We start from the raw sequence: 72,089 nt of genomic DNA on the forward strand, positions 1-72,089 counted from the left end.
GGAACATAGACTCAAAATGCAATTATGGTTAGAACTTGAATAAACAATTTTTGATTCACTGAAGTTCAGTTTAAACACGAAAAGAGTTCTCTGATTCCTTTGATTACACAGAATTAACTAGCAAAAAGTGATTGACTAAAATTGATAAAAATACTACGACTTTCATTATTAAATTATTATATTCACAATTACCTGTGCTCATTATGTTAGTTCCTTCATTTTTTTAGTTAATATCCATAAAATCAATATTATAAAAACGTATAGAATGAGTCATTTTTAAAACAATAGAAAATGTTTTGTATTATTTAATTTCATCTTAACTGAAAAAGGAAACCTAAAATTCTTCTGACATTTTTTTTCCTTTAAGATATTTTATACCAGCATTAAATAATGCAAAATTAATAGCTAAAAATTAATTCTGGTATCAAGGCGAAATTAAAAGTAATTTTTATGTAGTTTTATGTAGTTAGTGGGAAAATAATTCTAATATAAACTGACAAGATATTTTGTATGATTATAGATATTAATTAGTAAACAATTCAGTTCTAAAATTATTTACGATCCACAATAACCAAATAATTTTTCTGACTTGTATTTTTCTATCTTGTTTTAATCAAGAAGTTCAGTTAGTAATTAATATTTATGATGATTTCTGCTGTTTTGTGTAGTTAGTTAGAAATTAATTCTAATTTAAATTCACGGGACTTTTCATATGATTACAGATTTTAATTAATTACCAATTAATTTTAATAGACATTAGTTCTTAGATTATTAACATACATTAGTACTTATAAAAATTAGAGATCTAAAATCACCAACTAATTTTTCTAATTTAGTTTATTATTTTTTTCCTGTCTTGTTTTAATCAAAAAAAAAAATCAGTTAGTAATTAATATTTACAATGGTTTCTATTTTATGTAGTTAGTGGTAAATTAATTTTAATAAAAACTGACAAGACTTTTTGCATTATATTACAGATATTAATTAATAAAAATTCAGTTATAATATCTGTGAGTACTCATACTAGTAACTAACACTATTACTTATAGAAATAAGCGATCTAGAATCACTAATTTATCTGACTTGTCTTTTAATATTTTGTTTTAATCAAGAATGTTAGTGAGTAGTTATTATTTACGGTGATTTCTGTTTCATGTAGTTAGTGGAAAATTTAATCTAACACAAACTAACAGGATTTTTGTATGATTATCTATATTAATTAATAGACAGTTTAGGTCTAATACATATTAGTACTTATAACATTTTTCCACAAATGAATTATTGTTGTTTACAAAATGACTAATTGCATTTTCCTAATACTAAGAATATCTATTGTATAGGTGGGCATTTGAGTTTCATAAGAGGGTATTTAAGTGTTAGATACTTTTTATTACATTTTAATTCATTTAATTAAAATTTCCTTGTATATTTTAAGCTAATCCTTATAACAGCGGTTTGTGTAATAGATAAAAGATGTACTAAACAGTTTACATTCTGGAATGATTTCGTAGTGTACTTGATGAGTAAATGCTAACGTTTACTTTATGTAGTGAAATGTATCATTAGAAGTGTAATCAAGTGCAATCTTTCTATGCTGTTGAATAATAAATAGGCACTTCAGTTGTAACATATGTTACTTAGTTAATATATGTCATGTTACTAACATATTAGTTCGTTCTGATTTGATAAATTTTAGTTTTATTTTACTTGTTATTTTGATTGTAAAAAACGACTGATTGCATTATCTTTTAAATAACTTTTAAGACTTTTTTTTTTACATAGTTTTGCTTGAATTTTAATTTAATGACAAGTTGTTTAACTTTTTGACACTACGAAATATTATTACAATGCAAGTTATTAAATAATTCAATTTTGTTGTTATTTAAAAAATAATTGCAATCTTTGACTTCTTACGTTTTTCAACAGCACTGCACTGAACTGTTAGTTTCTCGTCAGTACACCCTACTCTTTTATATATTTATCAACATTAAGCTGCAAGAAAAATGACAGTGAAGTTTATAACAAGAAAACTGATGACATTAACTGATTGTTTCCTCATCAATATGTCCTCTCTTTAGTTCTTATCTCGCGCTTTTATCGTGAGTTTCGGTTCCGTGATTGTTGTTATCTAAGTATGAGACGAGGGAGTGTGCTGTATGGAATGAGAGTGAATGAGGAATGAACTAACCTCTCGTGCGTCGCGATGGTTAAGTGATATTATGTAATTTGGTGTGTTTCAGGGTCTGTGTGGATGGAGAGTCGGCGCGTCTTCTCCCAGTGTCGGCAAGCATCCCCGCGTGCCTCGTCGGCGGCAGGATACAGCGCGGCCTCTGATTGGCTGGGCGCCGCCTCCCCGGCACCACCCTTCGCGAATGTGTATCCATGGCAGCCGTGGGCCCACACGGAATCCGAGTCTCTCCGTTCACGCGCGTCCGAAACCTCCAAATTCCGAACTCGGATGTAGAAGAGTGCGGACGCACGCATCCCACCACCATGAACTCGTACTTCGACCAGGGCGGCTTTTACAACGGCCAGTCCGAGCAGTCGTACCGATTTCCGCAGGGGCTGTTGGTGCCGCCGTACCCGCCTCAGCCGAGCGCCGCCGCCCGGGCGCAGCCCGCGCACGAGAACTCCGCCGCCGCCTCGTACGCCGCCGTCGACGCCGCCAACAACGGCAGCGCGGCCGCAGCGTCGACCGCCGCGGCGGCTGCCGCAGCCTGTAAACTCTATTCGAACTCTGCAAGCGAAGCGGGCGGTGGCGGCGGCGCGCTCTTCAAGCCCGAGTGCCTGGCAAAGGATCAGAATGGCTTCAACCAGGCCGTCAAGGAGATGGCCGCTTGGCCATCTGGCTCTGTGGCCGGCCTGCGGCCCGCCGGCATGAGTGGCGATGCCATGCGGCCCTTTCCCGCCGAAAACTCCGCCACCCCCCGAGTCACAGACGCTTGGTCGACCTGCTGCCAAAGCACGCCTCCTATGGCTCAAGCACCTGCCAATGCTTTCTACCCGTGGATGGCCATAGCAGGTTGGTGTAAGTTGTCTTTCATTATTCCTTTTCTTCCATCTACTGCAAACATCGACAGCTCTGATGACAACTCGCAAAACGATCCTCTCCATCCTCCCATCCACTCCATCCATTCCCCTCTTCCTCGAAAGAAACGCAATCCCCATCCTCAGTGACGCTAAGGGGGGAGAATGGAGTGACAAAAGCGCCAAGGTGGGCCGAAGAAGCCCGAGAGGGATTGAGGAGAATGGGGCAGAAAACGAACCACGTGGAGTAAGGTGAATGAAATGTGAACAGTAAAGAGAAACATCCTTTACTGTCCTCTCCTTAAAAGCGAGCTTACTTTAGAAAGCCATTTGCTTTTCCAAAAGACAAATGCCTGAAACTCAATACTAGCCACTGAAAAACATAAAAAAAGCATCTATCTTCCTTTCTCCAGACCATTCCAAAGCTTACGTAGTCCAATATACTTCTTAAGATGTGGCATGGGGATTTGCACAGTTTTAAATCCTAAAGTGTTTGTGCGTTCTTAACAAACGACATTTTACAATCCCTAACTAGTATCCCAGAGTAAAATATCATTAAAAATCCGAGTGAAAGTAAGCATAAATTATCATATAATACCAACTTTAGTTTTAGAACAACTAAACGTCATGCAATGAGTATCTACTGATCGTTTACACTTGGTTTTATAACACACGTGACAAATCAATGATTAACGGGACGTTGCGCAAGTTTCGTAGATGTAATCATAAAGTTCAAAAACGAAAAGACGGATCAAACTTTGATTTTTTTTTCTCTTTATTTCATAAGGACTGTAACTAGGAGGTAAAACTATCCCAAACGGGAAAAAAAATCAAAAGACAAAAAAGTTTTAAATTTAGGAAACAACTCGAAATTTAAAATTTTTCAATTCAAATATTATTTACTTGTACACGCTTCGCAAACCAATAGAACGCAAGTGAAAAACTAAACAAAACAAAAAAAAAAAAAAAAAAAAATGAAAGTAAACTCATAGGTCTGTATCATAAAAATGCTCAACATCAGTTTCTGGGTGAAAATGAAAACTCAAACAAGTACGAAATCAAGTTAGCAAAGCTTTCCACTTGTTTTATGGCTCTTGAAAGTGGTAGTAAAATTCTTTTACGACCCTCTCACAAAGCAATACCTCATGCATCTCTATCCAAATACCACCCCGGTGGGGGAGAAGTCATAAAATGACTATTTACTGGTCATCAAATCCTAGAGTGGCTAAAGAGCCCCTACGCACGCCTTAAGATTCCACTACTACCCAATGGCAGCACTTTCTTTGCAATTGTGCTGCTATTATCATTGCAATGAAAACATCTTAGAGGAATGATTTTTTTTAATGGGTTTCCGCTGATGTAACTGTGCTTTAACTAGTGTTTGAAGAACAAGTAGCTTAATTTCACAGCTCGTTATGGGAAAGGCTGATTACTTTTTTTATGATCAGGACTTAATTTGTAACAAAAAGGCCTGTTTTTCTTCAGAGCTAGTATTCATGCGCCAAAAGTGAATTCCCGTCTAATTAGTAAAAAGTGGTCGAAAATAAGACTACATGAGCTCTCGTGAGGTGTCATTCAAATTAAGCCTTTTTTTTATGATTTACATACCCTTGTTATACGCTGTTGCGTTTATCTTATTTTAATGCTGTTTGATATAATTTTTGTTTCAACTTCTTTTAATCTGTACAATTAAATCTGCTATTGATTTGATTGTTGCTATCAAAACTTTGACAAGTTTTTTTTTTTTCAAATGTTTTGATGACGATGCATATTTACAATTAGACAACTTTACTTGAAACATACAAGGAAAAAGAGAGGGAGGGATATTTCTTTTCTCTTCCTTTGTATTTCCAATTAGCTTGTTAATTAAAAATATTACCAAATAATATAAAACTACCACTTTTTTTTAAACACACATTTTGCAATAGTAAGTCTTTTTTTTTTAACTTGCTTTTATTAATGTCTAGTTTTATATAGATCTGGTAATTATTTATTTTCATCTAAAATTCTAATTTATGCAAAATTATTATAAGATATTGAAGTGTAAAAGAGAATATTACTTCCTTCCTGGGAATTTTTCTTGATGCACTTTTTTTTCCATTCAAAGAAAACAAATTATATTTTATTAAGTGAAATTTCCCTTTTGTAAAATTTGCTATTTTTACATTGGTGTACAACTATGTACCTGCTTCGAATTGCATAGGTTTTGAAATTTAGTTGAAAAAGTATTAGGATCATGCATGATTTGTAAGTGACCATAAATAATATTTTTGACCTGAGCAGATTTACCAATTTTTAAATTAGCATTTACAAACAAAACTTAAAACTGGCCGTTCTTTAATCAGTTACTTAAAAATATTTGGTTGAGAAAAAAATTAAATATGACCAGATAAATAGTTCTTACTTACCTGATTATCCTTTTGCTGTTGTAAATCTTGATATGTCCCATTAATTGTCATGTCCCTTTGAATTTTCCTCTGGTACAAGGTTTTTAAAAATAACGGTGAATATATCTTTGCAAACGGCAATTATTTCTTCAAAAGTTATTACACATCAGATTGACTACTCTCGAAACAAAATGTCTTGCCTTGTTTATTTGTTTCTTTAATTCAAAGTAAATGCAAGTGAGAATCTTATCAGTCTAGTTTTTAACCTCATTTCGCATGTTATTTGTCCTGTCATAAGAACTCACTAGTCAACGAGTCGAAAGTTTTCACTAGTCAACGAGTCGAAGGTCCTCTCTAGTCAACGTGTAGAAAGTTTTCACTAGTCAACGAGTCGAACGTTTTCACTAGTCAATTAGTCGAAAGTTTTCACTAGTCAACGAGTCGGACGTTTTCACTAGTCAACGGGTCGAACGTTTTCACTCGTCAAACGAGTCGGACGTTTTCACTAGTCAACGAGTCGGACGTTTTCGCTAGTCAAGTAGTCGAACGTTTTCACTAGTCAACGAGTCGAAAGTTTCCACTCGTCAGCATCGTAAAAAAAGTTGTTCAACGTGTGTAGCCAATATATTTGATTTAATTTTTATGCCAAGCACCATAACATAGTTATACAAATTTGCTGCAATCCGCGAACCTAAACCTTCCGACAGATTTGTTTACAGCGAGCAACCCAATAAAATACGATCGGCAATCAAATCTTCCCCTTCTTCCTTCGGACATTTTCGCCCGTGGAGAATTCTATGGCTTCCAGATTGCTATAAAGTGGACAACAAAGGGAGGGTGGTTCCATCTTGTTCTGTATGGCCCAACCGGGTGAGAGAAAAGTGGTAAATACATCACCTCACTACTGCTATCAAAGTACGTGACGAAACCCTAAATGTTTCTTCTCACGAGAAATATAGAAAGGAAAAAAGAGAATGTACAAATAAAACAACATGTTGTTCATTCTAAAACTAAAAGACCACGGTGCAACTGCGAAAAAGTTTCGTTTTTCATTCAAATTTCTTTTCAATAAATTAAGTAAAAGGTTTAAAAAATATTTTTTTAAGAATCATTAACCATGCGCAAGTTTGTCATTTCTGCATTTACTACCAAGACTTCTGTTTCATTTATATGTGCGGGAAGAATGGGAGAAAATGACAAATAACGTGCTACGATTTTTTTATCTAACTTACTTCAACAGCGTCATTTTTTTATTCAAACTAATGACGGTTATTGCTGAAAATTAAAAACAAAATTTTTTATCGCTAAAAGTAAATATGCTTTTTATGACATTTTTTTTTAAATTTCATGTTTATGGACTACATAATAGTGTGTCTCGAAAGTTATGTAGTAGTAGAAAGTTATGTCTACATATGCAAGGTATTCAAAAATATCTGTTTGGTTGTCAGTGTATCAAGAGTGGAGAAAATTACTAAAAAGATAAATGCATAAATAATGTAAAGAAATCGTGGTGTTGAAAAGTAGCACTAAAAATTTCTTGTAAGAAAAATCAATGAAACGTCTACTACAGGAAAATGACAATAATTATCCCCCACCCTTTATTAAACTATCTTCCACTCCGGTGTTTTATATATTCCTTTTAAAAAAATTAACGCTTGCTCAATGCCGGCTGCATTGAACAAGCGTTAACTTATGAATAATTAACCTTGTGAAACATAATTGAGTGTATTATATTCTCCATAATTTGATTCCGTATCAAGACATTTTATTATTATTATGTAGAGATTTTGAATTCCTGGTTAATTACATATATTAATCTCAGCTTAATTGGCTCGAAGTTCTAGTATGCTTCGAAGTAATAACTAGTAACAAACATGATTGTTTTTTTTTCTTAGTCGAAGTTTCAATCCCGGAATAGTTCGAAGTTTCAGCACAGAACATTTCCGGTTTTGCTGTGTGAAATAACTGTTTTGTATAAGCGTCTGTTAGTTTTTTCTTTATATTTTTTATTAACGTTATTAATATTTATATATTTTTTTTGGGGTACCTGCGGATGTATTTATGTTATAAGTCTTTATTCTGTGTACTGTTTCACACAAAATATTTCTAATTTTCTTCCAAAACGAAAATAGCTTCTAGATACATCATCAGTCATTTTGTCTTGAAAGCACGTTCAAATCAGGTAAGTCCATATTTGCTCTGACAACAAAACGTGTGTCGCCACGGTAAGTTCAATATTTGCTTACTCGTTCGGTCGCAAGCTGTTTAAGTATTTTCATTGGGTAAGTAAGCTTTACTTTTAGCATATTTCATCAGAACTGCGAAAGAAACAATGTTCTATTCCCGCTTTAATATTTGTGAACTGGGGATGCTGAATTAATTTTTAGAATAACCAAACACCTGCATCCTTTGTCATAAATATTCAAGATGCTGAAATGAAGTACCAATCTGTATTCCAGCTGTTAACCCGTCATATCGTCGCCTCAGAGCAACAGTAAGATATCTAATCCCAAATAACACTAAGATATCTTACTATTGCTCTGAGGCGACGATATGCTAAGCAAAATATGAGTATAGCATTTGATGTCATCATTGAGTGCTGATCTCTTTTTGCAGTCTGGTTGATACTTTCTTAGAATTAATTTTGTGAATGAGGCAGATGAAATTCGAGATAAAATCAAACCTATGAGCACATCTATGTTTGATTAAGATACAAACATAGTTTTAAGTTTGAAATTTTTCAGCTAAATTTGTAACTTTGTTTGTATTTTTTTTTTTTTTTAATCGTAGGGTGTTTTAGAAATATTCTTTACAAAACATGCATTTCTTAAATCTCGATCAACAATTTAGCATTAGAATTAAATCTCTGCAGCGTCATTTATATCAATGCTTCATTTAAAATCAGATAACAGCACGACGACTGTGTAATTCATTTACGTGTGTGAATTAGAATAGTGAACCATGAATGCTGTCAACGGAAATTTGTGAAAGTTGCTACTGATACAGTATTTTACAGTTTTTTATATTTTTTTCATTGATTCATAAAAAATATTGAGCCTAATTCAAACAGCATAGATGTCACAATTACTATTGACCAAATATTCCGATCACATAGTTTCTCAAAAATAAGAATAAATGGTAAACGCAAAATGAGATACGTTTCATTCAGCTAAAATATTTTTTTTCAACGAAATTATCAGTTTTAAATTTTAAATCTTTTTCTTTTTTCTAAAACATATTTTTAATTATTTAATGCATATTTCCAAGATATTTTTCTTATCATATTACTTTACAAATGTTTCCGAAACATTTTTCCTATATTATTTTTTTGTTTAATAAAAATTGCAAAATATTATTTCCTACCCGCCAAATGTTTTATAAAATATCCTTTCGACTGCGCAGTAAATTTTTCGAAGATTTCCACATTATCTTTAGTTCTAGTATTTGTCTAAATCAGTTCTCCAATGGGAACGAAAATCGGATGCTACGGATTTTTAATAACCTATGCATAATCATTTGTTCAATTATTGTTATTAAATCTTAGCGCTTTAAAAAATAAATGATCAAAACATGGGCGCCCCATATGCAAAATTGTAAGGGGGGCTCAGAAATTTTAACCATGGTTTAGCAGGATATTTTCCCCATGGAGGCAGATTTCAGGACAGATTAGAATCATTAAAATTTGACATTTTTAATTATTTATTCATTAATCGCTGGAGAAGAAATATTTTTATATTTTTGCAAAGAAGAAAGTACTACATGCAAGGAAGTTTTAATTTCCAAGGGGGGGGGGGCTCGAGCCCCCCCCCTTGCCCCCTTTATGGGCACCCTTGGATCAAAAGTGTTGTAAAGAGCTCAAAAACACTCAAATGTCTCTGGACAGAGATAAAACGCAAAAATGGTAAAGCAATCCCCCAAAAGATTTCCCCCTTTTCTTTCCTTGATAACTCAGTGTATTTTTTGTTTCTTACTTAGCTGCTTATTTTGTTTTCCTCACTTTTCGTGACACGATGCAAATGTGAAAGATCAGCTGTCGTTCAGCCGGCTAAAGAGTTGCATGAAGTTTCAGCGGTATGCGTTGTTATTCAGCGGTCGCCCGTCTTCGTAAGACTAAATGAAGCTTTTCCCAGATTCTGCCAAATAAAGCAAATATCATTTGCATAAACGTGCAGGGGAATGACTTTGAGCTAAATCCCTCTTCGTCGAAATTATTAAATCACTGAAGTTCAAATATTGCGTGAGCTGGGAACGAATTGCCCGTACCACCACTCTTAAAATATACCATCCTCCTTATTTCAAACGATTTACCGTTTTTCACTACTCTCTTCTTTACCATTTTCCGTTTTATCTCTGTTCGGAGACATTTGAGCGTTTTTGAGCTCTTCGGAAATATTTTTCAGCATTTTTTTAGAGCGCCAAAATTTAATATTAAATAATTTAATTAAGTGAAGATGCATAGGCTATTATGAAATCCGTAGTAATAAATAGCTTTTAACAATATGAGAAGAAAAACTGATTATTTTTGAGCTCTTCGGAACATTTTGAGCATTTTCTATTTACATCCAGAAAGTGGTTTAGTTTTTTAATATTTGGAAGAAAAATTGTATATAAGCTTTGACAGAATCAGTAATAATGAATGAAAAACGTTGAGCAATTTTTTTAATTTGGGCAAAAACTGAGACATTTTGGAGTACACTTAGCACATGATTTAATTTGATATTTTTAATTAATAAATATTCATAAGTTTTTATAAAATCAATAGTAATCAAGATTTTTAATAATAAGTGAAGAAAAAATATTGAAATTTTTTTGAGAATTCACATACACTAGAGCATTTTTGAGTACGTTAGCAATGCTTTTTTCTTTAAAATTTTCAACAAATAAATGTACGCAAGTCTAATTGAATAATTAGCACTAAAGATTGTATAGTTATGAGATCAAAAAAAAAAAAAAGAAAAAAAAAATCAAGGTGAAAACTGACATAATCGTTTCTTATTAGAAACGATAAAATTGATTTTTCCCTAAAGAATTTCAAAATGTGCTCATTTTATTAAACTAATGTAGGAAAACTACACAAAATGATGTTTAATTCATAATTTGAATAACTATGGAAATGTACATAAAATTTAGCAGCATTCAAAATTTTTCCTCTGTGTTCTACGGAAAGTAAATTAAAAGCATAAATTGTCAACTATAAATATTATTTAACTATAACAAATCAAATCTTTTTCATTAATTTTTTTTATATTTCCTGAAGAAGTTAATGTTTAAATAGCTAAATACATTTTTATAATTATTATATTATGATCTACGAAGTTAGTTACTTTTAATTTATTAACGCTGCAACGAATTCTTATCTGCTGTCCTTTTTTGCAGATCCAATAAGAACTCGATTTTCTATACTTATTTTAATTAATCTCCAATTTTTGGAACTTGATACACTCATTTCGTTCAAGTGTTTAAAAACTAAATAATCAGGGGGCTATAAAAAAAATCAAGGTAACATAAGTAAAATTGTTACCTTGGTAACATAAGTAGCCGAGGTAACATAATTCATTGGTTATTATGTTATCTTGAAATCATAATCCAATCTAATCAATCAATCAATCTATATTATTTTGCAAAAATAAGTTAGCAAGTAAATCAGAAAGAGATAAAGTAACAGTAAAGGATTAAGTAGATAATAAAAACGCAAATAAGGTTTAAATGAATTGATAGGAATTCCATTTACATGTATTTTTCAATGCAAAGTTAAAAGAAAGATTCAAAAAACGCAAATTCATTATCCAACCTCGAACTCTTCAAAATCATTTTTTTACAATCCTGTAATTAATTAGCTTTTCAAGTCAGAAAAAAATGTATAATATTTTAAGCGACATTCTAATCTAATGTATTATCTTATTCTTTTTTATGTTTTTACATTTGTTATTTTTATTTTTGTTAATTTATTTTTGTTTCCATTTTTGTTTATTTATTGTTTCGCTTTTTACTCATATTATTTTTACTGACGTTTTCTCTGTGCTTCTCAAAGTCTGCTTTCGAACTTTAATTAATGTTGCTAAAATTAACGTGTACACAGACACAAAGCAAAAATTATTCTTCGCAATGTCTTGCTGGTATATAGATACTTATGTTTTGAAGCCTTTTTTTCATTCTAATAAAATGGGTTCAATAATAAGCGTGCATAAAATGCGGAAACTTTATTTACACAACGATCATTGTAATTTTCTGTCTAATTCTCTGAAATTAATTTCCCGTCTAAAGAAGTACCATTCCAAAGTTAAATATTTCTTCTCCATTATATCCGGCGTTTTAGTTTAGAAAACTATGGATTAGAAAGACTGAAACTAATATTAAAATCAAATCTTTTCAAGGATAATTAACGATCTGTTCAGTGATTCAAAGTTTTCAAACGTGAATTTGATACCCTTAACAACTGAAAACAAGTATGACGGTTTATATTTTCATGCATCCATTAAAAGCGAATGAAGAGTGAATAAATGCAAAAGTTATTGCTTGATTAAACATATGAGAAAATATTTCAATCAAAAATTAACTGAATCGTTAACTGGATACCATTAAAATCAAACTTTTTAAAAGATACTAAGCGATCGGTCCATTTTCAACTGATGCACTGAGCAATTATGGACTACTTCGTTTTGTTGCAACTAAATAAGAATTTCTGAAAAGTAGTCAGCAATAGAACAGTGTAAACTTAAAGTTTTTAAGTGCGTATTTGATGCACTTAAGCAATTGAAAACAAGTATTTCGGTTTACATTTTATCCGTCCACTGTAGCGAATGAAGAATAAAATAAGTGTAAAAGTTACAGTCAGAGCGAATATAGGAGATAAACTCATAAACATGTCTCTCCATATAAAGTATTTTTTTTTCCTTTCTGGAAATGTAGGACTGAATAGGCTTTTTTATTCTGTGTTACAAAGCGAGCTTTTGATGGCTTCTCTAGATGATATAGTGTGCTTTTGTTTTCTCAGTACGAAATTGACGCAAAATGCTAATTTATGCACTTGGAGCGAGCTTGTTTATTGTAATAGGTAAAAGCCGTCGCATGAAGAAAATCTTACCGCGTTAACCCATTTTGAATAGACGAAATGTAATCTAATTATATGTAATTATTTAATTAATCCTGGGAATATTCGGGCCGAATGTTTCGCACAGCCAAGGCGATGTAGAATTAATTCAGTGGCTAAAATATGTAAATATGTTTGTGAGCTTAATTTCGTTTTGTTACAAAAGATTCTCTTAATAGCGGATAAAAGATGACGACAAAACAGTTCGAGTAAAATATATAATTTCAATGACCCTTTATGAATAAGGTACTTGACCCTTTAACGATTTATATGACGCCGAACTTGTGATGCAATTTTCTCATGCGCTCTATTTGCGAAAGTAATCATAATACGCGTCTGCAAAGTTTGACAACATCAAATATTAGTTCATTTTCAACTGATGCACCGAGCTATTATGGACTATTTCGTTTTGATGCGACTAAATAAGAATTTTTGAAAAGTAGACATCAATAGCACAGTGTAAACTTTTTCGCTGCTAGTATATACTCAGTTTTCATTCATTTATTTATTTCAATCATATTTTGTTTTCATTTTATTTATCATTCATCTTTTACTTTCTTATTCATTTAATTTCGTCTTGCTGCGAATTTTCCAAGAAAGATAAATCTAAAGGGATATTCTATGCTTCGAGAATTTTTTTTAGAAATAACTATTTGCGGAACAAACAAATTACATCTAAGGCATTTTTCTGCACCTAAACGTAGGAAAATCACTTTAATATTATTCTTAACAAAACAAAACAAAAAAAAAAATATATATATATATATATATATATATATATATATATATATATATATATATGAATAAAAAAGGCTCAAAAAATTACATAGCAAAATAATTTCATTCAAATTGACTTTTTTTTCCTCCCTTAATTCAATATAGCCGATTGTGTTGTACGTTGCGCTCATTTTCAGTTTTTATCACATTTTCCTGCAAATAAAACATTCTGTGATACATTATTTTGCAACTTTAGATTTTTTGCTAATGTATGTAAATTTAGTGTATTTTTTATTAATGCTTTTTATTGTTATTAGTAGTTTTGGTGACAATTCAATGGGTGCCCATTAACATCCCCGTAATTCACCATGGCCTGTATACTATCTACAGTTGGTCAACCAGTTTTTCTTTTATTAATAAGTTTTCAACTTTTAAATGTACTAGTACTTATTTCAATTAATAGTTAATAAGTAATTTACAACCCTTAAAAATGAGGTAAACCGACAAAAACTGAAAGCAAAACCAAAGGGGAAAAAAAGGACATACATATAAATATTAGTTGAAACCTAGGATGCCAAAGGACTAGTTTAATGATGAATTTACAGGGATTATTCAAATAATTATCCAAATTTGAAATAAAAATTATGAACTTTTCTTAGACACCAAAACATTAGGAAAAAAATCATAAATATTTTCAATTAGTCCGTTTAAATTTAAAATGTATAATATAGCAATATTAGAAAATACGAATTAGAAAACAATTCGCATAATTTTCCGAGGTACAATGTTTCAGAATTATTACTAAACGTTTAATAGCCAAACTGAGATTCCTTGTTCTTAAAAGGCAAAACAAACACACCGGTCTCAGGAGCAATGGGTTGACAAGTTACGAAAATATTCATTTACACTCATCAAGAGTCAATGTAGTGTGAACAAATATATTTTAAAATTGTATCTGATTTCCAGATAAAAATATGGAACATGAAGTTTCGGGACCATCTGAGGGAAAAAAAAGCAACGGAAAATTAAAGTTTTTACTTTATAAGACACATTAAGGATAATATTAACTGTACTAATAGATTTTAAAGTATTTATCGTCGCCTCAGAGCAATAGTAAGATATCTTAGTATTATTTCTGGGATTAGATATCTTACTGTTGCTTTGAGGCGACGATATAGTAAATGGTATTCTATCATCTGTTGTCCTTTTTAATGCATCAACTGCTGAATACTTTGTGTATTTGAGTAGAAAAAAGTAAAATTTAAAAACGTGACTCTTCAAGGCACTAATATTTTTAATGTAACTATACGCATAATTTAAGAATTAAAATCAATATTTAAATGTTCTTCTTCAATCCTTTCATTAAAATAATTCTTTAACTCTTTTGACATACATGTGCTAAAGTAGTCCCCCTTTTCTTCCCTTTTTTTCGGAGATTGAAGACTAGATTCATTAGAAAGTGCTATTGAATTTAATTGGAACAGCTAGTGTTTTGTCAAAACTGCAGCACCATTCACAGCGAACATTATATTAAAACTATTAAAAAAGAGTTGAGCGGTTGTCATTTCAAAAATGTTAAAACTATCAGAGCGAAGTTATGCTTTCAAGTCGCAAGTTCAATAAAAATATATTTCCTCAATTGTCTCCTGAGGTCAAAATTGTATTTTCAGCGCGTACAATAAATAGTTCTCAAATAGCTCTTGTTCAAAAATACTTCCCAAGTTAATTGAAACTCGTTGCAGCCTTGTGAATGTTAACAAAACCGACCTTAATGACAAATCTGGAAACAGTTTGCTTCTCCTTGATGTGCATTCCGTCCGGGGAAGAAAAAAAAACCTAAATGAACCGTTTTTCAGCTGGAAGCTGGCTCTAACCAAATTAAAACCAGAAAATGAGCCCAACGAGCTTAAAAGTAATACGAAAAAGGTTTTTAAAAAGTTCACATCGCGTTTGTTGCCTTCTAAGATAAATGTTTAAAAGAAAAGAGGAGCAGGTGCGAAAATAATTTCCAATGTAATCTGGGTTTCAAGATCTGGGAACATTGGACGATGGCTTTAGAGACAATTGGAGCATTGGATGATAGGGGCTCCCAGTGCGGGGGAGGGATGGCCAATAGTCTATTGTGGTCGTAATCCTTGTCTACCCCTTCTTCTCCATAGGCACACACTTATTTCACGGGCACTGGGCTTCTGCCTGGGAAATCAATATATCTACCAAATCCTACTTTCGCTTGCTTGCTTTTCTTATCCCTTATCGGGCGAGATAAAACCGGTTGGGGACCGCCTAGAAAATTAAAATAAGATATTGGTATGGGAGACTATAAATTTTTTCGTCCTCTCTCGCTAAAAAGAGATTTTCTAATATTTTTTGTTCCTCTTTTGATTGTAAGTCAGGTGAAAAATATGAGAGAGTTTACGTTTTTAATTTATACAATCATTTAATTTCTTTAATACGCTAGAAAGTTACTAAAAAGAGCTTTTGTCGTGAGCATTGCTAAAAAGGACCTTTCTCGTGAAAGTTACTGGAAATGTTCTCGTGAAAATTATTAAAAAGAGCTTTTTCTGTGAAAGCTACTAAAATGAGCCTTTCTCGTTAAAGTTACTGAAAGAGCATTTATGATGAACGGAAAAAGAGCTTTTTTTTTTTTTTTTAAAGCTTTCGATATTAATACAAAGTCTCACCTAAAAGGTTAAAAATTTTACATGTTTAACTACTGTAGAAAAAGGCTTTATTCATAATATCGATTTTTTTTTTTTTTGATAAATCCGAAAACATTTGCTCAAAGCTAGTTTCCATTGAAAAATGCTCTTGGAGATTTGCGTACACGCGGCTTTCTTCGCGCCGATTTTTAAATCTTGATCAAAATTGTGTGTGCAACAAAACCCTTGAAGTTTTTATGAAAAAAGTATTTATCATAAAGCTCTGGGTGTTGGTTGCGAATTATTTCTAAATGGTTACGCATTCATATCTTTAGTTTACGTAAAATCTCCAGCGGAGTGTTTTTAAAACTGCTGTTTGTTACATCCAACGCAATTTTTTGATGTAGACTTGGGAAAAATCATTTGTGCGGATTTGAGAAGAATATACAAATTTTTAATTTTTATTTAAATTTTATAGCAAAAGTGGGACTTGGAATATTATTAAAGCTCCTCTTTTAGTCTTAAAAAAGAAAGAAAAGAGATTTTTTGCCGTAGTTTGTTCAAAAAGTTATCAAATTATCTGCGTTGTGAAAATTATTTGAAGTAAAAAAAAAGCAGAGCGAGATAGAAATTTGGAAAGCAAAAGAACACTTCCGTTTTCGCACAAAAAACAAACAAAATCGCGATACCTATTCTGAACGACATGAATTTTAACTTAAATGAAAAATCACTAAAATTCCTTTTTTTAACTTTACATCTGCATGAAGTTCTAGTTGTATATTACGAAGTGATCCAAGTTATCATAATAATATCACTTCATACTGATGACATGAAGAATGCAAGTTTTTTAGAGCTGAATAGTAGCTGATGCTTCTAAATGTTAGGAAAATGCAAAAAAAAAAAGAAGAAGGAAAAGAAAGAAAGAAAGAATAAAATTGCCATTCAAGCCGAGTTTTTTTAAAAAAAATATTTTGACTCAAGTTACTCTATTTAGATATGCGTTACGAAATCAAGTAGCTAATATTAAGCATCAAAGGCAACTCAAATCGTGTGCGTAATGCTTAATCACCAAGGAAATGTTTTTCTGTATTTTCTGGATAATTCTGTTGTTTAAAACATGAAACGATTTGATTTTTCTACTTTAAAAATATTTTCGTTGAAATGTAAATTACAACCTTCAACAGAAATATTTCAAAACACTTATGATTATACATTTATGTATGATCCGTTGCTGTGACATTTGAAATGAACTGCCTGTAGAATTTTTGTAATATATATTTTTTATTTAACCAACAAAGTCTAACAAAAATTAGTTTTTTTTTTTTTTTTTTTTTTAATATGAAAACTCTCGATGAAGGAAATGTTTCCCCGTATTTTCTGGATAATTCATTTGTTTGTAACGTAAAACGATTTGATTTTGCTACTTAAAAAAAAAAAATCGGTGAAACGTAGGTTAGAACCTGCAACCAAAATATTTCAAAACAATTATAATTATACATTACTGTGATATTTTAAATGAAGTGTTTGTAAAATTTGCGCAATAAATATATTTATTTAAAATTATCCAACGAAGTCTAGGATAAATATTTTCCTTTTCTTTTTAATATGAAAACTCAATTTGTTCATTGAAACTAATTGTGTTTTTTTTAAATAATAAATTCTTACTTACTATGTTCTTGTAACAAATTAAGTCATTGTGATGGTTATTTTTTCAAATGTCATCCTTAAACGTGTTTAAATTCAACAACTATTAAACTTGTTCATTAAAATCTGTGTCATTCTTATCCAGTATGGAAGATGAAACGCTCTTGATTACAATATTTTCCTAATGTCGCACTGTGCTAATCATAAGATATTCCCACGCTTCGCAACTTGTGGGCACAACATTACAAATAATCAATTTTAGAAATGTATTTACTCTAGAGAATATTCTCAACGCCCTCCCCCCTAATGTAAATTGACTTTTTGGCTTTTCCCCCACACATTTGCCTGAATAATACAATATCTAAGTGAAAGAAACTGTATTTACCTTGCGATATTTTGTAGTAAGCTACTTCGATTTTTGTGAAGGGCACTTTTAGTGTTCCTCGTGGCTTCACACAATCAAACTTGATCAATTTACTGTGAAGCATTCTGTTTCTTACAAAAATAAAATTTTCTTTGAAAATTCCTAGCAGTTATTAACGTAAGATTTTTTTTTTTTTTTTTTTTTTTTTTTAATATTAAGACGTGAGAAAATGCAACAGGCAAGATTTGAGGTAGGGTAGTCTGAACAGTAAATAAACAGTGAGCACTATTTCATTTTCAGAAGTTCAAAATATCTTAAGAAATTTAAGCATTCGATACATAACAGAAAAACTTTTTATTAGTAAATGTAATTATTAAGTTAAAACTCGGAGAAAACTTATACGGTTCTGCTTCAGGCTCTTTGGGAGCAGAATAAAGTAATAGTTGGTTCAGGTGCAGCAACTATGTAAATGAACACGAAGTAGGAACAAATTGTGTGTTTTTTTTTTTTTTCGTTACGACATTTATTTATTTTTTTACTCTGCTTCATTAAATAATTTTTTTTATTATACTTCTAAAACGAATCGGGAAAGAAACGAGTGAATGAAACTCAAACTATTCATTTCAAAAAATTTCAAATGTATATTATTTTTATCAAGTGGGTATCAAGATATTGAAAGCGCGTAGATTTTTTGTATATTTTAACACAAATTGTGTTAAAGTTCCAGTAAACAAACACATTTTCTTGTTAATAACCATGTGAGATTTTTCTTTGAAGTTTCATTGAGACTTTTGCATATTCTCTTTTTTTCATACTCATCTTTTTTTCATGCTGAATTTGTTACTCTTTTTTCTTTTTGTTTTCATTGCTTTCTGGTTTATTTTTTCCTTTTATTTTATTTTTATCCCTCTTTTTTTTCTTTTCTTTCCCTTTTGGAAATGTGTGCTAAGAAGTTAACGATAAAAATTAAAAACAGCTTAAATAATGCACAAATTGTCAAGAAAAGGCTGAAATAAATATTTGCAGCATTATCTTAATTTTTGTTTTATTTACGATGCTTTCCATTATACTCATATTTAACCAAACGCAGGTTTGATCATTTTTCAGTTAACAAACAGGCTTTACTTAACCTTAAAATAGCTATTTCAATTTGCGTTTCATTTACGTTGTCTTTCATTTTAATCATATTTTGACACAAAGAATGTTTCATCATTTTTCATTCAGGAAGTTACTGCTGCCAATTCAGCAAAGAAAAAAACTTTTTAAAACCTTATCAAAGAAAAAAATAAATAAACTGTTCATTCTCGGGTCAAACTACTTCAAAAAGAAAAAAAAAAATGTTTCAAACTTATGAAAGAAAAAAATAAACTGGTCATTCCCGGGTCGAACTACTTCAAACAAAAAACTGTTTCAAACCTTATTAAAGAAAAAAAAACTGTTCATTCCCGGGTCGAACTACTCCAATTGGAATTTAACTTTTAAATGAGCTACGGAACATCATTCGTGTGAATACAACAGACGAGAAAGAGCCAATTGTCCGCATTTTGTGGGAAACCCCTTCTGTGGATCATCTTCCTCGTTTCTTTGAGCGGTAACTGTCTTATAGCCTCCCAAATAGATAGAAAGAGCAGCTATCTGAGGGCGATTCGATTCGCAAACACATCATAGGCCCCTCCAAAACGATTCCAAGCCTTCTGCTCCCACAGAATGACCAAGAAATAAGCACCCCACTCCCACCCTTGCTTCAGCTCCGATTTTGGATTCACGTTTTTGTGCTTATTTGGTTTCGGAATGGAATTTTCGTTGCCTTTTTTGTTATCCGAGCGTGTTTAAACTCTAAACACCAATATTTGTCGAATTAGTTTACAAGCTAATTATTATTTTTCTAAATTAAAAAAAAAAGTTATGGCTTTCAATCTTTTTTTTTTTTTTTTTTTTTTTTTTTTTTTTTGCAGCTCATGTTCCAGATTTTACTGCAACTTGATAACCTTAAAAGTTTTTCGTGTCGTTCAAATAATATGACGTTGAATGTGTAATTTTTCTCCCAACTATTGTTTGCTTACTCTGCACAAGACCTAAAAAAATTACTTTTCAAATAAGAAAGCTCATTATTTCTAAATTAAAACATTGACAGTCGCCGTTACAGCCCCTAATGACAACTTGATAATTACGGATATCTTCATTTTTTAGTGCTTTATCACACAACTTTAAGACTACAAAAAATATATTGCAAATAAAATATTAAATTTCAAATTTTAAACATTAAATTAACCTTCAAAAACTTTTGCGTCGGCGCCGTTCGACACGCTATTATTATTATTATTATTGATGACCTGTATAAGATATAAGGTTTGGGATAATAGGTAAGGGATGTATGTTAGCGTTTATAATGCGTTGCTTTATGAACAGAATGAGAAGCGCAATGATTTAAGTAGTACATTACTGTTATAAAACAAAATGTATGGGGTGCAAATAAAATAAGAAGAAACTTACAAATGCTATATTATAAAACAAGAATCAGTTCAAGTAAGAATATTGTCCATTTGTACATATATATATATATATATATATATATATATATATATATATATATATATATATATATATATATATATATATACTTTTACAACTGTGTGATCGATACAAACGTGAGAGCAAATGCTTTGCAATGTCAAAAATAATTTCTTTCACAGCATTCCAAAAGAAATATATTTAAGTGTGAACTTTTTCTTTTCTAAATAAATTATTTTTAAACCGCAGATTTAAATCGAGAGGGGAATGGGAATCTTTAAATTTCGAAACATAAAACTATTAAAATAATTTATAGTTCACAAAACTACTATGCGATTTATTTATTAAATACTTCTAGTTTCAGGATGAACTTCATGGTTAAAACATACATCAGTTAAAACATACTTGAATCTCGTGCAAATAATTCTGTGCAGGACATTGATTCAAAAGTTTCGCGTACTCGTACTTAACATAGAAAACTATCTTTAATGCAAAGAGAAAAGTGGAATTTCATTTTTCCCTGAACCAAATAACCGATTAACACGGGGCACGTTGTATCCTGACAGCTTAGTAGCTTAGTAAAATATTTTACAAAATTTCCAGTTGAATGCTCGAAAATATGATTCGACCTTGTTCAAAATTTCAACAGAGTATTTTTTTTATACAAACTCGAAATTATTTTACATTTCTAAATGATTTTTTTTTTTTTTTTTTACGTTACCCAAAACATATCCATTCAAATGTGTTACTATTAAATTGTTCTTATTTTTAGTAATATAGTCTTAGCTCGCGGGAAAAAAAGAGCAAACAGTGTCAATTCTAAAATCACCTCTCTTTTTTCCTTGTTGCCTTAAAACTATATGTTCTAAAATGCATGAATAAAATAAAAGATGTTTGATAAAAATAGAAGTTATTATCATATTTAAAAAAACACGAAAAAAAAAATATTTTCACTATTCAAGTGTAAGTGATAACCCTTAAATAAAAAAGTTAGTTTTAAATATACTACTAAAAGTCTTTTAACCGCCATTAAATTTTCTGTTGCTGAAAAATTTCTTTTAAAAGTCACTGCAACATTTATGCGATGAATATCATCCAAGTACCTATTAATTTAAATATGTCCTGCTCGTAATGAAAACCATAACTGCGACAAGATTGGAAAGTTATATGCTTTTATATTAGGAGCTCTGTAATTGTAATTTGAGCGATAGTCACGGGAAACGAGTTTCCGTACACGCATGTTGTAATGGAGCCGTCGTTAAAAATGCGAAAGCTGTTTGGCTAAACAAAAGCAGTCGTGCATAAGTCTGTTTCCTCGTTATATGCAAATGTAGTACGTGACAATAATGACAGACTTTATCAGCGTAGGTCTAAGTTGACGTGTCATCCTCATAAATTCTCTCTTTCAAAACGTTGTTTTAAAAGAGTCTTGTGTCGGGCAATTTTGGTTTTTCATGTGAAGGTATTTTTAAGGAAAGGTTGTTTGATAAAAATGTGAATGGACCTTGGTGAGTGGCTAGGGAAAATGAGTTTAAAATAATACGTAATTGTTAAATATGTGTAAAAGTAGAAAAAAACTCGAAATGCTTAAAGTTTTTTCTTTTTTTTTTTGTATTGGGTTCGGCGATTTAAACGGCTCAAAGCACTGAATGCGATACACAATTTCAGCATATTAAATCATCTTAATATACATGTAAATGAAGCTGGAATTGATTTTTTTCAACGGAGTAATTTAATTTAATTTTTAACTTGAATTTTGAGTAATTTCATGAAAATAAAAGCTCCTGATACATGAATTACAACGTAATATAAGTCGATATTTTAATTAATTTTTTTATTTGAATAAAACTGCATCGGAAAATGTTTAAAATGATAGTGTTATTTTGCTTTAGAAGCAAATTTTATTGTTATATGCTTCTTTGAGCTGTAGATTTCTTGGGCATATAAGCCGAGCTGCTCAAATATCTGCTATAAAAAATGGACACGCTTTTTTTTCGCTCATTTTTAAGCTTCCTTTGCTGTGATAAACGTAAATGATTTTGCATACGTGATGAAAACAGTAAAAAGAAACGACTTGCAACCATTTGCTACTGCAGTTAAATGGTGACATCAATTGCGAAATCCCTGAACTTAAAAACGTTTATCTCAAAAGTTTGAGATTATGTAACATTTTTAATATTAAACAAATTTGATAATAGGCTTAAATAGTTCAATTAATTTCCGCGTACAAAACTGAAAATCCGTGATTCCAAGTTTGAAAACGTTAAATTGCTTCATGAGTTGTATCAACGTATTAAGCGATTAAGTAAAACAACAATAAATCATAATTTTCAATCAGTAGAATTTAAGAGACAAAGAATCACCTAAAAATTTCTAATGCTAATCTTACGAAATTTCATTAAAAGTACTCATCAGAGCATTGTGGAAAAGACAAAACAAATGAATACATAAAGAGCACATTTTCAAGCATAGAAATGTATAAATCAAAGTAATATTTCAAAAACATAATGAATCACATAAAAATATTTCAAATGTTAATCTTATGAATTTTCTTTAAAAGCGCTCTCCAGAGCATTAAGGAAAAAGAAAAACAAATGAATGCATAAAGAGAACATTCTTAAGCATATAAAGCAAAAATAAAGTGTAAAATCTCAGAAACGTTATGAATCACAAAAATACTTCAAATACTAATGTTATGAAATTTCTTCTCAAAGACATTCATAAGAGCATTATGGAAAAGGAAGAACAAATGAAAACATAGATAGAGCATTTTCTTAAGCATAAAAATTAGGAAAATCGCACCCAATTTTTTTTTCTCTTTTACTTCAACCAAAAATGATTACAATTTCATCGAAAGGCAGTCTTCTGACTAGACCTCTTTCTAAACTAACCAAATAAATCCTTAAGACTTTGCTAAAGGCACATGAATTGAAATTTTAAAACTTCGAATTTATTCCAACTTCTGTGCACGATTTAGCCTCCATGCGTGGCGGGCTTGATTTATTAATGACACAATTTGAACGCCAACGCTGTGGTTTACGATCGATGCATAACAAAGCGGTTAGAAAATCTTACGCACTTAACTATACCATTAATTTATGAATCTCCAAAACCGAGACGTGAAGCTTATCTCCTAAAATGGGAAAACATGAAGTATCCAAAATTAAGAAGGGGGGGGGGGGCATATAAATGAAGTTCTTTTTCGCATTGAAAAGTTTCTAAAAAATAGGATGCAAAACTTATGCCTTTACCTCTTTTACCAAATAAATCCTCGTGATATTTCTAAAAGGACGTGATTTAAAAAATTAAAACTATATATTCGCTCAACTTCTGTTCATGATTTAGCCAGTATGTGTGGCTTGCTTGATTAATTAACGACACAATTTGGACACCAGCGCTGTGATTTAGATTCGATGCATGACAAACCGGTTAGAAGATTGCAAGCACTTAATCATACCACTAATTTATGAATCACCAAAAACAAAAAAACGAAGCTTACCTCCTACCAAGACAGAAAAAATGAAGCATCCAAATTTACAAAGAGGAGCGTCCATCCTGAATCACGGACACAGTGGGTAATCCAATAAATTTCACTTGCGCAAAGCACATAAATAACTCAAATATTCGTTTAATCCATTAAACTCTTTCCTAACCCAATTAACCTCTTACTGCGATTTAAAACGCGAGTAGATATTTTTTTCTCTGCAATTTTGTCCTGTCCATGAACTTGGGATATGATAATAAGGTATTCGTGACGTCAGCTGTCATTGTCGCGTTTCTTAGGCATCCCGTGGTATATTGCTATGGATGCCTCAGTAGCCATACGAAAAGCAGCGAATGGGTAGCTTCCGTTTTACGCGATAATTGTAACGTAGCGAATGATGTGAAAGCAATGAGGCACGATTTATGGCAATTTCAGCGTCATTTTATAGCTTTTTGCTTCAGGCTATAGATGGCTTGTTACAGGTTTTAAGACGTTGGGGAAGCAGGAAATCGTGTAGCTTGAGATAATGAACATTGATAGTCAATAAATATTTTCATACAATATTTTGAGTTATCGGAGAAATATTTTAAACGCATGTACACGTGTGCAATGTGTAATTTTAAACGCATGCACACATTTTGTTACACGTGTTGAAAATCGGAAACACGCCGCGGAAATTTACTCGAACGTAATTTGTGCTTTTATTTTAAATAAGAATTTAGTATGGTATAAAATGGGTTTAAAAAAAGAAAAACACTGAATTTTAAAAATATTGCGCTTGAATTTTTGTAAATTACATAATGCCAAACATTAAATTCAAATGTGGTGCATTTCGCTGTCATTTTCAGTTCATCTTTATATTATATTATTATTATTATTTAATTACCATTATGGTCTTCATTGTGCGCATTTATTTCACTTGGTTTCACTCTTAAAATTGGTTTCACTCTTCTAAAAATGTCAAGGAGTAGTTTCACGCCTTGAAATAAATTCTGTATCTGTGATCGAATTTCTTTTAATTGAGAAAAATTTTGCTTAAAACAATACTTGGACTTGTCACGTAATTTTAGTAAACACAATATTGAACTAATGTTTAATATATTTCTAAAAATTATGTAAAAAACTTGAGTTATTTGTAAACGATTAATAAAGCTTTTCAAAAGCTTTTAAATGTCAAAGTTTAACTTTGACATTTAGAAAAAAAAAGTACATGACAGAAATTTTTAGACTTAACTATGGAATATAGCTGCTGGCTTTGAGCATGTGTCCAAAGAAAATATTTTGAGCTAATTCGAACGTTTTGCGGATTTTCAGCAATTTTAATTTACCTATATTTGTAGAGCGAAACATAATTTTCAAATATTGCTGTAATGATTATTGCGTAGATACATATTCCCTATCAAACGGGAGAGAAAAGAAATGTGAAAAGTTGCAGAAAATTGAGATGAAAGCATTTTTCATTATCATTTTTGAAGTGGACAATTTTTTCGCAATTCGTTTTTTGAGAAAAATGCCCTTTCAGCTTAAATTTTCAGTACATATTTCATGCATTAAAAGATTAAATATTCTAAGAGGCTACAATGATTTCGTGATTGCAAAGACATTATTCATCAAATGAAATAAAAGACAAAACTGAAATTTAGTCAGAATTTAACATTTTAATGTGTTCGGATAGGTTGAGCATTAACGTAATCTTAGCATATTATTTTATTAGAAAATGTTGGCAAAGATCAGTAAACGCGAATCTATTCTTTCCTTTTAAAATTGTTTTTAAACAAGATTAAATTTCCCCCATCGCTCATCCCAACATTAAAATATTACATTATTTATTAAATGTTCCGTGGATCAGTGTATCCAAAAAAGTGTCTCCCTTTAAAAATTCCACTCTATGATTACATTTTCTACATCGCTCGTCTAAACATAAAATATTACATTATTTATTAAACGTTTGCATGGATCAGTGTATCCAAACAAGTTTGCTTCCTTTAAAAGTTCCACTATTATGAATAAGTTTTCATATCGCTTATCCATGCAATAAAATATTATTTTATTTACTTAGTGTTCGCATGGATCAGTATTTTCAAAAAATAAATAAATAAAACAAAATTCCCCCCTTTAAAAATTCTACTGTAACATGATAAAATTTTTCACATCACTAATCCAAACATTATTTGTCTCAATATAGCTTTTTTCATACTTGTCTCCGCATCGACAATTAATCCTTATTGTATCAAGCCTTGATGGTTATAAAAATAGATTTCTTTGAATCGAAGCAAAATATATTCAAGTCAGAAACATCAAACCTTTTTAATTTGACTTTATTTTTAAGTGTGGAAAAATCCCAGTAATAAAACTTTTGGATGCATTCACTACATGCGAATGCAGCAATAAATATATCGTTGTAAAGCCAGTTCAAAACCTTTCAACTGGCGTGCTTTTTAATTAGTCCACATTTTCAGGAAATTGTGTGTATTTAATGTTTAGAATGCGATGTAAATATTGTTATAATATAGTTTTAAGTTTACTTATGTCCCGAGTAGTAAAACAGATCCATCACTATTCATCAAATCAAAACAGGCGCACTCCATACTTAAACTATTTTAATTTAGCTGATGGTTTGATTATAGAAAATGTAGAAAAATCTAGATTGCATTACAAATTTGTAGTGACGTTTATGAAGCATTTAATGTATCACGTTTTTTGGATACTTGTGTCGTAACAGTAAAACGAGTGCAGTGTTTAATTTGTATGAGATGAAACATATCTATTTCAAAATTTCTTAATTTTATTTATCTAAAAACTATTATTATTAGCACCGCATGTGCATAAACATTGTTATAATCAAGCAAAATATTTTGATTAAAAAATATTACGGGTAAAGTAATATTTTGCTTAAAACGTTTTTAATGACGAATGACGTTGAAATATTGAAATGAAAAAGTAAGAGTCAATCGACGAAGAACATTTTAAAACTATATGCCTTTATCAGTGATCTTATAGAAGTTTAGTGGAAAACTAAATATTCTTGAAATTAAAATGTAACTACTTGGGGTTTTAAACGCTTTATTGATCATAAAACGGAGCATCTTACACGAATTTATTAATTTAAGGGAAAGAAAAGAGTTTCTTTCTTAGTTATTCCTTAAACTTAACTGGATAAGATTCGTAAGAAATATGTGTGCGTGTATGTTAAACTCAGTTAGGAAAAACTTTTGATACCAGACGACCTTGTAGGTGTTTTCATGTTTAGTTTTATAAAAACTGCATTTTATTATTAAAAAAAAAGAGAAAATCTTATTTTCGTTGCATTACGTATTACGAAGATGAATTCGAGATATAGAGAAATTTGATGTTTATAATTACGTGCTACTTCATATCAAATTCTGAAAACGTTCATGGGGTAAAAATCACATAATTTGAAATAAAGTCGGAATAATTATTTGAACAATCCACACATTTGTCCTCAGAAAGTTCAGATAAGGTGAAGTAAAAATTTGGATTAGCGTTTTATAGTAATCGTAATCAAAAAAAAAAAAAAAAAAAAAATACCGGAAAATTCGAATATTAATTTTTTTTCTGCATATTCGGTTTTCTAACTGAAAATTTGATGATACTATAGGCATTCGCAATATTTTAATGTAGAAAATATTTCGTGCATGATAAATAAAGTAGCCAAGAATGACTTTTTGTAATTTGATATTTAAGAAAATATATAATGACACACGTGCAAGTATGCAAATTTAAAAAATAATAATAATGAATTTGGGTTTCTGTCTATATCCGGATAATAAACATTGCTGTATATGTCTAGTTTTGTATTTGAAACATGTCAGTTTTGTACTTGTCGGTTGTTTGTTACTTCGTCAAATTAAATTTTTTTGATCTTTCAATGAATAATTTTATCACTCATAATTACTGCATACGCTAAATTAAGTATGGCATAATAACCATGTAATTTATCATACGGGTTACGACGAACACTGTCAGGTAAATAATTACATGAAATCTCGTAACAACGAATCTCAAGGGACTGCAAGTCTCGTTCGTTATAACAGGAATTTCGTTGTAATGAGATTCCAACAACGTAATGGCAACTAAAACGGGACTGAACATTTATTTCGTTGATACGATAATTCGTTGTATTAGTTTTCGTTTTAACGGGAGTTACCTGTATTATCTTAATGCATATAGGATATTTGTTTAATACTACAAGGTATTTATCATACCATTGAAGAAAAAAATATATTTATTCATCTAAAATAGTCAAATATATGATAAATGAGTGTATTTAAAACAGCCTCTTATCTTTCAAGTCCAAATACTAGTTGGAAGTCCGAAAATTTTATTTTATAATGTCTGTGTATGTTTCCTTTTATTTTTCGGTTCATTAAGTAAGAAAAAACGTTTTTTCATTTTTAATTTTAAGTAGAGAAAATAAAAGGGGGGAGGGAATACTTAATAATGTTTTTCCGTATTAGTGGTTTGAAAAGCGCATTGAAAAGCAGAATGCTAATGCAAGCCCTGTATTTGTAAATAAGCATTCAATGTTGTGACTATTTGACTTACTAAGTACGTATCATCGTTAATGAAAGCAATTAAAAAAAGATCAAGAATCACTGTTCATACTCCCTAATCAGGAAAGCAAGTTTTTTTTATAATTATTAGTTTTTAAATAATTCGATGGGAGTTATAAACTTGTAATTTCGGAGAATTTAGATTTCTTTTTAGTACATAGCTAATTAGCTGTTTTTTCGTAAACATAACACTTATAATAGATAATTTTTATTTTGTTTTTTAATTTTTTTTAATATAAAATAAAACTCTCCGTCATAGCTTTTGAAAATGAAATATATTTAGTAACAATATTGATAAATATTTTGTATGTTAAAAAGTAAGTAAAATAAATACAAAGACGATGAAATTATCGAAATTCTCGTTGGAATTTTAATCTTCTTTAGAGATAAAGGGTGTTGGTGCCATCAAACATTTTATGTAGCCTAAACATTAACTGATCAGCATATTTCGATACTCTTCCACAGCAATGCTGACTAAAGATGACTGTCGACACTCTCGTAAAAAAAGGCCAACTCTGAGGCTGAGTGGATAAAAGCACGGGTGCTTATATTTTTATTAGACAATTTTTATTCTTATGAAGATGAAAGCTAAACTGACTGACATGTGCGAAGCATTCGCGCTTGATAGTGTAACTTTAAAAATCCCATTTTTTAGCGATATTTTTTAAAAAACAGTAAAATGTGAGTTTTCTGTTTATTTTTCGCTGAAAACGGTGAAAATAATCTTTTAAATGATGCCTTACTTATGAAATATGATGAATTAAATTAATTCATGAAGTTATGGCGTTGCCACAAAAAACATCTTTGAGAAATAATATACATGATTGCGAATGGTTGTCTGGTGGTATACAATACCATAAAATCAATGTGTTAAGACACTTGAAAATCAGTGCATTATTACGGAAAGTTATTCAAGTTATACTTATTTCCCAAGGAGGGATTTTTCATTTATTTGACCCGCATCAACGCATGTGAAGAAAGATAGAGATGGATATAAATAGTCAAAGATAGGTAGATATGGATAAACACATAGATGTGCATTCAGAAAGATAAATAGATAGGTAGAGAGGTCGACTAGAAATTGTATTTTTTCAAGAGGACAGCTTTTGATTGGCGTTGTACTGTTATAAAGCTTTTTTTTTCTCCTCACGAGAAGAGTTATACTGCCGTGGGCAGACAAACAGCAGGATCTGCAGAAATGCGTTTTCGAGATATTTGAAGAAACACGTTTTGGATTCAATTGTAACTATAGGAAAATGTTGGAATTAGACGTTTTTCAGCGGAAACCAAACAACAAACAAGCATGTTTATACAATAAAGCTAACATACAATAGATGACAAAAATGCAATATATATATATATATATATATATATATATATATATATATATATATATGTTTCCGTTTTCTTCCTTATTGCAATTTCAAATTTATATTGATAGTTTATTCATGAATATATATATATAAAGGTGCTGTCACTGCCCTTTACCTGCCCACGGCAATATAGCCCCCCCCCCCCCCCCACCTTCTCACAACTCCACATCTTAGTATTATTTCTTCTATATTCGATTTTCTGAAGCTTCTTTGGAAGCCAAAATTAAGCAATTTTTTTTCTATTTAATTATTTTCTAGCCTTTACAATTTTAATGAAAAAGAATTTGTCTGAAGCAAATGCAACCGAAACCGGTTTACATGGAGAATGTGAATTGCAATCACAATACCGGCTTCCGTTTGGTGTAAGGTTGTGAACCGGTTGTTTATCAACAACCTAAATGATGTTATCAGTTGTCTAAGGAATAATCCCATGGAAAACAAATGAATGCGCCGAGCTCATACTTAAGTTAGAGACTATACGCCTCTTGATGATGTCTCAACTGGATCCAAGGTCGATCGCAATTAACATGCACGACGAGCGCTGCTTTACTAATTCCCAGCCAGTTCTCATGCTTTTGCAAAAAAAAGAAAGAAAACTTCGGTTGTCTTTGTTTAATTGCTGTACACATGATTTTTTTTCTGTTATCCAAAGATTTTGGAAAGGATCCTAATAGTTTGCATACGAACAGATATGAGTTAGTTGAGAAAAATAAAATATATGATACGTTAAGCTTTTAAAGGTAGGACATCAGTGGCGTATACAGAAATTAATTATGTGAGGTGCATAACCATCGCTGTCAGTTTTTCAGTTTGGAAATGCTACTAGGAAAAACTAAGGCTTACGTTTATTATTCATATTTGTTTTATTGATAATTCTTCAAGGATTAATGTAACTTTAATCAAATTTTAAAAAGCTCAAAAAAAAAAAAAAATGTTATATAAGAAAAATCAGAAAGATGCCATAAGAACAAAGATTCCTACTACTTAATCCATCTTTGAAAGAAATGGGCAAAATGATCAACTTAACGGAAAAAAAGGGGGTAGAGGCTAGGTTACTAAGAAATCCGTAAGTGCATATGCAGTAGCTTAGTTTTGCAGTTAAAAAGAGCCCCCTCCTTCCCTCCCCCCAGGTGTTAACTGAAGAAAATATTTTGCCAAATATTTTGGATTCCGAACGAAAAATTAGACAACCCATGGAAAGACATTTTGTGGAAATGAATACTACCATTCAAGTAGCCTATAAGGGGAAAAATATTTACTCAGAGATCCTGAATTAGAACATTTATTTAAGACGCGTTCAGTAGCTCTGAACGATAGAGATTTTTGAGTTACAAAAAATTAATGACATTCTTTAGAGTAGTTTTTCGATTTTTCCCTTATAAATGAGTCTAAAAGAGTAAAAGTATACCAAAGGAAAACTTGATTTCCAAAAAGATTTGACCGCAGACACAAATATAACTTAATTGTGAAAGAAAATAAAAAGTAAGTGCAGGACCAAGTAAAATACCTCAATTATGCATCCCAATAACATCTGTTGGAGTTGAAAGGATAACTTAATCTTTAGAAATGATATTAATTGGTAAAAAGCGTGTGATTTATTGTGATAAAAGTAATTTATGTGCATACCACTTTCTGCGTATCCTTAGTAAGAAAATTCAAAAATCAAAATTACAATTGTTTTATATTCAGGTGTAACACATTTTCTCCTATTCAAATAATTATTAAATAATTCCTAATTCAAATATATTACATTACATATTTTATATTTAGTGCCTATTTTAGGTAGTTTTAATGCATATGTTCATAGATATTTTTGTATTTTTTTAGGAATTATAATCTGGGCTGTAAGTATTAAAAAATTGATCCTCTAAGTTTTCAATTTCGAGAACTAATCTTGAGGGGTGCATACGAATTCAACTGTACGACATAGTTTCCAACATAAAATGTTCACTCATTTTTTGTTCCGATGTTCTGAATTTATTGGCATATCTAGGATTTTTTTTCAATGTGTGAGAATACTTAAAGACATTTTTTAGCTAAGAGAAATCATTTTGGAGAAGCGAAATATACGATAGCTGTGAAAACTATACTCGTGATTAATTCCACAAAAAACAAAGCTCTTTAAGGCTGAACTGAAAGATGGCATGGATAAAATATCATTCTATTTTTAATTATAACATTTTGAATGTTTCACACTTTGCATTTGCAAATATAAATAACTTTCAAATGGAAACATTTTAAAACTTCCAGTCAATTTGTCTTTACGTTTTCCACCATGTTTTTTTAATTCAAAACACAAAGTGGAGCGCTTGAAAAAAATTTATAAGGCATATTTTCGATTTTCAGTACGTGAAATAAGCTTGTAGAGACGTAAAAACTATCTCCGTTTATAGGGTATTAAAAAACAAAACATTAAAAATTAAATAGTAACTGGAAAGGAAAATGTTTCCATAACACATTAGTTGTTTATTAGAAGACGAAATACTCGTCAAATAAAAAAAATTAGCTTTTTTGTAATTAAAGAAAAAAGCTTATATAATTTACATTTCCTCAGTACAATTATATTACACGCTGTCTTTATTGAATAATTTTAAATATATCTTGTTCAAATATTTTCTCGGAGTAAATCATAATTAACCATCATTCGTGCAATTTAAAGCTCTTGCTGAAGCATAGTATTAACTTTGTTTTCTTTTTCACAAAGTGTATGACATTAAATTACATATTTACATGGAATAAAATTTAGCTTGTAATTAACTTCATTTGTAAATAAAGATGAATGTTTTCTAGTACATTTATTTCGCTATTGAGTTGCGTGCGTATGTTAAGAGGCCAATTCCCACACATTACTTTTTCAGTTGTTCTAGTATGATTGTTTTTGCGTTTTAGAATGATATTTGAATTTTTAATTGGTGAAATTATATTTTAGATTGTTTTTGTAAATTTAAAAAAATGGAGGATCACATGTCTAATATCCTAAATCGAAGATATAGAAAGCAGTTGCCAATATAAATACTGACTCGCATTTAAAATGCGTAAAGTTAAATCATGTTATGCATTTAAATATACATAGCATAAGTATAATTAATTTATATGACATTTATGAGTAATATTTACTGCAAATATACGAGTGTCTTAAACGTCTTAGATCAGACATTATCTACGTTTTTCAAAGAATAAAAGCAGAGTTCCACTAAAATCTGTTTTTTTTTTCTCTCTTCTTTCTCTGCCTCCCTCCTACTCTTTATTCAATAAAAAAAAAAAAAATTTTTTAATTTCTTTAAACTAAAATTTAAGTAGTATATACTACCCAACTAGAGATGGGTAATGGATCTTAGATATTTAAGGAATTTTTCACTGAAAAATTAGTTAATAATTAATTGAAATAAGTATAAAAATATAAAATGTAAATCTCTGTCCCGGTAGAAGAAATATTCGGCGCTTCGAAGTACAAGATACCGGAACAAGATGGGCAGGAAAGTTGTATAACATAAAGAGAAATATCATCGAGGGCCAAGCATAAGTTTTTGTACATATGCAACATTAAGAAAAAAATAAGCATTTACATTCTTGATTGTATAGCGAAAAAAACTATATTTTCGTGGAAATGTTATGTCTTATCAGTAAAATAGTTAATAAATATTTTTTCCATGAATAAACTCCAAACCCAAGAATTTCGAACCAAATTCCAAGAACCCAAGGTCTCAATTGAAAACAAAGATCCTAACCGAAGAAGCCTAAATTCTGGCAGCTACTAATTTACGTTAAATGTTTTAGCAAGACCAAAATAAAAACTTTAATCATGAAGGAATCTGCTACGATAATCGATATTAATTTCGCCAATAAAGTAATCTTTAATACCTAATTCTGCGCCACAGGTATTTTTTTTTAAACGTTAAAACCAAGGTACATTTATTATAAGAAAAGGATAAGAAAACATTAAACATCAGAGCCCCTGAAATTTGCAACATTGAAAACCACCACCGCTGAAAAACGGTGTGACTATTTCAAAAAGTTATGCATAACAAAAAATAAAGAAAGAAAAAAAATATTTACATCAAAAGAAACTTTTATGATTAAAAACATGTGACATAAAAATTACTTCAGAAAATGAACGATAACAATTTTAAAGTTTATATATAAAACTAAGAAACTTCTAAAATTATTTATCCCCCCATGTATTTCGTGAAAGTTTATCAAGTTCTAGTATTATACATGAAATACACCAATTATAGTTGTTAGTATTATATAGTTGACTGTTTCATAAAAAAGAAATTATGCACTATTTTTATTATTATTTTTAAATTCTTACCGGATATTAGTATCATGCAACTTGAGCATTGCTAAATGAGATGAGAATTGCTTTTGGCACAACATATTTTTTTTATCTCCCTTAATAAATAGTGAGACATAAAACAAAAAGTTTTTTCTCCTTTTCAATTTAGAATAAGTTGACGCAATAAATAATTAATTCCTGCAAATGCGCTGCATTAACTTAATAAGAAACTCTAAGGGGTTTTAAAACATCTGCATATCTCTGTATTTCGCTTATCTGTACCACGTTTTCTTTTTTGTCAACACCAAGGATTCACGTGTAAATTAATGCAGAGCATGCGTGTTTATGAATTTTAAACGTCAACACGCCGGCTGTATGTGAAATTTTATGTAGATCTTCCATGTTCATGAACTTCTCCTTTCACGATGATATTCATTTCAAAGGATTTCTAAAGAAAAGATAGTTCTGATTTTTTTTTTTTTTTTTAATGGAACACTTGTTTTTCAATGACATTTCGTCAACTTTTTGACGGCTCATAATATCAGCTCTTTAGATGGTTGTATCTCTAATAAGGAGCATAAAGTTTTCTAATAGATGATTCGAACTTGATTACTATAGTAAAACGAATTATGGAAATGAATTATTTAGCAGGAAACGTTTAAAAGCTTCATCTCTACGATGGAGCGAAAGCTATATTTAATTACTAAAAGCGGACAATGAACATTTTTAGTTTTTCTCTGGGGGGGGGTTTAAAATATAAAGGGAAGTACTACATTGATTAGAGAAGTGAAATACACGAAAAAAAGGAGATCATAAAAGTGATCAGTTTTATGAAAAAACGAAATTTATAAAGATGAAATGGAAAATGGCAGATTAAAGAGATGTGTGCTATTTTGAGTTTTAGCATTCAGAATGTTCGACATTTCGTATTAAAAAAAAGGAAAAATCACTCAAATGTGATATTTTTTAAATTCCATTTTTTTGCACGATGCTAAATTTTTATTTTAAATGCAAAGCACCAACTAATGCGTTTGACTGAATTTTTGAGACGCATTTGCGAAATCGTTAAACACGCATCTAGAGATGTTAAAAATGTGTCTGGATGTGTCTGGAAATGATAAGCTTTTAACTGCTGAAAGTGGGAATTTTCTAACTTCTATTATAGAAATAGGGAGAACTGTAATTTTTTGAAAATTTTTATTTTTAATTGCCAAAAATCGGGGGATTGTCTTATTCGGAGAATTACTGACAAAAACCTATTTTTTCTTTCTTTTTTTTTTTTTTTTGGTAAAACGAACGAAGATATCTTATAAAATATTGAAAACCAAATTCATTTAGAAATATTTTTAGGAATACAAATAAATATGTAGGATATTTCAACGGAAACTTTATGGAGTACTGTTATAGAGTTTTTATCAAAAGAGTTTTATCAAAATCTTTCATCTTAAAATGCCTCATTGCCGAACGCTGTCAGAAACGCATCTTGCGTTTTTTAATGAAAAATTGAAGCACGTTTATATCTTTTAAATGAACTCTCCATTTATTTACAGAGTGAAATAGCCCGTTAAGATAATTCGCGAACGGAAGCTGAATGGTAAAAGAAGGGTTTTAAAAATTATTTTTGCTTAAAATTTATTTAAAGTTGACCGACACTTTTAACCTTCGATCATTGAGAATGTTAACCTCAACTGTTTTTAAACTTGAAATATTCCTAAAAAAAGGCGCTCAACTGAAAAGTTAATAGCCTGCACTATCTTTAATGTAGTTTACGGCGTCCAATTCTTTTAATTCCAATGTCGGAGAAAGGAGATAGATGCGCAACACGGCGGAAAAAATGTCGTTGATTACACTTTGGCAAAGTGCCTATCTGCCTAGCCTTTTTTCTTTTGCTCAAGTAAGTAATGATATGCTTTGGGTCGCCCCAAGCGTAGGATTAATTAAAGTCATTCTTATCTAGAAACGCTTTATAGTAGATGGAGGGTACTATAAGCTATCTTGCTTACTACTTGAAGATTTGTGGAGACATTGGATGAAGAACGAAGTAGTTTTTCCTTTTGAAAATATCTTGATTTTTAACGTCTGCTTAGATTGGGGAATTGGCAGTTTAAGTGCTTTGATTTTCATTTTACCTGTAATTGAAAAATTTTTATTGGCGATTTAAATGTATTTTTATTCCCCGTTATGACCGAAAGGCATGTGGGAAAACATTTGCATGTCTTTTATTTACTACTTAAAGATTTGTGGAGACATTGGATCAAGAACGAAGTGTTTTTCCTTTTAAAAATATCTTGATTTTTAACGTCTGCAAAGATTGGTTGATTGGCATTTTAAGTGCTTTGATTTTCATTTTACCTGTAATGGAATATTTTTTTACTGGCGATTCAAAGGCATTTTTATTCACCGTTATGACCAAAAGGCATGTGGGAAAATATTTGCATGTCTTTTCGTTTCAAGATTTGGGGAGACATTGGATGAAGAACGAAGTGTTTTTCCTTTTGAAAATATCTTTATTCTTAACCTCTGCTTAGATTGGTAAATTGCCATTTCAAGTGCTTTGATTTTTATTTTACGTTCAAGTGAAAACTTTTTATTGGTGTTTTAAAATTATTTTTATTCACTATTATGATCGAAAAGCATGTGGGAAAATAGTTTCGTGTCTGAATATTTGCACGTTAGCTGCCCATATCATTTCTGAGGAAGTCCGAGTAAAGCCGTGCACAGTGTGAAGATATTGAATAACACCATTTTTTTCACCAACTATTTCAATAAAATCCATTACGACTTTTGATCAGTATTATTACTATTTAATTGCAACGACTATACGATCCTGAAATTACTAACACTAATTGGTCTCATATCGCGTTTTATATTCAGTCACTGATGAAATCCGTCGTCTGAACGGAAAGCTTAGTGTCCGTCACCAATGACTGAACCGGACTGAACGTCAACTTTAATGTTGACTGACGTGACAGCTAATTTATACTGTTTGAAAAGTGCTTGTACTGAAATTTTACTGATGTTAAGATTTACTCATTAAGGTTAAAAAAAAAATAATAAAGTTAAATATGAAATATCAATAATTTTCTGGCATAACTGACGAAATTATCTTCAGTAATTAACGAAATTCATTTAATCGAGAGGGTGAGGACTTGGAATTTTTGGAGGTACATTATTCTCTAATATTTTACTAGCGGAGCATTTTAATCCGATTCAGGTTAAAAGGAAATAACCAACGTTTTGTAGCTCAAAATTAGATTGCCGCAAACACGTGTTTCGGGGTCTCAAGAAACCCCTTTTTTAATGCAAAGAGGTGAACTGTTGGATGTAAAGACATCCAGTAAAAGCAACGAGGATGAACAGCAGACATCTTAAAAAGCAAAATCGCAATTAACAAAACAAATAAGACGAAATGGATATCAGAACCGAAATTTAGTGCATGAGTTTCTTCGAGAGAAAAAACCGTTAAGCAATAAATTTCTTCCCGTAAAGCCGTAATAATACATTTTACTGCCAGATTGAGTCCGCTAATTAATTATGTAGAAATATATTTCATGTTAGAAAAAAAGTGGTAACGAGTCAATTGTTACATTAAGCGAAAGGCAGGGGATAATCATAAAACAGAAAAAAACAGCAAAATGTTGGGAAAACAACAAAAAATTTTAAATGTGTACAAAGGTAAAACAAGAAATGTGAACGTAAAGACCAATTAAATATAATTAAACAAAACAGAATGAGTTCATATGAGAGGATGAAAAAAGACAACTAATGATACATGAATGAAAGCAAAGCCGCAGAAAAATAAACTAGATTAAAAATATTCTTCAGAATATGGTGAAAAAAGGCAACTAATTATAGGAATGGATGTCAAACCGCAGAAAAAAAAACTGGATTCGAAAGATTCTTCAGAATATGGTGAAAAAAAAGGCAACTAATTATATAAATGGATGCCAAACCGCAGAAAAATAAACTAGATTAGAGCGATTCTTCAGAATGTGGAAAGACTCCCAAAAATCAAGATCTGACTAATTTGAGCATTTCTGGATAATATTATAAGAGTTAAAATCAAAGGAGTAATTCGACTCAGATGAGGGTTTTTTCTTTTTTAACTGAAGTTGACTAAGTTAGGAAGGTATAACGTTTGGTTACACCTAATTCTGAAACAGGTCGAACTTACAGACATTCTCTCCCAAGGATTTTCCTTTCCCATTAGGAGAAAGCAGGTCTGTTGGAGAAATCCAAAATCGAAGTCTGTCTTTTTTTTTATTGAGTAGAAGGACATGATATACTGCTCAGTTTGCTGTTCGCATTTTGTTCTATCTTGGCCTAGGGCGAAAATTAATTGTCATGGCCAACATATAATTTTTGGCACGTTGTAACACTTGTTCCTCCTCCAGACTGGAATTTAGCTCATACAGGGGAGAACTATTCAGTGAGCAAGTGGAATTTGTTGCTATAGAATTCGGTCCCCCTCGACTATTTAGACATTTGAAGTTTGATGCCACATTGTGTTCATCTTTAAAGTAATGGCGCATCAAACCATTGTACTCTTTTTTTTTTTCCCCTGTGGGTATCGTATACCCGAAGAGATATACTTCGAGCAATAAAATTGGCCGCCGAATCAATCGGAAAGAAACAGCGATACAATATTTTATCTAATTTTAATTCCCAATTAAAGATCTTATTATTTATATATATATATATGTATTTTGGGGAAGGGAAGAGTGAGGGAGACTATCTTTTTATTTAGATTTTCGTTAAAAGTCGAACACTTAAAAGCTAGAAAATAGGGAAAAACACACATAGAGGTAAATATACAAATAGCACTTAAAGGGGAAGACAAACGGAATTCATTGCCATAGAATTTTGTCCTAAACTACTATTTAGACATTTGAAGTTAGATGGTACTTTGAGTTCCTCTTTAAACAAATGGCGCTCCGAATTCATTGTCCTCTTTTTTTTGGGGGGGGGGGGGTATTGTATACGCGAAGAGAAGATATACTTTGAGCAATAAAATTGGCCACCGAATCAATTGGACAGAAGACTACGATTTTATACTTGATACATTTTTAATTTTCGCTTAAAGATATTATTCATTAACTGTGAGTTTGTGTACTTTTTTTTTCTGCTACTTTTTTATTTGATTTTCGCTTACAATAGAAGACTGAAAGACTAGAAAATACAAAGAATAATTTTGGAATAATTTACTTTTAACTAAAATGACAATTTATGTATAGTTATATTTTTTTAGTCTGTCAGTTTTTAAACTGAATTGCCTTCTGCAAAAATTTTATGAATTTGGTGAGAGTCCGTCTGTCACAGTGCTAAAATTTGTTCGATACGAGTTTAACACATCTCAGTCGCTATAAGTGTAATACATTCTTTCCAGCTTAACAATACAAGTATTAATTGTATAATAATACAAAATACCATAACACTTTTCATTACCATACAAGTGTTGTATTTCGTTTGCTTCAGTCTTCGGATGAGACTATAAAACATCTGTTCATCTTGTTGATAGAAATTCTGCCTTTTCAGGTATTCAGCTCTAAAAGAAAATCAAATATTTTTTTTTGTTAATTACAAATCTGTGAGCTATTATTTAATGTAATAAAGCTTTAAAAGAAAATCTAACAAATCACGGATTAAAGCACCATAAAAAATAAATTAGAAATAATTTCAATTAAATAATTTGAGATTCATAATTATTTTTTTCCCTCTCTATCGAAGCTTTAGACGCAGCTAATCAGGCCTTAAAAAATGGTTAGAAATCGCTAAAAAAAAAAAAATAATAATGATTAAAATATTTTAGACTTAGGCTCAACCGTATTTCTGAATTAACTACACTGTATAAAGAATAAATAAATAAAATTAAGAAAATTTAAAAAAATCTGCTTCACTACTAGAAAATCTGTAGAAGACTGGGATTCCAAAAATTTTTCTATCAACGATACAGTTTCTTCTTTCCAATTGAAAAGCTGTATCGTTACTAGAAACCTTTATGGAAGTCCAGTTTCAAAGATATTTACTAGTAGAACTGCGGGTTTTTTTCGTAGCACAACAGTTATTACAGCACATAGCTATACCTTTGAAATTTTGACACGTTTTAAGCCGTATTACCAATCCTAGTATGGCTTAATATACGTGTAGGCAGTGATTTACTCACTCCTGGCGAGTAATTTTTCTGATGCGGCGGGTGTAGATTAACTTACTGACTTTATTATTATTTTTACACATCGTATAATGTTAAGAGATTTGAAATATTATGGCTGATAGCTGTAAGTTCCCCACCTCTACGCCTAGGTACTATATGAAGCTACTCTAACAGAAAATTCTACTTGCATTAGTGCGCGATCTCAATTTAGTTTTAGTTTCACTGCATTGTTTTTAGTAACAAAGAATTTCTTGGGAAATATATGAAACATTCTGCAAAGGTCATCGGGGCAAGATTCCGTAACTCATATGATTTTTTTTTTTTTTTTAAGTTCTAGAACTAGAGAAGCAACAGATGATTTCAACTATATTATGAATTTGAAAAAAAAATCAATTGATGGGGATAGCGAATAATTTTTTCAACATATGCGTTATTTACTTTTAGGTATTACGAAAAATAAATAAATGAAAATTTTAATTAATGCCTAGATAATACTTACGTCACTTAAATAGCCGAAATAATGAGTGTTTCACGCTATCAATTGAAACTTAGTACATTTTTAAGTTCCTAGTGACGTACTGATAAATATTTTAAATAAAACGCTGACAGCAAAATCTTTTTTGACACACACATAATATACCTGTATATGCAAGTAATTATTAGCAAGTAAATAGAACACATTGAAACAGAAAGAATTAAGAGTCAAATCTTTTAAGAAGTTTTATCATCAAAAACTTTTAAGTATCAAAAGTAGAATCAAGTACCTATTTTAAAACCTGGAGAAGTTTCATTTAGGAAAAAGACGTAAATTCCATATGATAAATTTGAATAATAAACAATGCTATTCGTCTACTATTTAAAATAAACCAAACTGAGTACATAAAATAAATAATTAATTGGAAATCCATTGCGTAAACTTAAGAAACTATTCCTATCGAGAAATAAAACTAAAAGGTAAAATTTTTGCAAATTTGAAAGGAAAATGTGTAATTTCCTGTTTTTACATGATTTAAAAGTGTTTCAAATTTTTGACATCTTAGAGTTTATTTTCGGAACTCGAAAAGGAGGTTGAAAATTTAACCGCTTATTTCAGAAACCTGTCAAGAACCCCTTTTTTTACAAGGTTTAAAATATTTTTTAACTGAAAAGGGTATATATTAGGTGCGTTTCTTTCATTAAAAAGCGCTGTAAATCATATTGAATAATTTATATGATGATATACACGCTTTCCTAAAATTTAAAAGTTTCAGATCTGTCTGGTATCTGAAACAAGCGATATGAAATGGTTCACTTTTTAGTTCACGGGTCATAGGTATCCAAGGACTATTGTACTATTATCCTATTTATAAAAAATTTAAAATCGAGTTAATTATCATTTCTTTTGCTTTTGTTGTAGATTTCAAGTATATAACTTTTATCGAAAACTTAGGGTGAGTTGGGCAGATTCCTGAAAAAATAAGCCTGTTTGTTATTTCGAACTCCCAATAGTCTAGAACTCTCTTTGCATCGAACATTTTGCCATAGCAGTGGTCATTTGAAGGTTCTTTTGCTTTGGTTTAAGAGTCAATTTACCGTTCTCGTTCAAGTTCTGTGTAACAAATTTTATGAGCGGTCTATTTTAGAAGCGATTTGCTGAACTTCTACCAATTTACAAAGTTTTTATATGATTCCTACAATTCCGATTTTTTTAAAAAATATGATATGGCTGTCATTTTTCTGAAGTACAGCAAAATATGAAAAGGGCTTAATTTGTATCGGTACTATGGAAGTTCGGTTAGCTTTTCCTCTTATCTTCTTTTCTTTTCATTTAATTTCTGAGGACTGTACGAAACTTCAGCCTATTTACGCCTGAATATAAGCTCTGAAGAATATATTTATATATTTTTTCACTATTGTTGTTTTATGAATGGAGCCTTAGTTCATGCCTAGAGAACAGTGGGAAGGGATTGTGATATAATCAGTGATGTTCCCATTAATTTTCTGAGGGTATGCCCCCAGTAACCCATTACGTACAATATGTGTATGCGATCATATACATAATGTGTCATAATATGAAAATTTTTGAACTTGAGGGTGTACGCTATATGTCTAAAAATTGTTTGAGAGTATACGGCGTATACTCTCAAACCTGATAGAGTAAATTCCTGACTTTGGAAACACCCCAGGATATAAGTTACCTTTTTCCATATTTAAACCGTCGATACGGAAACTGACATAAATCTGAAAAATAATAAAACAAAATAATAAAAAGTAGAGGGATCCGCTCCCTGCTCGTTTCGCTTGCCAACACTCGTTTGCCACCTGCATGGCTCAATGCTGCCTGCTGCGGGTGACAATTGATGATTTTGATGCTTTTTCTCCTGGACTTATAAGTATCTTCATTTAAGAGTGCCAACTTGAAAACATAAATTCACAGGAAATAGATCACAAAAAAAAAAGTCTCAGCACCTGGTATTTTAACATTCTTCAACTTTTTACTGCAGAAAAATTTAAATGCGTCTGTATATTAATGATATATATTACCTACATTTTGTGCTCAAATAATTGCTCGATGTGTATGCGTTTCGAGTACATGACCGAATATGTATAGATTTATTGAAAACAATTTAGCTGAATAACAGCGTAAGAAGGCGTGTTGTGAAATCAAAGAAGTCATCAATCTTCAATAAATCGAATTTAGTGTGATTGCTAAATTTTGTGAATTTGGAAAGTTATTTATCACTGTAGTATGAAGCGTCACAACGAATTAATTAGTCAAAAATGAATTTTTAAGGCAGTAAATATTAGATTTTTTTTAAAAATGAGTATGGATTTTTATACAAAACTCTCCTCAGAAAAAGATAACATTAATTACATTATGATCAAAGAAAGGAAAAAATAAAATAACAGAATGAAATTATCAAACTAATAATAATTGTCATTGAAGTTATTGTTACTTTGTATTTAAAATTTGTTTGTTTTTTAATAACTAATTAGGCTTTTTTTTAATTCTTGAAATAAATTTCACTATCATCATCGAAAGCATAATTAAATTTCTGTCTATTGATGAAAATGAAAAGACTAAGCCAATCCTTTCCGTGATTGTCAGAATATATTTGCCACACAATCCGTTTACTTTCAATCCCAAATATTGGACATTCTTTCCAGCTGAATTGCTGCCCTAGTGCCACATTAGTGTGCGCATCGGCTCTAAATCAAGCCGTCCAAAAACCATTCGTTTAAGAAAGATAATCGCCTAACGATTAAAGTTGCGAGTCGGAATTCAATTTTCGAAACAATTTGTCTGCAAAATAATTTGTCTGCGACCGGAAGAGACTTGGAATGTATTCTTAGTCGCCACTTAGCTCATCTTAAAAACTTGAAACTCAACACGTATCTCACGCTCGAAGAGATACAAAGAATACTCAACCATAGTGTCAGGGCAAGCCATTCCCATTTGCACAAATGGCGCGGAAGTCTAATTTATTCCGGCAAATAGAAATTGAATCGGAACTTTGGAAATAAAAAATAATCAATCCGGGCTTTTCTGCATTTCTCGTCTCCTTTTGGGGCCACTGCAACCGCAAAATGCATTTTAAGATCGGCCGCCGAAAATTTGAGCGCATTTTCCTGATTAACATTCAAGCCGGCAAAGTTGCCAAGTAGCAATTCTGACCCGACTGGCTTTAATATCCGGCATCATATACGGAATTGTAACTTAAAACATATTTCTGGCTCGCTCGGGAGAATCGCTCGACTCGCTTCCGAAACTTTTGGAAACGCTCAATGAACAAGATTTATTGCTACGCTTGGCAACACTTTTGAGGATTCGGGACATTAAATTTCACAATCAATACCGGGCGCTGCCGCTGGATTTATGTATTTATACGAGCCTTGATTGGTGTGGTGGAATATTTTTTGGCTGTTTTGGACTCTTTCGTATTGCTACTTTTCAAAAGACTTTCGTTCGTTTTTTGACTCGGTGGAATTCGGAGTTGTTTAACTCATTGAAATGTTGGGAGGCAAATTATTTAATGCAGTTTGGACGTCTATTTGAATGTTACGTTAGTTCTTATTCTGTAGTATTCAGAATTTTCATGAGGCCATTTGGTGTAAAATAGAAGAAATGAGAATTTTGCCGAGGGGGGAGCGGTAAGCCACCCAGACGTACTGGTGGATAGCTACAAAGAATCTTGATGCCCAATTTGGAACTAGATGGAGTGCCTTGGCCCTTATAATGTGAAATTGCACAAGGAATTTAATTTATCCGAGATTAGCCAATTCAAATAGACCTCATGAACATGCCGTATAATTAGTACGGCTCTGGTGAGCTACAAGAGACAAGTTACTTTTTCGAGTTTAACTCAAACGAAGGAAAAAAAGGAAAGTGAAATTAAAAGCTAAATCAGAAAAATTCTTACCTTGAAATAAAGATACTTTTCTTCTGAAAGATTTTTTTTTTTTTTTTGCGTAATGGAAAAAAGAATTAAATCGGTATCCCGACAAAACAACTGAATTGTGGGTTGCTCCTTTAAAAAACTCGTTAAAATGATAACTTATAATGACGTTTTCAAAAGGATTGAGGGCGTAATTGCGTCTCACAAAAAAACACCTTTGAGAAATATGTGGGCCATTCTTCAAAAAGTGTAACTTTTCTGTCACCCTCCTTTTACAGAAAAAACTTTAAGGAACAATTCATTTCACAATGCTTTTTAATTTCATCAAAAATGTATCTATTTAAAAACTGCCAACAATTTTTTTAATAATAATTTTTATTTTAATATATTTTGGTTCACAACATGTGAATTCTCACCTCCGTGGCATGTCACACTCCTTGTGTGACTTATAACTTGTTATATTATGTTGCTCAATAACTTGTTTAACTAAAAGTATATGTGTATTTATTTATTATTCCTTTCACAAGTGTCTCAAATACTAATTGTTTAAGTACATTTAATTTTTTAATATTGTGTTTTAGTTCCTTTTAGAAGGACAATGAGTCATGTCACACAATAAATTTTCACCTCCGTTACCTAAGCACAAAATGCCATTCCTCATCAACACGTGGCAGTAATGACATCAAATTTTACTTTCCATAATACAAGGGAGCCCCCTTGTTTTTTTTTCAGCCATTGTTGAAGTTGTAAGATTTTTGTCGAAAAACAAGAGGATAGATTTTGCTTTAAAAGCTTAGTGTGAATATTCTGAATTCACACTCCGTGAACTTGAATTTCAGGGATGCAAATTAATGTAAAAAAAGAAGTGAACATGTTTTCATATGCTAAACACGTGCACATTGTAGCAACGAAGAAAAAAAAATTCTTATATTAATGGAAAGATCCTCACCTCCTTGAATCTCACCTCCGTGACAGACCTTATCAATGTCATTATTTCTGAGGCGAAAATAACAGATGGAGGGGAAATACATCAATAATAGGCATTTTACCAAAATTATAAATTGCCAGTATATCCTCGAATTTACTAAATGCTATTTTTAACATACATTTAAAACTACGAATTAAGCCGCACTTTAATTAAGATAGCTTAATATTATATTCCCACTAATCATTAAAATAGCTGATTGTTTGCACAACTAACAAAATAACTACTTTGATATTAAATTGGGCTCGATTGTTAAACATTAAAAGTTTTTTTTTTTTTTCTGTGAATAAGGCATTATTTATTTATTTTTTTATTTATGAGTAAAATAATTGGAACTTAGCTGGTCCATTGTTTATGGTTACTTCTAGCAGGTAACACTTTCATGTAAGAATGGAAAAAAAAAGAAGACAATCTTTCGAAATTGAAAAATATTTGCGTTTATAAGTTACGTTTTCTGGAGAATGACCCACATATGATTACATATTTTTAGTAGATTACTGTGATTTAAAATAAGAATTTTTTCCGTTTAGAATTACCCAGGCATAAAGAGTTAAAGGAACAAAGACACTGATAGCAGACAACAATTATTCAAGTTTCAAAAAGCTACTGTCCGCCTTAACGTAGGTTACAGAGATTCTAAACTTTTTTTTTCGGAGACTTGAATATCAATACGTTTCTCTTACTGTTTCTGAATAGCTTAAGTTCATCATCGTTATCATCATCATCATTGGCACGACAGCCACAAGGTGGACCAAAGGTCTTCAGAGCGTTCCTCTTGTCTGTCTTCCTGCTATCCAGAATCTGTTAGTTCCCAATGTTTGTCAAAATAGCACCTTTAGTTAGTACCTAGAAATAGAACAAAAACTGATTATTATTTTTTGTGGGGGGCGGGGACATAAAAAATATACTTCTTTTAGATCATGCATTTACTGAATAAATATAAAGTTGTATTTGTACCTATAGTATTGCAATAGAACGTCAAAAATCCGGAACGTCAAAATTCCGAACGCATCCCCATGAAGTTTTATTGACTTTTCCTTTACATTCAGGAAATAATGATATTTTTTGTTACGTTTTGTTAAAAAAAATGTAAATGCATATTGTACCGCTATGTACTGTATTGTATCTCATTTATATACATCATAAGTGTAACCACTATACTTGATTGAGTGGCACACTATTTTCCTAAATGGTTGTTTTTGAAAATCCGAACTACGTATGGTCTCAAAAATTCCGGATGTTTGACGTTTTACTGCTCTGTAGTTCTCTGAAGATTTGCAATATGATTTTTGGTAGAATATTAAATTAATTTTACTTGTTAAGTTGATATATATATATATGTTACTAATGGTAGTGTAGAGGGAAGTCGGATTTTTTTTTTTTTGGGGGGGGGGGTTGGGAGAATAGATGGCATTTATTTATATATTCTCGTCGCTTATGTTAGATACTGACATAAAAGCAATAAATTTTGTTTTGAGACAATGGAAAAATAACAAAAATAATAATGCACTTAAATTGCAAGATGGAAAAAAAGGGGTAATTTAAGCTTTAATGCTTTTTACTATTTAAAATCTTTAATTACGAAATTACTCCTATAACAGAATTTTTATTTGATCTCTTGGGCTTCACTATAAACGTGCGTGACTGTACATTTATTTCCTTTTTTCACTTCTCAATTTTATTTTGAGACAACAGAAGAAAACTCAACAATAATAACAATGTATTTGAGTTGTGAAATATAAATATATTTTCAAACCGTGAATTATTTTTAAAGCATAAATTATTTTTATTATTTTATTTATTTTTATTTATTTATTGCTTTTTCTTCTCTCATTATGTGTGGAAAACATAAAATGTTTCAATTTCTTTTATAATTGAGCACAAATGGCTCCCAAGCATCTTATTTTCACTTTTCCCATCAAAATGTTCCACCTCAAGTTTCCGTAAATTCCCGTTGTTTCTTCCAACTGTAAGCAGAAGTTAAATCACTACTTTATGCTAAGCTTGATTCACTGTATATTAAAACCCCTTTCATCCAGAACAGCTTGAACCAAAGGTATTCCCAATAATCCGGTCAAATTTGGTTAATATGCAAAACATAGTTTCAAATAAGCAGGTTTACCATTCATTACAATAAAAAGTTACATTTTTTAACAAAATTACAGCGAATTATTTATAGGGCATGGGCGCACCCCCCTCAATATCGCTGAGACCCCCCCCTCCCAAAAAAAAACTAGAGCCCCCTCAAACCGAGCTAAATACCACTCAAAACACCCCCTCTAAAAAATTTAATGGCAAAGTCTGCGCCGGGACCCCCCCCCCTCTATTTGGTCCCCCCGGCCACTCAAACCTTTCATAGATCGAAATAGAAAGCGAATGCTTGACGTACTTATAATCATGTTCTTGCTGTCTCTTTCAAGTTAATTATCTACATGAACTTTTTTTTTTTTTTTTGAAGTCTACAAATTTTGTCCGAATCATCTAGGGATCCGGCGGATAAACGAGTTCCAAGGATGTGAGTTTACGTTTCTAACGAAGCCGATGGTTAGCAGGCTTATTGCGATGTTTCATCATAAATTTTTCATCCTTCCTTTCCACAGCCGCCTCTGTTCGTTTATTTTCGCTAAGTAAATGGGGAGTACCGATCTGTCTGCAAGGAAATTCGTCTGGGAAACCTCCACGAGAGTTTTAAAACTCTCGATTTATTATGGGATCTGCTTTTTATGGCGTCCTCTGAAGCACGACCACATTTTTGAAGTTCATCGAAAAATGGGCTCTTTCAAAAGTTCACCGAGTTGAGATTGAATGTTTCCTCTTCACTGGCAACAAATGTTGAGTTTTCAATTGCTGAAACAACGAGGCTTTTGTAATGTTTTTATGTTTATCTGCTACTTCCTTGTTCTAATAATACTATTACTGTGTGAATTACTCGCAGAAAAACTGATGCTATAAACAAACATATACACACGACTAACACTTGCATTTATTAATGAGCATCAATAGCTACAGTTCTGCTTTTGTTTCACTTTTTGTATGTATTATACGGTAGAACGTTGACAATCCTAAATAATTTAGACCATAGGTAGTTCGGATTTTCAAATTGTTCGGAATTTTGAAAATAACCAAGGCAATATCATTAAAGAAAATAGTATGTCATTTAATAAAATAAAATAGTTATACAATATGCATGTGGATAACATGCAGTACAATATATAATGCTGCAGTATGTAATTGCATTTTTTACAAAAATTACTCACTGTTTACTGAACAAAAAGGGAAATTTATTAAAACTTGGGAGTGCGTTGAATTTTTTACGCTTCACTTTTTGTGTTATACAATAGAACGTCAAAAATCCGAAGTAGTTGAGATCGTAGGCGGCTCAGATTTTCAAATTGTTCGGATTTTTGAAAATAACAATGACACTCTTTAGGAAAATATCAGGTCATTTAATGAAATAAAGTAGTTACATAATATAGTTGCGCATAACATGCAATACCATGCATAACGCAACAGTATGTAATTACAATTTTTAACAAAAATTAACGCTCATTGTTTACTGAACAACAAAAATATAAAAAATATATATTAAAACTTCATGGGAGTGCTTTTGGATTTTTAACGTTTTGGATTTTCGGCGTTCGTACTTTTTTTCAACATATTTGACCCCCTCATCCTTTTGTTGCTAAGTGTTTAACATCAATTCTCCCCCTCCCCACCCTTCGCCACACTTGACGCTATATTACCCAAACAGAATATTTTTAAAGATGGTTTTTATTTAAATAAAAATGTGATGTTGCACTCCTTGTTACCCCACCCCTCTCTCCCTTTTATCACGATCCCCTCCCTCTTTAGCGCATGACAACAATAATGGACGTCACTCAGGGAACTTGTAATATTACATCTTTTTTTCATTATTGTTTACTCCCTTTCTTTCTTTTTTTCACAAAATGTCACACTTCACCCACACCCTCCCCTACCCCCGTCACATGTGTTACGCTATATTACATAAACTCATACACACATTTCAAGTTCTATTTTTTAACTTCATGCATTTTAATGACCGATGCACATGTGTGAACATAACAATAACAATGGTTATATCTGTACTTTTTCTGTAAAAATAAGATTACGGTTTACAACAGAAAAATAATTAAGGTAAGTAAATGTGAATACAAAAGACCGACTGAATTTGATATAACTGCTTTAGTTATTTATTTTACTTTATGAGCACAATGCACTCATAAACAGATTTTTTCACATGAAAGATCTGGACCAGGGCATTTTAGTACTTTGTTTTATTTTATTAGAATGAATTTTTCTGACCTAGGAAACAGTTGGGAAGCTAAAAGAAACACAGCGAATAATTTTATTTCTGATTGCATAAGGCCCTTTTAACCCTTAAACGGCCTCTTTTATATATATATATATATATATATATATATATATATATATATATATATATATATATATATATATATATATATATTCCAATGCAAAAAAATATATTTTATTTTGCTAAAAAAAATAACAAACTTCCAATTTAAATAAGTTCAGTTCTTGACTTATTGTAAGCACAAAACCTTACACAAAATTGTATTTCAAACATGTTCACTGCTTTTGCGCTTCGCTCTCTCCTTTTCCATTATTCAAACGGGATTTCAAAAAACCGTCTTGCCATCTATCACACTTTAGGTTAGGAGGACTATTTTGATTGAAGTATATTTCTTTTCTGTTAATATTTTTTCAGACTACTTTTATTATCAGGGCTTTATTTCGAAATCTCATCTCCAGCACTTGAGTTAGTCCGAACTTTAATGTTTGTTTTAGCAAATGAATTAAAAATATTATATTTTCTTTATTATTACTTGCATTACAACGATACAGACAAGACTTGCTATCATATGGTTCAAACTATTCCCTTTTCCTTAGACCGAAATGTTACTTTTATGTGTCACAAAAAACCGGAAGAATGCAAAATAAACTACTAAATTTATATGAAAAGAATGTTTTAGTTAAAAAATTGAACAAATTTATCTACTAAGTAGTGAGTAAGAATAGTATTTTTGTCAATTTCATAAAAAGTACAGATTTTATCCTCTTCAGACCCAAGACCAACATTGAATGACAATTTTTAAAAAAATTATTAATTGGTTCTAAGCACATAGAAAAGAAGATTTTTTTTAAAAAATAAAATTATTTTAACTTTCATTTTTGAGAAAATTAATTTCTCCTGCTAGTGTTCTAAATCGGAAGGAAGATTCAAGTGTGAAGTTTATAAGCTTACATGAAAAAACACAATATTTATGGAATTCAGCACCATGTAATGTAACAATTTTACAGTATAAAAATAATAAGGATACTTCAAGATGTGCATGCGGGGAAATTTATATTTTGACAAAAATGCTCTTTTTAATTTGACTGTAAAGAAGCTCCGAGTAAAAATCTGTCAAATATAAGACCTTTTTTTTTTTTTTGCAGTACTGCAGGGTTGCCCAATGCTCCGCATTTTGCGGAGTTGCTCGTCAAAAACGGTGAAACTCCGCGGCTACACAAAAAAATTATGTTGCTCCGCATTTCCCGGCCGAACGTTTTCAAGCTTATATTTTGCTATTTTATCATGACAAACATGTGAATATGGGAAATTAAATATGCTTACACTAAGAGATTGAAATAGTATTTAAAGCTGTTTTATTAATTTAAAAAGAAATATTTTATGCCTGTGATTAAAATGATTATTAAAACTCTTAAAAATATTTTAAATAATTGTTTTTTTTTTTTTTTTTTTTTACAAAATACAGAAACTGCTCCGCAAAATTTTTAATTGCTCCTCAAAATCGCCACAGATGCTCCTCAAATTGTTTCTTCAAGGTTGGCAACCCTGGCTACTGTCATCTTCAAACCGAAATTTTTATACTAATTTTTAATACTGTGCAGACGTGCCGGCATTTTTTGTAAGTGTTGTTTAGTGTTTTCTACAGCAACGGCGGGACAGAGAATGTTCAATGATAATTTGAGTTAGTATTTTGCAATTTTTATACAAAGTAAACTATTGGTCACACAATAAAAAATCGTATGATAAGAGCTAAATATTTTTTTAAAGATTTATGTACGCTTTTCTTGTTTTTTTTTTTTTTTTTCCTTTACTTTTCCGAAACATTTGCACAATAATCGCAAATAAACAATTCGTGATTACTCGAGAAAAAAAAATAAATAACTCATCAGACATTACTTATATGCAGAAATCCCAACTTTACATACTTTGTGCATTCATCTATTTTGTATAACACCTGTTTGTATATTCTAATTTTATTTTTGGGGACAAGGGGAGGGCAAGAAAAGAGCGATGATCTTGGTTATTTAAAATGTATAAGATTGAAAGAAGTAGAAAAGTACGATGAAAAAAGTTATTACAGTGAAACCTGTGTAAGTTGACCACTTGCGGTGCACTACTTTAGTGGTCAACTTTAGCAGGTGGTCAACTTATAGAGGTTGAATTTTATGATAAGATCTAATTCTGTGCCTGAAAATAGCGGTCAACTTAGACAGGTGGTCAACTTTACAGGTTTTACTGTACTAAGAATCAAAGTGCGGTTTTTCGTGAAAGTTACAGATTGCTTGAATTAAACCAACTTCAGTAAATTCAATACTCGAGAAAAGTTTTACTTGTGATATAAAGGATTACTGATTTACATTTTTATTTTCACAATAAATTTTTAAATGATTTTAATTCCTTTTTTGGTTTTAGGAACTACAAAAAAGTTAAATCCTTAGGATCAAATAAATATATAATCATCGTTTACGTTTTATTGGATTATTTTTTAAATGCACTATATTTAGGCATTGTATAAATATGACATTTGATTTCGGAGGATATTTTTTGCTTTAATTCATTTGAATGTTTCCCTTCTTCTATTATACCCATTTACTGTACACTCGATATTGACAAAAAGTAGTCTCGTGCAGTTGTAGACGAACTTCTTGTTTTCATTTGTATTTTTGTAGTGTAAATAAGGAAGTAAGAAATAAGTCAATCGTTAAAGCTCACTCTCAATCTTACCCAAATATTACGTAATTTAAATAATTTAAAAATAGATATAGTTAGAGCGTTTTTTTTTAATTTTATTTTTAAGGCGTAAAAAAAACTTGATATTTTTAGAGGAATGAAATTTAGTTTCGAGGCATGAAAGGGGACAAAAACAGTGAAGATCATAACAGTGATTAATTCCATAACAAAAACTTTCTAAGGAGAAAATTGAAGGTTTGGAAAAGGAGATATGAGTAATCTATTAATTTTTAACATTTAGAGTGTTCGACATTTTGAATTTAAAAAAAAAAAGAAAGGAAAACATTCGAATAAATTGTTTTTAAATGTTCAATTGCTTTTCCCCTCCATTTATCCTTTCCCCTTTATTTAAGTTGCAAAGCGTGAAAATGAGCTTGACTAAATTTTAAAGACGTAACTCTCATTATTCCGGACACTATTAAACCGGACTAAGTATAATCCGGACAGCCAATTCGATGTACATACTGTGTAAATAAAAGGTGAGTTAAAGCTTGACCACGGAGAGATGGCTGATGACCTTGAAGTGGAAACATCGTTTGTAAGAGGTTGTTTGTTATCATTTTGTAATAGATAGGATCAATGAGAATGCCTCTTATTACTCGGCGCTTTCTGACTAATCTTACCTATTACAAATGATAAAAAAGATGTTCCCTTTTCAAGGTCTTCCGCCATCTCTCCGTGGTAAAGCTGTAACGCCGTAACATATTTTCGTTGCCCTAGTTCATACTAGGTTAAGTACTTGATTTTCTCTTATGTAGTTCTACATTTTATTCTCTTAAAGGCCTGTCCATAAATGATCTCGCACTTTTCTCAACTTTTTCTGACCCCTCTCACCTCTCCTCGCTCCTTTGTGATAATGTGTCACAATTCAGACTTCATCATTTCCCCCATCCGCCCCCTCTTTGTCACATTTCCACCCATTTTTTATTGAACTACACTAATTATAAAAGTGTGTGATATCACATTTCTTGTTACCCCCTCCCTCCCACTTGCTACAAACTGTCACAATTTCACCCCCCCCCCCTCCCCAAAAGCGTGACATTATTTGTGGATAGCTCTTAAAGACGATGTTTCGTCATCAATTGAAAGTCGTTAGTTAAGTGTACATTCACTGAAACTCTTTCTTCCATCTACTGAAAACGCAGAAATTTTATTTTGGAATGTTGAATATATGGTTTTATAATTTTCCAGAAAATATCCCACCACATTGTTAACGAAAGATATTTTACTTTGCTGTGACTTTCAAATTGTACATGCATATATGGATGCATCAGTTGCCAAATCGATTAACTCCGCTTTTTAAAAAAATCCTCATTTCTGCTTTAATAGTGCTTAATCAATGCTTAGCATGTAAATTTATATTAAAGTTTTGGTTCAGTACACTTTTGATCCTGTGATGGCAGAAAATGTAACACGAGGGTCATTTCACTCCTATGGAAAACACAATCTTCATCACTTTTCTCGACTTTTTGTTTTATGGAGTTAATCGATGTAACAAGTGAAGCATACATATAGCATCACTTGGAACAGCCAGGACGTACCAGCGGGGTGGGGAGGGGGTCGATGCAGTCCTTGCATATTTTAAATTACTGTAATAGGATTGGCATTAATGTTAGAACCATAGCCTCAGAGGGGTTGTTCCTCAAACCCTTTTCTTCGCTGCACCATTGTGTAGCATTATCAGTATTTGTATTTCTCTTACGTTTTGCACGATTTTAACGTGGATATGCTTGTGGGTTGTTTTCAGAGCTGTTTCTATGTTATTACATATGTTGTATTTTATATTGTTCTATATATGGTTGTATTATTGATATTTTACTATTTATTCGTTTCAATGCCTTATAAACGAAAAGATATTTGTGTGGTAAGATATAAGAATTATTCACATAATACACTCTATAAAACTTGATTTCTTTTGAATATCATCTTTGATCCGTCAAAAAAAAACTGGGTTAATGTTTTGAGGGACGACTATTATGAAAAATATATATTACAATTTAATGAGGTATTGCACTAATTACTAATTTTCAGTACATTGTGTAATTTTGGTTTTGAAAAACTTATGAATTGTAAATGACACAATATTTTTTGAAAAGAATTATTAAACAGTACATTTTTTTTTCTCGAGTTCTATCTCAGAATCAGAAAATACGTTCGAAGTGTGATATTTTTTATTATTTATTTATATCTGGAGAAGATATATTACCTATTTATTTTTGTATAAATTTTAAGCATAAAATTAAAAAAAAAACTAAAATACGTATTTTATATAAGCTTCGCTGCAAGGATATTTTCTTCTGAACGTTCTTGGTAAAAAAAAAAAATCTACTATTGATTCGAAGATGTGACTGCAATATCTTTGCTTCTAATCAAACAGGTGTCGAACTTGTTGTTAGCTTAGATTTTGAGATTTAGGTCACGAACTTCAATCAAATTCAACGAACCATTGCTAGAGTGAAAAAAATATTGCAGTTCAGATAAATATTTATGTAGTTTATACAAACTTAGAAGATGCACAAATGTTCATATGAATGAATGATTATGTAATTTATTTTAGAATCAATCGCGCTTTGCACACTGTAAAATTAGAAGGTATTGCCTTTATTATTATTTTTTTGTTTTTTGTGCTATTCGAGCACGCAATAGTTAAAGTTAAATAAAAATGTTCTTGTACACATTTTGAAGCATGCGTTTTACATTAATTAATCAAAAACTATAGGTTTGTATATTTAATACAAAATTCTGATGTACACTTCATGCGTAAAATTTCTGTTGTTTATGCACATGGAACTACGTTCAAGAGAGAGTGCACATCGGCATTTTGTTCACGTGCGTACACATATTAAATTGAAAATCTCATCAGATAGCAAAACTAGTACTTCTAGCAGAACGTATTACATATGAAAACTAGTTTGATAAATGTTTTTGATGAATTGTACACAAAAAAAAAAGTTCTGAACAACTATAATAAGATCACGTTTACGATTTTTTTTTTTTTTTTTTTTTTGCTTGAAATGTTTAGGATAGCTTTTGAAAAAATAAAGGGGTGATTTTATATAAAAAAAAATAATAAATAAATAACGCTTCAAGTTTTATTATATTAGGTATCTCATGGCTATAGAACGTTTTAATGTCAAAACTTTTACTTGTTTTTTGATACATATATGGATATTTCTCTCGCAGCAGCTAGCTAAAAACATATTTTATTTGAACATCTCGTTAAAATATATTCTGTTATGTTTTCATATTTTTTAGACAAAATGCAATAAAAGATAATAATTTTGAAGGAACTATGACAGTATCTTTCTTTCTCTCTCTCTCTTCCGATGTGGCGTTTTATTAGTGCGGTAGAGTAATGAAATGTATAGAGCTTAAATTTTAACTATGATTTAAATAATAGCAATAATATATAAAAAAAATTAAGGTTTTTTTTATGACTGACATTTTATATTTAATTCAATTCAGTTCAAAAAGCAATAAAGTTTTTTAAAAAAAAGCTTTTCAAAATTTTCTGCCATATTTCTTTCCTCTGTATAGAAGTAATATATGAAAATTTCAGAGAGAAATCAGCAGAGAGCGGAATATATATGCGAGGATTTATTATTATTCTTTCATTTCAAAGCCAACACCTAAAATTAAATAATGATAGTGAGAATAAATTAGAACGTCGCCTAATGGTTACTTTTAAGAATGAAACACAGTTTTGCGATGAAATGTATTTAAATACTAGAAAAATGTTTTTATATGAGTCGAAAGTGTTAAAGGATGTCGTTTTTTACTCTACAGGAACAACTAGATTAACATTTAAGAAGTAACAATAAAGAGTACTGTACTTAAAAAGAACATTCTTAAAAAGCACCCCGTAGAATCAAGTAACGCTTGCAAGTTAGAGACAGAAAATAAGCAGAGATCAAAATATAGAAATAGATAATTATTCTTTAACTCTTAAGTCAGACTTATATTAAATGACTAAGTGAGAATAAGTTAAAAAGACGTCAAATCGAGGACGCCCCGATGGGAGATCATGGGTGGTCACTGTGAACTTCCAAAAATTTCCCTATTCGGAAAACTTTGTCTGTTAATTCGGTAAAAATTTCATAGTTTGGCGAAATTTGGAGTTCCATTCGGCGAATTGAAAACTTTCGCCCTCCCAAAAATGTAAGTTCGGGGAGCCCCTGAGCCCAATGTCCAATTTTGAGGAAGAAACGAAACTCGGTGATCAAACGTTTCGAACACGAGAGAAAATTTAGTGCCTAAGTATATCGTTTTTTACGAATCCAGATTAGATTCATTTACGTTTAATATTTTGCGCGGTTTTGTTTTATCAAGGTCAATGATTAAGATAAAATAAGAACAAACAAAAAGCATGTTGATGTCTCGTTCTGAGAGGAAAAAGAGAGCTCTGCTACGAAATTATTAGCTTTTGTTACATTTAATAAATCAATTGCGCTTTCGTTTTTCTCTTTATTTTCAAAGTCAATGCTCAATATAAAATAAGAGCAAATAAAAAGTGATGTTGACGAGAGGAAAAAAAGTGAGCAATCAAGCATGTTAGTGAGCCGCTGCCCTAGAAAAAGACCTTTATTCCGGAGCTTAAAGTCTGGTAAGCTTGCATGTGATCTATAAAAAGCTCCCGTCTCGGAGATAAGAGCCGTGTTTGCGTTTTGCCGGCCGATGGGGCTGTCTCAACTTTCATACTGCAGCAGAGTGTTTATATTTGCAGGCGCCAACGGATTGCGGCGGCGAGGGCGGCAGACCTACACGCGCTATCAGACTCTGGAGTTGGAGAAAGAGTTCCACACCAACCATTACCTAACTCGACGGCGTCGCATCGAGATGGCCCACGCTCTTTGCCTCACCGAACGACAGATCAAAATCTGGTTCCAGAACAGGCGCATGAAGCTCAAGAAAGAGATCCAGGCCATCAAGGAACTGAACGAACAAGAGCGGCAAGCGCAGGCTGCCAAGCTGGCAGTGCACCAGAAGACCTCAGCATCCAGTGGAGGTAACAATGCCACCAACAATGATTCCACTGCAGCGGCAACAAAAACGTAAGGTCGTTCCTCCTCCTCCTCTTCTTCTTTTGAGAATTTAGTTTTCTTTTTCCCCTGTTTTCACCCTTTCTTTCAGCAAGCAGTGAGTGTCGTATATCTTCCGTTCTTTGCATGGAAAGGGAAAAAAACTCGAGGACTGACTTCCTTTCCACAAAACACCCGGTGGTTGGTCAATGCGATTTATGGTGTTCGCGATCTTATTTATTGCGCTTAATGTTAGGTCACGGTTTGCGTCTTTTAAAAAAAACGCCTAACCACCCTCTCAGAAATGCATAATTTCGCTCCATGGTGCTTAATGTGAAGTTCACTCTTGTGCTCTTTACAACAACCAAATCGTCAAAACGGCGATCTTGTTTGAAATTAAATTTTCGTGCTGTAATTATATTTTTTTAAAAATCGGGCAATTTTACAAAAGATGATTTTTTTAAAACCCTTTTTAACTTTAATTGAGACAGTGAGAAGCAAAGGGACGTAACTGGACATTTTCAAGTTTTAGTAAAACGTGTTTAAAGATAACATCCTAGGTAGGCTATTATTGAATTTTTTTTTTCTTAATCATTCTGTATAGCAGCAACTACCAGGGCTACTAGTACCATCTCTTGCCCCAAGACAGAGGAGAGGTTCACCTACCATGTGTACTGGTTCTCTCCAATTTTTTAATTTTGCCATTTACATGCCTTTGCTTCTCACTGCCTCAATTGATTCTGAAAGCATCCCCCCTCCCCCTTCATCTTTTCATCACTCCCCCCCATCACCTTTTGTTTGATCATTAAAAAAATACCATGCATAATTTTTAAGTTTTCTGATTCATAAAAATGTATTTAATACATTGAAACATGCATTTTGAACCAATAACCCTTCAGTTAATTTAGCTTTAGTTGAACATTGCGATTTATTTTCAAAGATTATAATACACTTAGTGTCGCATTCAGGGACTCATATTGGAATCACTCGAGCAGAAAAGGTCCGTCGTGTTTAAACAAAAGATTTGGCATGAAGCCACTTCTGTTGTTTCTGAGCTAGTAGGTTCCTTTAATGGTTTATCTTGTGAGGAGAGGGACTTAAATTGTTTAATTAAGTCATTTTTCACACGGAGAATATTTAAGACAGATGGAGCATTTTGAAATAGGCGAAATGTCTTCTATGCTGAGCGATATAAATGGTGCTAATATTGAGTTTCAATTTAGTCGATAACTGATTACAATTTACAGAAAAAACGAAATTAAACATTTTGAAAGAGTTAATAAACTAATAATATTAATATAAAGGCCAAGGTAAAAAAAAGAGTAATTTCATTAATTGCGTGCAAAATGTTGGTAGTTGTAGCGTCAGAACTGAACTTTTCGTAAAGCAAATGCATTTTTGAATCCCAATTTCTCACTAACCCGTGAAAAAAAAAAATTCGTTGTTCAATTTAAAGTGGTTTCAATTTATAAAAATATGAATAATTTTATATCACTTTCGCTAAAAAGACTCATCAAAAGTATTATATACTGAGAAGGTTTAATGCTAGAAGTAGAGAGATCCTAATCGCCTCATACGAAATTCTCCTTAAGAATTCATAGAAAAAAAAAACTTTTCAAATTCATTACTAAAAATGCTCCTCAAATATTTGTAGGAAAAAAACTGTGTGAAATATTTAAAATCAACATTAGAAGTACAAATAGCTGTAAACATTACAGACACGACGTGTTTTAGGGCAAAAAAGAAATCCCTTTGCAATGCAAACGATGCGAGCAATGCAGCTATGGATGAAAAGACACCCAACAAAGTTTCTTTCGCATGTCTTTTCATACAGCTCACTTTTACTTTGAAAGTGATTAAATTTTTATTGCTGTTTGAGCTTCTAAAGTTGATTTAATTTTTATCTCGTATAGTTCAGGATTCTACATTTCCGCTCCCATAGAAGAAATTGTTAGATTTATTCTAGTGATATTTTTAAACAAAAGTATCAATTGCATTCTGCAAATATCTGAAGTATGTCATACAGAAATTCAAAATTTAATTTAGCTAAATGATGAAAGTAATATTGACGAAGTTTCATTGATAGAGCTGTTGATGAGCTAGATGAAATATAGGTAGAAACAAGATATTTGTTTAATTGTGCAGGGCCCCTTTACTAACTAGCTTGGGGCCCTCGGCAAGTGACCTAGTCTCCCGAAAATCAGTCCTTAGGTTATCAACAGAATCATATCTGATCCCTATCTGATCTGTATAGGAGCTGGTGAAAGTTAAATTATTATACAACGAACACTATCTCCCCCCCCCCCTGCTATAGATATCCTTTTTGTCTAAGCATGAAATGTAGCATGCTGCTGGAAGATGCTAGCATACTTTTGAATTATTTTTTATTCATTTATTATTATTATTATTTATTTATTTTAAGATTAACAATGAAAAACTTTGGTTTAAAAAAATGAAAAACTTGCACCATTTTCTCTGGTTTATTGACTGTTTTCGACAGCATATGTTTACATATTTGTCAACTCAGCGAGATCCCAGTTGACATCGTCCAAGGAAACGGAAAGAAATATGAACGTCAAATCGAGATAGAGTAAAAACAAACTATGAATATGAATTAAAACCTGATTTGAAGAAATACTTTACGCCTTTCCTTACTGTTTGGATGACAGTTAATAGACGGTTTCGTGAAAGAAATTTGAATAAAGAATCGAGTTGGTTGTTCTTTTTTATATTCTAAATAGCGAAAGGGGGGTGAGCAATTCGGCCATTGAATGAGCCTTTTGGTAAAATGAATGAATGGGTCAGATTCTTTTTTAATGTTTCAAAAGTTTTTCTTTAATGAAATGGAAATAGTAACATGCTTCTATACGATTCCAAATAGACTAAAAACGATCAAAAAAGTCTTGTGTCTGTCCACTGGTTATAGCACGTGTTCATTTACTGGGTGGCTACAGCCCTTTTAATTTAAACCCTCCTAAAACAGAAACAAAATCATTGAAGTTTTTCTTTTTTATTTATTAAAGTACAACTTTTATAATATTTAAACATATCAGTAAAAAGTGTTTTAATGTCATGGGCCTAAATTGTTTAGCATTAATGTTGTGGGGGAGCATGGATTCAAAGTTTACTTCCTTATGATATTTATTTGATGAATGGTTTACAGATGATTTGCGAGTTTATGAAGCATACTGTGCTTCGTGTCTTAACTGTCATAGTAAGAAAATTTTCAACTCTATTTTATAATTAGTATATATGATATAATTATCCAGTATTATATTTATACACCACACCAACGTCACAGTCCCACCGAAAAAGGTTAAAATGCGAAAAATATTTATTCCAAGAGATAGTATCCGACTGGCTGTTCTTTTACAACCAAATATAGGAAATATAATAGGGCTAGAGTAAGTGAACATGCTAGACACATCACATTAGGGTCCCACTGTATCGAAAATAAATTTATTAATGATTAATAGGAGTATCCTATTTCCATAATTTAACTTATTGATACATTTACGAACTTGTAATCAATGTTTTAACCCTCTCCATCATTGCGAGAAAGATATAATTATTTATTTTGCAGACAATTGACATATGGTTTGTGAAGTTTAATTTTGAGTTGAGTTTGTTTTCGCTATGTAAACATAAATAAACATAAATGGAAATAACAAAATTCAAGAATTTATTCATGGAGAAAATAAACTCATAAAATCAAATTAAGAGAAAATAATAATGAAATTAGAACTTACTTTATATTCAGACTTTTATTTCTTTTCGTTTCGGGTTTTATCCTCTTTGCTTTTCTGATTTTTCCCTCGTTTTGAAATTCCCGAGCTTCAAAAGAATAAATAATTTGCTGCAATATACATTCAAACTTTAATTCAAATAAGTTAACAACTACGTAACATTAATTTTTACTATAACAAATATATAACTGTAGCAATTTTTTATTATATGTAACCTTTAAATCACTTTATACATTACGTTTCAATAGCTGAATCTGAAGAGACTCGCTTAAGCACTCAAATTTAGTTTTTTTAAATAGGCGTGGAAGTGACTCACTTGTGAACAAATATTTAAATTTAAATATTTTAAATACGAGTGGAAGTGATTCGCTTGAGAACAAGCATTCAAATTTGAATTTTTTAATTACAAGTGGGGCAGTTGCAAAAAATAGCTTATTGCAGGTACGGGATTTATATTAATCTTTTAGATATCGCTACGTTGGGTTTTTTTATGTTTTTTGCCAGTCTTCTTACGCATGCTTGAATCAAAATTATTATCAAAACGGAAGTTATTTTAAAATCAATCTCTTAATCTTAGAACTTCAATTATGTCCAAAATTGGGATATAATTATAATTTGTAGCATTTAAATATGCCAGTATTTGATTAAATAACTTTCTGAGAATACTATGAAAGCAACTCTGTTTTTTAAAATCGTATGGTGTAATTTTCTTGCAGAACATTGTGACTTGTGATTTAAAAAAATATATATATCAAACTCTCGCTTATAAATAAAGTAGGGAAAAATATAAAATTAAGATTCAAAATAAATAAATAAAAACAAGTAAAAAGTAACTTTAAAAATGAAATTTAAGATTCGTTTTTCAAGTCTAGTTGATGTAGAAAATTCTAACTTGCTTAATACAAATGGTGTACAAGTAAATAAACTTTCCACATAGAAATAAATCATTTAGCTCTCCAAGAACAAAACAAATGTTTCATAAATCGGTAGAGTAACTATAAAAATAATTCGTTCAGTTAAAATTAAACAAGATTGGAAAACAGTTAAAATCAAATATATATATATATATATCTTTTAAAATGCAAATATGCCACAGTTTTTATTGCCACATATTTATTCTGAATTTCTAGCATTCAAATATTCATAAAATTTTGGCATTAACGACCAATATACTATCTAGAAATAGCCCCCCCCCCCCCTTCCATTTTTTTTAGTTATTCCAGTTGAAATATCCAGTTAGAGGAGCACAAACAGCTTTTAACACTCTTTGCAATAATTACTTTAAAGTGTTAACTGTTTGTTATACTATAAACATTGTGCGTTATTTTGCGATCAATCATTACCTTTTTACATTTAATAAATTTTATTTGAAGTGATAACAATAAAATAAGTAAAGCTATAAACAATTACATTCAATATGGAGCATTTTATTATTTGGTGAATATATGGATTCTTTGTAAAAAAAATAAAGTTTAATTTTTTTTAGTGCACATTAAAATCTTACATACATTTTCTGAATTTAAAACCCAGCTTAAAACATTGGTGAACATTTTGATGAAGCTCTCATTAGATAGAACAATTTGCTTTTCCCCTTGTAAAAATTTACTGTCTGATTAGTGAGGCAAGAAAGATTTATTTCCTCCAAAAATCTACAATCTCATTTAAACATTTATTTTATAGCATAAATAAACTTTCTTTGGAATAAAGAAAATTCTTTAAATATTCAGATAGTATTAGTTTGTTTAATAGTTAACCTTTCAATTATTAATGGCTCAGATGAAATGCTCTTTTGGCTGATATGTTTTTAATCTAAATTTCGAAGTCAAATCGATTTGTGAAAAATTGCTCGTATTTTCTGATTTTTGAAAGAGTCAAAAACTATTTAGAAGGTAAAAAACGAAATCACTCATAAATCATGTAACACTTTTTTTTCATTCTTTTGAATGAAAACTATCGAGAGAAACTTTTTTCACAATTATTAGTATTATTCATCATTTGTAGTATAATTTTAAAATTCTAGTGAAAACGCGTTGAATTAGTGCAGACGCATGATTTGTGAGCACATTATTATACTTTCTTTTTTTAAAGACTCGGAAAAGCAACAACACCCAAAATCAAATTTAAAAATATTAAACTGTAAGCATGAGAACTTACAGTAATTATTAGATTTGTTTTTAGTGAAAATCAGTGTGATGCATATCAGCCATTACAGTTTTTAATGTAAATTTAATCCCAGTATTAAAGTTCAATCGAAAAATATAAATTGTCTCGATTTTTTAAAGTTGTTTTTTAAGCATTTTAAGCTTCGTTTTCTAAAAATTATTCGTGTTTTAAGCTTCTTAATATTTTAAGTAAAATTTAAATTAATATTTTAAGAAACTATTAGAACGCAGAGCTCAGTAATCAAATTAAGGTTCAAAACTTTTGTTTTGCGAACGTGGTTGCCGTTATTTTTTAACCGGTTTAATAAATATTACAAAAAATAATATAATTAAATAAAACCACATAATTGTTGACTTTTTCTTTCTTTTTTTTTTTTTTCATTTTTTCATGCATATCTTCCAAAAGCTATCCTGTACTTAAACATTACCAAAAGTTACAGGAAGGGGAAAATGGTGCGAGTTTCCCCCTATCTAACTGGCCCCCAACTGCGTTTAAACTACTGCGATTGGGTGCTTTAACTGGCTTAAGGCACATAGATCAGCAGGCATAGCATTATCGAAGCATTAGCATAATATTATTACTCAGGCGGGTCCCAGGTCATTGCTGTAAGCTTGTACTGAAGCAGAGTTTGAAAAACAGCTGCAAATTTTATCAGTAGAGTGGGAGAATAATCAAGATTGACTACTAGAAAAGTTTGTGCTGTCTGGTAAAGGATACACACATAAGCGAGTTTACTGGATTTTTAAATTAATTTAATAAATTTTTGATGGCCTTGCTTTGGATGAGGTGAGTCATGCTCTGAGAAGAGTTTTTTTTTTATTTATTTTTTTTAACCAGATTATTCAGTTCAAATTTGGTTCATAATGCGTGACATATCTTAAATTTTGCTTCTTATGTTTTACAAGGGAAAAGGTCTCAGTAAAAAACGTTAAAATCAAACCACTGGGCTGCCTCGTTAATGTCTCCATCTTCATTTTTCTCTCCACCATTTTTCTCGTACTGCAAGAAAAATATATTTTAAAATCATACATTTATATCTATGCATTTGCTTGTAATTTAAAATAAATAAATGAAATCTTTGGCAGGCACAATTTTTAATGTTAAACTCATTTCTGAAATGCGAGTTAATGAAAACAGTCATATTACAAAATATTTTTATTACTATTTTTTCTGGAAACACCATTAATTTCATATTAATGTTCGAAATAAGAGAATAAATAATTTCTACAGATTTTGACGCTTTATATCCATTATGAAAGTTCTTATTTCTTGTTTTCTGACATCTTAATAAATTTGAAATATTTCATAAAAGCTTTCGAAGATTTATTATAAATTGAATTTGGGAAAAATAATTAAAGCGTAGTACCCGCATTGATTGTGCATCTTTCTAGCTTAAGCGTCACAGCACTAATCTTATTAGTTTGAATAATTTAGTTTTGAAATATCAAAATGAGAGAGTTTTGTGCTTAATAAATTTATTTATTTAGTCAAAAAGTAAAGATAGCTATTCTTAGATAAGTGTCCATTATTTATGTTAGTAGTTTAAATATGAAAACGAACATAAATATTTAAAAAAATATTTACTATGTATTTTTCGGCATATAAGTATTTGCATTTGCTTTACGAAATTGGAAGATAAAAACTAGGACCTTTTGAATTGTTCTGTGTTACTATTTGAAAATGGTATTAAAAACGAATAAGATAATATTTATGAATCTTTATTATACTGTGGAACTGATGTAGTGTATTACTTGAGTAAGATAGTTAGCGAGTGTATTGCTAGGGGGTACAACTGATGTAAAAATAAAGTTTGAAAGAATACCCTAAATTTTTATTTTAAACATAAATTTCTCTTACTTATTTTGGATTCCCTTTCTTCTGATTAATGATTCGCTGAATTAATACACCAAGTCTTCAAAATGCTATTGCCTATTTTATTTTTAAGAATAATATTCATTACCATACATCATTACTGCATTTCCCACTTTGCCAAAAGAAGTACCAGTTATGTAGATATTTATATCTTGAATTACGATTGTGAACGCCATGAAAATCATTATTGACCAACCTCGGGTAAACACTACTGCAATTATAATTCTACGTGCCAACTGGAAGACACAAAAAACGGCACACAATGCATGCTTTTTCTAAAATCAATACTCTAATGTCTCCGCCACATCATATTTGAGGACTGATCTGTATAATGAATAGTAAGTAGCGCAACAATAGAGACCTGCGACTGCGTCAATGTCATTTACTGAGAAGTTAGCGCTCAGGCCGCTGTATTGACGATGAACTTTTTTGCAACGGCCATGAAACGAACTTTGACTCTGACTTCTCAACCCATTCTTCCCTTAAATCTGGTAGTTAGGCAAAGCTTTGGTACGATGGAATAATTGTCTTGTTCTGTGGATTTCTCCGTTTTTTGTGCTCAAGAATTGTTTCCTTTGTACAGATTTTGTGGACATGACTAACACGGCAGTATACGATGACGTATTCAGGTGTCATCTGCCATACTGATGCATGGTGAATGTAAAAAAGAAATCCGAACTCTTAATGGAACTGAGCAGTGTGATGACATACCTGATGAATCATTTATATTTGCAATTGCGCCTGACTATTACATAGTAATTTCTTTGAGAAGACGAAGAGTGTTCACTTTAAGAACGTGTGGGAATTTTGTCCTCCTATTTTTAAGGCTGTATTTAAATAGTGTAGTTACGCGCAAGCTTTTAAATAACTGCCGTGTAGCCAACTGTCAAGTATTCCGCATAAAGACATCATATTGAAGTAATTTATGTACTATTCAGTGAGTTTGAAAAAATGTGTACTACTGGTAAAACTACAGGTTGCATGTGGCACCTTTTAGGATGAAACGTAACACCAGAGGCAACTCCTTAAGGGTGTCATTTTGCCACTTATGTCACCCTTAATGGTACCAAGGGAACCAATGACACCCTTAGAGATTCCATAGGCTGCCACACGGAACCAAATGGCACCTTTAAGAGTGCTATTGGGGTGCCACAAGGACCCAAATAGCACCCTTGAGGGGATGCTGCTGATGCTACAATGGTTCACAATGAAAGTTGCCATATGCAACCTACAGTTTTAAGTGTGCAGTAATTTTATCAAATCTTTCATAGTTTTATCGCTACGTGAGATTTTTTAATATTGTCTTTGAAATTCAACATCAGTTTTTAAAAAATATTTGAGACAGTGTGAAGCTAAAGGGTGTAAGTGGAATTTTATGTAAAATACGTGCAAAATTCAAACCGTAGGTAGGCTCTCATTGAAAAGTTTTTCTAAGTCAGGCTATATAGCAGCACCTACCAGAGCTACTCGAAACTTTTACCCTAAAACAGATGAGAGCTTTCCTCTACCATTTGGATGGCTATCTTCAATTTTTTAATTTTGGAATTTACACCCTTTCGCTTCTAGCTGCTTCGTATAAAACATGCTTTTATTAACTTTTATCGCGTTTTTTGAAAGTCATGTCCAGCAAGAGTTGATTTAATAGTTTTTGCGAAAGAAAACGTAAAATTATTACTTAATTTACTTTAATAAATGTACTTAAAAATACCCAAACCGTTATTGAAGCAAGTGAGAACAGATGAGATCAAAAACTTTACTTCTTTATGTTCTTAATGCGAAATGCTTTTAGTCAACATCAGAGTTACGTCATGTTAGACATGTGATTTTTGTAGAATAACTCTTTTTAGTGCACTTGTGAACTGAAGTATTTAACTCAGTGAGGGCTGTACGTAAACAACTACTTAACAGCAACTTAGGAAAAGCGATCAGAACAAATTGAACATGAATTTTCTGTTAAATTATATGCATCGATTGAATTTATACTTTGCAGAATTAGATACATTAGTCTGAACTTAATTAAATTACCTACTTAAATTTAGATATCTACTTAAGCTGCTTTGCCATTATAAACGCTAAAAGAAGCCGATTTGCTATTATTTTGTTGTTCTGTAAAATGTTTGTGTTGATTGTCCAAAAATCTTTAGATATTCTGAAAGTATTCATTTTAAATTGCTAATTTAAAGCACTTTCCTTTAAGAAAAGTCGTCAAAAGGCAAAAAGCTCAGTTGGTTTTCTTTTTAGCGTATTCGGGAATATTAATTTTACTAATGAAATAAGAAAAAAGGAAAGTTTACTGTTATTACTAACGAATTAGATAAATTTAAAAACAAGAGAAAAAAGAAATTGCCGGTAATCAAAAATATGTTTTTATTTATTTATTTACATCTTGTTACAATCAAAAAATTGCTTTTGCGAGTAAAATCCTAAAAGGAAAAAAAAATCTACAAAATAGTCTTCCCTCTTTAAAAGTGCATAGTTATTTTCCCCTGATTAACAGTGTTCGCTCGAATTACCTATAATATTCCTCATTTACAAAAGGAAATAAAAAATGTGCTTAAGTAAATAATTCTTTGCAATGTACTTTCAGCAGGTATATTTTTTCAATCTGTGTTACATAATGTTTTTTTTTTAAATGTGAATGTTAGATAAAGCTGCCTAAGATCAATTTTGAGCTCCGATCACTTTTCCTAATCTGCTTTTATTTATGATTTCATGTAATAAATGTGAGTTCATCAGTCATTGAACAAAACATCATTCTTTATACGTAAATGATTGTGCTTAACACTGATCTCAGAAGTAGCCGTAAGGTGAAAAAGTATACGTAATCTCAGTGTATTAATTGTTTGTTTCATATGTTCACAATTGTTGGTTTTAACTGTGTTGTCCTGCATTATTATATACAGTGCCATTCAAAGTTGCCAATGAGGTAAGATATATATATATTATTTTTCATCTTGTGCATTTGTTCAGATTTATGTGCATAAGTTTCAGGTTTGTAAAATTTAAGTACACGAACTGTTCAAAAATGTTAGACTTTTTTTTTTCTGTTGACCTATTTATGAGAAAAGTTTGTTTAAAAGCATTGTAAAAAACGATGAAATTAGCTGTTTGAAGATTATTGAACAGGCAAGTGCAATTTTGTTATTCTTAAGGTATTTTGATAAGGATTGAAAATCGTTGTTTTGACGCATTATATTTAAATTTTTGCAATTCAAAGAGTGATAAATTTTACATGTTGAGTGAAATTTTATGCCCTATATCAGCTAAATTTCATTCTCATTTAATTTTTTATTTGAAGTTCCTAAAATACCTAGTCTTTTCTTTTCTCTGTACTTATGACAGCTATTGATTATTGGAAATGACTGCATGGATTTTTAGTATAGGGCTCTGTGATGACCACGAACTTTAATTCATCTTATTCTTCAAAGTAATGGTTTGAAATAAAGTTTAAATCTAGTAAATGTGTATTGCGAACATGACATAACATAATATCTGATTTTTTTTTTTTTTTTTTTGCAAAAGTAAATATGCATAAATAGCCGATAAAATATTCGCCAATAAAAGAACTTCGTTCTTAGTTTTCTGCTTAGAGTTATTGTACTTCACAAATTATCAAGTAGAAGTGATTGTACTTTGAAAATAATCTACCAGAAGTAAATGTGCCTCATAAATTATCAACGAGTTGCTCATCACGATATTCCAAAATATGTTTCATAATACATCGAGCGGTGCACAAAACCAGCATTTACAATTCATGCACACTTTGACCTTTTAAAAATAATAGTAAAAAATGTGCATCAGTTTTTCATTCTCAGCGATTAACGCAACAATATTCATTACTTAAAAACATTCTATGTCTATAGCAAGTATAGATTGTACTTTTTGTATTGATGACGGTACAGAAGTTAAGAAACGTGAAAATGTTGCAGAATTGCCAACTTCTATCTCTGTAGCACGCATCGATTATACTTTTTGTATTGACGACGGTACAGAAGTTAAGAAACCCGAAAATGTAGCAGACTTGCCAACGTGATACTTAAGTATTTAGCGTTTCATTTTCAGCGATCATCGCAAAAATATTCATCGCTTAAAAATCTTCCTTCTATAACAAATATAGAGTTTACACTATATTTGTATTGATGGCGGAAGAGAAGTTTAAAAACGTGAAAATGTTGAAAAATTGCCTACACGAGTGAAAAATAAATATTTAGTTTTTCGTTCTCAACGATGAACGCAACAATATTCGTCGCTTATTTTTCTCCTATACCAACTGCGCTGGTAAAAGGCAACTGTGTTTGCGAAATGATGTATGGCTTTAAAAGTGTTGTGAATAATACGCATTGTCCAAGAGATTTACATCTTTTCATTCTAACACAATAATGGCAGAAATTATTCATATCATATCTAACTCTTAAAACTGCGCGCGAATTGCAGTCTGCCGTCCCCCCTTTTCATTCTACTATCACCATTTCTTTATCATAATGGAGCTTTTCACTTTATAAAACTATGTCCACTTATCACGAACGCCTGATTCTTGTTTGCAGATAGCTTCATTTTTTTGAGTTGGAAATCGTGTGCACGTACTTTTATCTAAAAGAATAGCGGAATTGGTCGATAATTTACCACGTTGAATAAGATGAACTAAATTCGGGCTACTTTTCTCCTCCTGAATTTAAGCGTAGCGCATAAAATTTCGCTTGACAATTCAAATGATGTATTAAAAAGTAGATTTTAGTTTATTTTATAGATATTTGAACGTAGATCTTTTATGACAGCCGAGTGGCGAATTATATACGTAAAAAAATTTATACCTTGGAAATGATATAAATATATATATACATATATATGTTCTATATGTCTTTATTATGTACATTACCTTAATATACGTAAAATTCCTTGCCATCAATCATTTGGTTTCAGCTAGCTGAACCAACTCCACGCTGCATTATCTGTAAAAGAGAGAAAATTATATATATCCATAGTCTTTACTCCATATTGACTATACTCCACAGTATGCCGACTTCATGATATACGTAATATCGTCGTCTTTCGGAAAATTCGTAATTATCACTGCATACGCAAATCAAAGGACTGAAATTTATTTTACTGCTGAATTTTAGTGGCAGCATTGATGTAAGCACCTGAATTGGCATCCATACAACATTGTTCTCAAAATTTTGCATCTTCCATGAGATGTACAGTGTAAATGTTGCCGTACGTAACTGTGACGTGAAAGAAATATAGACTTTACTTAACTACCTTGTGTCTTAATTTTGTTCATATCTTGTGTCTTCTTCAGCTACTGGAGTGGATGTCATTGATTTCCTCGGCGTATAGAAGTTATACACGTTTGCATTTTTATATTTAAGCTCATGAGGATAGTGGGAAAATATTTTGAGAATGATTAAAAATCAGCTAGTAATAGTTATAAGAGGCTGCATCAGAATGCAATAATTAATGTTGTGAATACCTTTTCATCAAGCTCATCATTTGTAATTTTTAATCGGGGAGCAAACGAATAATAGTTATTAAATCATTAAAGGCTGTATCATAATACAATAGTTAATGTTGGGAATCCTTATTGTCAAGCTCATCATTTATAATTTTTGATTGGAATGAATAATTAAGGATGTAGGAAAATATTTTGAGTAAAATTAAAAGCAAATAATAGTTATTGAATTAGTAAAGGCTGTATCATAATGCAATAATTCATGTTGTGAATCCTTATTATCTAGCTCATTTTTAATTGGGATTAATAATTAAGCATAGTAGGAAAATATTTGGAATAAGATTTAAAGCAAACTAATAATAGTTATTAAATTATTAAAGGCTGTATCAGAATGCAATAATTAAAATTGTGAATCCTTAATATCACGTTAATCATTTATAATTTTTAATTTATGCATATTACATCAAAACTCAATTTAGAATTTTTCTTTTGCTTCCTTCGAGCTGAAAATAAATAATTAAAAACAATTAAGCTCAATTATTCCCTGATGTGTTTCGGAGTTTCAAGGAAGTTTTTTTCAATAGAAAATGCGAGCTTATGAGTGATAAAACATCCTGCTTTTTTCTTATATTCTTTCATTCACAGGGTCCTGTTTTTTGCATTGAATGAGGAGTTCCTTGTAACACTGAAACCGATGTCCACAATAGTTTACAACCTTTGTGCTTTAGTAACTTTATTTATATCCTTTATTTGTTTAAATTCATAATTTATAACTTTTTTGCATTAATGAGTGTATAGTGTATGCATAGTTTTGTTTCTAGCAATTTATTGGCACTTTCCTATTATTTTTTAATTTTTGTTTAAATTCACGTTGCATTCTGATAACCTTATCTTGATCATTTAAACATGAAATTATGAGCAAAGTATTACATTTCCATGTATCTCCACGTCAGAATATTAAATATTACTTTTTTCACTCTTAGATTAAGTATTCTTACTAGGTAAGAATTCTCTAAAAGGATTTCCTTCATCATTGTCACTGTACAATTTTTTGAAGTTCTGATTCTTAAAAAATTTTGTGAGGGTAACAAGTAATATTTTAATTCATATTTTCAAGTCTTCAGTTGTGGAATACAAATTTTAACATTCCTCTAGAAAATGATGAATTTTAACAACAATG

The 72,089-nt window shown here is 31.0% G+C and overlaps 1 protein-coding gene across 1 annotated transcript; it reads left to right on the top strand.

Moving 5' to 3' along the window:
* The first annotated feature begins 2,418 nt into the window (after nucleotides 1–2,418).
* Nucleotides 2,419–57,716, top strand: LOC129231216 (homeotic protein ultrabithorax-like). The gene is made up of 2 exons (XM_054865472.1): nucleotides 2,419–3,028; nucleotides 57,385–57,716. The coding sequence occupies exons 1-2, from the start codon at nucleotides 2,494–2,496 to the stop codon at nucleotides 57,714–57,716; spliced, it is 867 nt and encodes a 288-aa protein (XP_054721447.1). The 5' UTR covers nucleotides 2,419–2,493.
* Nucleotides 57,717–72,089: the final 14,373 nt, after the last annotated feature.

The sequence above is a fragment of the Uloborus diversus genome, chromosome 10 (genome assembly GCF_026930045.1).
Source record: "Uloborus diversus isolate 005 chromosome 10, Udiv.v.3.1, whole genome shotgun sequence".
NCBI lineage: Eukaryota > Metazoa > Arthropoda > Arachnida > Araneae > Uloboridae > Uloborus > Uloborus diversus.

What these genes read in the sequence shown, in the direction of transcription:
- LOC129231216 (XM_054865472.1), top strand. Translation starts at nt 2,494, where the DNA reads ATGAACTCGTACTTCGACCAGGGCGGCTTTTACAACGGCCAGTCCGAG. An exon ending in GATGGCCATAGCAGGTTGGT is followed by an intron (nt 3,029 to 57,384) that starts GTAAGTTGTCTT and finishes TTATATTTGCAG; the next exon opens with GCGCCAACGGATTGCGGCGG.